This window comes from Girardinichthys multiradiatus, chromosome 9, assembly GCF_021462225.1.
Source record: "Girardinichthys multiradiatus isolate DD_20200921_A chromosome 9, DD_fGirMul_XY1, whole genome shotgun sequence".
NCBI classification, from domain to species: domain Eukaryota; kingdom Metazoa; phylum Chordata; class Actinopteri; order Cyprinodontiformes; family Goodeidae; genus Girardinichthys; species Girardinichthys multiradiatus.
The window spans coordinates 3812942-3883878 of NC_061802.1; the positions used below are offsets into that span (position 1 = coordinate 3812942).

The 70937-nt window shown below is 41.8% G+C and overlaps 4 protein-coding genes across 7 annotated transcripts; 2 read left to right on the plus strand and 2 right to left on the minus strand.

Annotated features, from left to right (window-relative positions):
* The first annotated feature begins 4853 nt into the window (after positions 1-4853).
* Positions 4854-24541, plus strand: si:ch211-1a19.3. Its single transcript, XM_047375241.1, has 5 exons — positions 4854-5294; positions 13735-13831; positions 20690-20843; positions 20946-21097; positions 23157-24541. Coding segments are annotated over exons 1-5 (732 nt in total). The 5' UTR covers positions 4854-4967; the 3' UTR covers positions 23159-24541.
* A 639-nt stretch (positions 24542-25180) lies between these two features.
* LOC124874067 (cocaine- and amphetamine-regulated transcript protein-like) lies at positions 25181-28310 on the minus strand. Its single transcript, XM_047375242.1, has 3 exons — positions 25948-28310; positions 25551-25634; positions 25181-25351 (listed from the first exon to the last, which is right to left on the minus strand). The coding sequence occupies exons 1-3, from the start codon at positions 26077-26079 to the stop codon at positions 25244-25246; spliced, it is 324 nt and encodes a 107-aa protein (XP_047231198.1). The 5' UTR covers positions 26080-28310; the 3' UTR covers positions 25181-25243.
* Positions 28311-28422: 112 nt separating this feature from the next.
* On the minus strand, positions 28423-42983 carry LOC124874064 (survival of motor neuron protein-like). 4 transcript variants are annotated; one of them, XM_047375237.1, is made up of 10 exons: positions 42828-42983; positions 42485-42553; positions 40948-41076; positions 40146-40334; positions 34007-34210; positions 32875-33003; positions 30878-30991; positions 29980-30123; positions 29755-29807; positions 28423-28684 (listed from the first exon to the last, which is right to left on the minus strand). In XM_047375237.1, the coding sequence occupies exons 1-9, from the start codon at positions 42873-42875 to the stop codon at positions 29772-29774; spliced, it is 1062 nt and encodes a 353-aa protein (XP_047231193.1). In that variant the 5' UTR covers positions 42876-42983; the 3' UTR covers positions 28423-28684; positions 29755-29771. The 4 variants fall into 4 exon arrangements, with proteins under 4 accessions (XP_047231193.1, XP_047231194.1, XP_047231196.1 ...); XM_047375238.1 differs by having other exon boundaries at positions 29748-29807; XM_047375240.1 differs by lacking the exon at positions 34007-34210.
* A 4431-nt stretch (positions 42984-47414) lies between these two features.
* gadd45ba (growth arrest and DNA-damage-inducible, beta a) lies at positions 47415-49087 on the plus strand. The gene is made up of 4 exons (XM_047375303.1): positions 47415-47684; positions 47915-48016; positions 48119-48341; positions 48446-49087. The coding sequence occupies exons 1-4, from the start codon at positions 47641-47643 to the stop codon at positions 48557-48559; spliced, it is 483 nt and encodes a 160-aa protein (XP_047231259.1). The 5' UTR covers positions 47415-47640; the 3' UTR covers positions 48560-49087.
* Positions 49088-70937: the final 21850 nt, after the last annotated feature.

Genomic DNA, 70937 nt, shown 5'->3' on the forward strand with positions numbered 1-70937 from the left:
GTGCATTGTCATCCTGATACACGGCACCGCCTTCAGGATACAATGTTTGAACCATTGGATGCACATGGTCCTCCAGAATGGTTCGGTAGTCCTTGGCAGTGATGCGCCCATCTAGCACAAGTATTGGGCCAAGGGAATGTCATGATATGGCAGCCCAAACCATCACTGATCCACCCCCATGCTTCACTCTGGGCATGCAACAGTCTGGGTGGTACGCTTCTTTGGGGCTTCTCCACATCGTAACTCTCCTGGATGTGGGGAAAACAGTAAAGGTGGACTCATCAGAGAACAATACATGTTTCACATTGTCCACAGCCCAAGATTTGCGCTCCTTGCACCATTGAAACTGACATTTGGCATTGGCATGAGTGACCAAAGGTTTGGCTATAGCAGCCCGGCCGTGTATATTGACCCTGTGGAGCTCCCGAAGGACAGTTCTGGTGGAAACAGGAGAGTTGAGGTGCACATTTAATTCTGTCGTGATTTGGGCAGCCGTGGTTTTATGTTTTTTGGATACAATCCGGGTTAGCACCCGAACATCCCTTTCAGACAGCTTCCTCTTGAGTTCCATAGTTAATCCTGTTGGATGTGGTTTGTCCTTCTTGGTGGTATGCTGACATTACCCTGGATACCGTGGCTCTTGATACATCACAAAGACTTGCTGTCTTGGTCACAGATGCGCCAGCAAGACGTGCATCAACAATTTGTCCTCTTTTGAACTCTGGTATGTCACCCATAATGTTGTGTGCATTTAAATATTTTGAGCAAAACTGTGCTCTTACCCTGCTAATTGAACCTTCACACTCTGCTCTTACTGGTGCAATGTGCAATCAATGAAGACTGGCTACCAGGCTGGTCCAATTTAGCCATGAAACCTCCCACACTAAAATGACAGGTGTTTCAGTTTCATTGTCCAACCCCTGTAGTTGTGGTGGTCTTATCAAGTAGACCCTAACATCTCAGAAATCACAGAAATGAGAGCAGCACTGGGAGATGAAGCAAATCCAAGCAACAACATCACAAAGAAGAAGGAACACAAGAAGTTCAAAACTTACTTGGGGCTTGAAGGGCTTGAAGTGGATGTAGAGCATTTGTGAAAATCAAGACCTCAGTTGTGTCAGGGGTCATCTGTGCACTTGGGCCTGTAACCATTAAACTGGGGAAGTGGTTTCAGGAGATTCCAGGAACAAGTCCTGAAAACTCAGTTCAGAAGAGCAGTCTTAGGAACAGCTAAAGGACTGCAGAAACCTTCATACTCCCAGGCTTCTGGAACAAGACCAAAAGAGAAGTAGACACAACACAGTGAAAGCAGTCATCGCTTACTGAAGAAAATATGAAATAATAGTGACCTCAGTGCCACAGGTCCAATAAAAGAAATGATACGATGAAATGTACTAAAATAAAGGATGTTTACTCTTACATATCACATCTTTCAACTTGTTTAAAGACAGCTACAATGTGCGTCTTCTGGGCCACACTGAAAATAAGGTCAGTGAGAGACGTTCCAGATGAAAACTGTACCTAACTCTGCTGGTAAGACGAAACATATAATCCCAAAATTATCTTTATTTAAAGCATAAGCAGATAACGACATTGGATTAAAAAAACAAGGTTTCTAACCTTAATTCAGAAGAATGTGGACATCAGAAAAATGCATAACAGAAATAAATATAAAATAAAATACACTTCAGGTGTCACCTTTAAACTTTCCAGGAACGTCAGGCAACATTAAGGCTTTCAAAGCAGAAAAATAATAACACAGCTCTTTATTAATAGAAGGTGGGATGTCCTTTTAAATAAAGTTCATCTTCTGAAAAAGCTATATCATTAAACTAGCTTTCACTGCAACAATTTGTTTTTTAGATTTTAGAAGGAGCAGCTATTATGGTCCAAATTGGTTTGATGTGTCAGTAATTGTCCATATGGATAAATCTATTGGGTTTTCGTAGTTTTACACAGGTTCACCCTCTTTGTGTTAAAAATGACTGGGAAAGGTCCCTAAAAAAGCCCTAAAAACGAAACACTGTATTTGTGAGTAGTTTCACCACAAAAAAAAAAAAAAAAAAAACTGTAATCTTCTGTTTTCCAAGAGAAACCCCACTCAGCCTCAGGGGGGCGCTGTGGTCTCTGCAGGCTGTCTGCAGCAGGATTCATTGAAGAAGCAGACTGTCCCAGCACAGATAAATCCTCTGAGGCTGAAGCTGCTCTTCATAAACATGTTGCAACTCTGACAAGTTGCATTCTTTAGTAAAACAAATCATCTAAGCTGTCACAGAGTCAGAATGTACTGAAAAAACACCTTAAACAATGGATTTTAATTGGTTGCTGCCTGAACCCAAAAAAGAAATAACCAATCAGATCTAGCAGTGTTTTCCTTACCCACCGACCGAGGTTTAAGGATGACAGAGAAATACATTTGTGATGTGCTGCATGGCTGCGAAATAATTTAAAGGGTTAAAAACAAAATTAATATTTCAGCTCATATTTAATAGGTTAAATTTACATGTAACCTAGTTATTAACCAAGTTATTTATTGAATAATTGTACTTTTATCCTTTAAAGAATGAAGGTTCAGTAAAAATATGCATGTTCTATTTCAGAGCTCTCTGGTGCCCCCTGCTGGTCCAGGGTTGCTCAGGTCTTAGATTGAGTCTTGGTAAACCAATGAGATGTTAGGGTCTACTTGATGAGCCAAGTTTGAATTATTTTACTATGCATCAGCAGCTCTATACTTAATAAATTACTTTATACTGACGCAAACAATAATTGCATAAATTAGAAATAATCATTTAAATTTGCACATATTTAAATAGTAATTTTATGTGGCAGTTTTGCCCTCCAGTTGTTAACCTTGAAAACAGGAAATGGTGATTGTTTTGGAGAATAAAATTACTGAGGATGGTTGGACTGGAGGGGTCCAGGCAGTGGGGCCGTGAACTCAAGAAGAGGGGGGTAGAGCACCCAGGGTGGAGGAGGACTCGGGTGGGGTCTCAGGGGACGAAGAGGATGGCTCTCTCTGGTAGGTATTGGTGTTGTGGCTTTCTGCGAAGTAAACTGATCATTGTTCATGTCAGCAGGAGATTGTCCATTATTTTGCGTCTTATCTTATCTCTTATCAATTTTTCTGTTTCTCTGCTTCGGACATTAACAGGATTAAAAATGAAAATAGTTTAATCTTGTAGAAATCATGAATTAATGCGTATAAAGATATGTTGGGTGTTCGTTCTTTGGATTTTGAAGAAAGATTGAATTTTCTGAGACTTGACCTGCTAAAGCCTCACTCTTCTTATTATTATTTCTTGTTCAATTCAATTCAGTTTATTTATATAGCGCCAATTCACAACACATGTCGTCTCAAGGCTCTTCACAACAGTCAGGTTCATACATTCCAATTAATCCTAACCATTGAACAGTGCAGTCAGATTCAGTTATTTATTCAAATTGGATAAAACGTTTTTCTATCTAAGGAAACCCAGCAGATTGCATCCAGTCAGTGACTTGCAGCATTCACTCCTCCTGGATGAGCATGTAGAGACAGTGGACAGTCACTGGCGTTGACTTTGCAGCAATCCCTCATACTGAGCATGCATGTAGCGACAGTGGAGAGGAAAAACTCCCTTTTAACAGGAAGAAACCTCCAGCAGAACCAGAACCAGGCTCAGTATGAGTGGCCATCTGCCACGACCGACTGGGGGTTTGAGAGAACAGAGCAGAGACACAAAGAACAAAGAAGCACTGATCCAGGAGTACTTTCTATGGGAAGGAAAAGTAAATGTTAATGGATGTAGCTCCTTTAGTCGTTTCATCTAGAAAGAGAGCACATAGAGTTAGTCACAGTAAAAGCTCAGTCAGTGTTCCCAAACAGTGAAACACTACAGTTCACCTTTGACCTCAACTCAACAAACAAAACGTCCTGTTTGGACAGAGAAATGGGTCTGAAAACATGGGACACGTTTTTATTTGTTTTAAATTATCTGATTGTGGCTGGAAAGCGATGAACTGTTTCCTGCTGATTACTGCAGGCATTATTAATATTTTCTCTGTTCAGCCTGCAGTTTATGTTCCCTAATGATTAGAAGTTGTTCACAGTAGAATTTTATCACTTTTTGTATGAATCAGCACCTTCAGTCTTACGTTTACCAAACTCGGAACTTTAAATCAGCCTGGAAAAAACTGGGAAACCGTGTGAAACCTTCAGAAAATCAGCATCTGTCTGCTTGGCTGTTTTCTGATGGATCTCCATACATGTTGGTTGTGGCAATCAAAGTGGGTTAGGCTGTATGAATCGGGAGCCCAATGCTGGGCAGAGGCCCAAAGATCCTGGAACAAATGAGACATGTTTTTAGAGATGCAGTTTGACTATTTCCAAGAGGTAATAAAGCTCACCCTCCAGCTCAGGAGCTGAGGTTGGCGTGGTACAATGTGGCAGAGAGGCTACGCCAACTGCTGGCTGCAGCACAGGAAAGACTTAGAGCTGCAGCGTTGTGTCTCTGTTTCTGTTTGTCTCTAAGTTTCATTTCTGCTCCTGGAATGTGTTTTCAGTTAGAGTTCATGCAGGTTCACGGCCCCGAAATGTTGGGAAATAGAAACAGAAAGCCTCAGTGTCCTGCACACACACAAACACACACACACACACACACACACACACACACACACACACACACACCAAACTTTCAATGTGTGTATTTGACGATGATGTTGTAAGTTTGCTGCATCCTCCCTGGGCTTGATAACATCAAGCGGGTGAAAGAGGGTGATGTTTGGGGTGCGGCTCTGCATGGGGGGAGGAGTGGGTGAGGCAGAAGCTGGAGGGGAGGTGTTTTCCTCCTGTCCCCCAGTGAAGGAGCTCCTCCCTGTCCTGTCCCTGCCTACTCTGAATAGAAACTCCAGCTCAGTTCAACCTGAGGGACTCACAGAGAGCAGCTGCTGATCCTCATCTTCTCCACCTCCCATCTCAGGTAGCACTCATGGCAAACGGCTTCAAAAACACCCAAAAGGTCCAGATAGGGGTGATTGGGTTGCTGGTCGTCTGGTCCATCATCTCCATCATCATCATTGTGGTGTGGGCCACGTCTCCAGACCTGAAGGGCTCGGCCCAGTGCCGCGCTGAGCTGCGGGACATGACGACGAAGCTGGAGGGAGCCAAGGTGCAGTTCAGGGAGAACAAGATGGCCCTAGAGGAGCAGGTGTTGGAGGCGAGGGAGGACCAGGATCAACTGAAACGGAAGATCCTGCTGCTGGAGAGACACCTAAACACCACCAACACCATGCTAGAGAAATGCCAGCAGAAAAATGTAAGTTCTGGATTTACTTCAACTGTCTGAACATTCTGAAACAACCTTTAAGACTTGAATGGAAGGGGAATTATTTTGATTCACTGTTTAAGACGATTCAGGATCTGGTGCCAAAATATGAAGTGGTGGGATCTGAATCAGGAATGTGTTATCTGAAACTGTTTACATGTACAGCTTCATAGGAAACATTTACAAGACAAAACGGTGCAAAACTCTTCATCCAGTTTTCATTTCTTAATATTTTCCCTCCAAGCAGTGAAACTTTCTTGTAATCTTTAGAAGAGGTCTTGATCAATAGTTCTCTGGACGTTCTGAAAGTCTTTCACAGTTTTACTCAGACTTTTTCTGCTTCTTATTTATATTTAGTTCAGCATCTAGGGCAGGATTTAGGAGGATGTGGGCCTGTGGGTTTGAGCCATACCCTTCACCTATTTACATCTATGTTTTGAACCAAGGTTCTTACATCCGGTCTTAAAGGTACATAAACAGCATAATTTCTTGAAAAGTCTTCATACTAAAACGATGAAAACAAGACAGTCAGAGACTGCATACCTCCACCACCCAACATAGGGTCACTGTCCCCATAGAGAGGAAATCCTGGATCCAGACCAGATTGTGATGCTTCCTTGGGCTAAGACACCACTCTACACACACTGTACACACACACACACACACACACACACACACACACACACACAGGCAAACAACACCTGAAATGAAAGTGAAAACAACCTTCTTGAGAGTTTTGACTTCAGATGCTGTCGACAGTTACATTAAAGTTGGAGTAAAAACACAATATCTAACTAATTGAATAACTTCATAGTGATATGGTTTTGAACTTATTTGGAAAACAAATACATAAATTTATTAAAAGTAAAAAAAAAAAAAATCAAATGTGGACCCTGGGCTACCACCCTGGTAAACCCATTTCCTCCAACCGACCTGCTCTCTGATTAATTCAGCTAATCATTGTTTGACCACTTAGGGCCACTCATAGAATGCACATAGAGCGTTATATAGAAAAAGAAATCAAACATGATGGCGACATCACAGCCAATGTTAGATACCCACTCCTGACACAGTAGAAGACTATGAATTGTACTCCATCCCAATATACGTGCACTATACAAAACAGCACCATAAAAAGCGGCACACTTCACTAAAGCGACAGGACTTGATGTTCCACAAAATTTACTTCATTTCTTCAGATTTAGATCAGCTCAGGTTTGCATTTTAGTTTTTGAACTTCAAATGAAAAGCTATGAATCAGACACCAAATTGAAAACTTTTCGCTGGCTGCGGTGTACGACCAGAATAGTACCTGCTTTGAAAGTTGCTATTATTTCGGCATGCAGTTACAGTAAAAAATAAAGTGCTTGGGTATTACAGGGTATTAAAGTACTAGGCTATTACTATGTATCAGGAGGTAATAAAAGCAATCTGGTCTTACCAGGTTTTAAAATAGTTAAAATCTTACCTGAAGTGAACACAAACACGCAGCAGCATCCACACTGTTAATACTTATTAAATGAAGAAGAAGCCAAAATAGAAAACCTACATGTGAAAAGCTAAATACACCCATAATGATTCCACAGGATTTGAGAGTGAAAGTAGCAGCCAGGTGTGGCTGATCAAATGCATTGGTTAACTGATAATCTTCATTATGACCACCTCCAGAGGGTTGCATAGCCAAAAGTTATTCTCAAGGAAGAGTAAAAAAGTATTTGGTAAAAAGGCTACTGAGCAACTGATCATAACACTTTTCAAGTTATGAAAGTCTCTCGGAATAAGACCCAAATGCAGACAGGTGATTCGAAACATTTAATTAAATTAAAATAAAAGAGAAAAACTTATAGCCAGACATGAAAATGAGAAAAACAGGCATGGCATGGCTAACACAGTCGAAAACATAGACAGGGTTGGCATGGCATGAACAAACAGGATGTATCTGACAAACAGAGGGAATAACGAGCATAACACAGGTGAAAACTATGAGACAGACATAAGCAGGTGGACCGGATGAAGCTGATTACCATGGCAGAGGCAGAGAGTGAAAACAAAACATGACTGGAAGTAAACAGAAATCCAAGGGCACCATCTAACCAAAGGAAATTTTTACAAAGAAACAGAAAATGAAATTCACCATAAACAGAACAAGTAAGAACTAAAACCTAAAGGTATGAACTAAAGCAGGACCTGGAAAACAAAATCATGAACAGATGAAAAACCCAAAACAAAACTCTTTCAAATCATGACTTTTCCAAATCAAATTTCTTAAAATAAAACCTTTGAAACGAATGTTCACAGTAGGTATTGCTGTATTTATAAGCACTTACAATATTACTGTATATTCACTTGACCGCTAAATGGTTCAGCTGATTGAAAATGACATTAGACCAATAAGGCTTTTGTACAAAAAAGAGGTCTCACTCTAACAAACTGTGTGTCTGATGCATTTTGATTGAAACATCCTTGCTCTTCATTCAGTGAAGTAACTAGAGCTGGGTAGAACATCCAGACACTGTACTCAAGTAAGAGTAGCGATACTTCAAAAGAATATTACTCAAGTAAAAGTACGGTGCATTAAAACTACACCTAGAAGTAAATATAAATGAGTAAATGTAGCTATTGTAGCTACTACTCACCTCTGACCACCTCTATAAAAGCAATGACCTTTCAGAAGCAATTGTTACTGCCCATCAATCTGGGAAGAGTTATAAGCTCCTCGTTTGCAAAGTTGACCAAAGTAGAGATGTTAGGTCATAATGTACTGCTCCATGTTTGGAGAAAAACAGGAGGCACATCAGCACACTATCAACAGAGTTTACTAAAGTCAGGTACGAGCCCATCAATCCGACAACTGAAGCTTGGCCCAAACTGGGTCGTCAACCAGACAGTGATCCCCAAACCTGGCAGCAAAACTACAACAGAAGGCCTCAGTCATGGTGTTGCAATGGCCTAGTCAAAGTCAGACCTCAACTTGACTGAAGTGCTGAGATGGGACCTTCAACGACCTGTTCAGAAACACATGTCAGCAAACCTTAAAGAACCAAAGCAGTGTTGGAGAAAACAGTTGGCCAGACTTTTTCCACAACCACATGAAGGACTGATCGTCTCATTTTGACCAGAAATTAGTTTTTAGTTCAGGTTTCCCACAACCGACAGGAGCAGGAACGTCCAAAATGACAACCTGATCTTATAGGTGGACAAAGTGAGCATAGGACTCCTAACATTTAACTAACATTTAACTATTAATGGGTTGTGTAGTTTTGACTAATATCAGACAAAAATAACCTTTTTATTCACTCTGATGTTTTTCTTCTCTTTTCACTCTTTGAGGTTTGGTTTGGAATGACAGGTTTGGGTGGGAAGAGATTTCTCTTTGCTTTTTAACCTCTTCTCCAAAGCCATTGCCTGAAACAGTGATTAAATGTCTCAGTGCTGATTTGTGACGACATGAGAGTCTCAACAAATCTGATGGTTTGAATTAAATGACCGATTTGCTGCCAACACATCTCTTTTCTCAGCCTAACTGGTTAATTAAAACCATTCTCTTCTTAAACCTGATAAGCATAAATCAAGTCTGCAGAAACAAAGTGGATTCAGCAGGTTTCTGCACATTTCAGAGCTGTGAGAAAAACTGGGCGGGACTCATTTTTCCACCACTGGGAGACTCCATTTTCCCCTCCTGCTCTGAGAGTTTGAGAAGGCTTCCCCTCCCTGCAGTCCCACAGTTTAGATGCTCGCCTTGTTAGCTGCTTCCAGCTTTTCCACCTTCATATTCTCTGAAGAGCTGGCTGGAAAAAGTGAGTGCTTGCCTCCTGCTTTTGTGGTTCGTCGTGACTCACTCCTCTTCCTCCTTTTCTTCACCTCTGCTCCACTCCAGTCTCACTGCCTCCTTACTTTTTCCTCCTTCAGGCTGCACTGCTGCCAGCATTGCTGTGGATTCTGGGTGAACATGAATGTATTAGAAACAGAATAAATTAGATGAATGAAAATATTTTTTTTAAAAACACCATTGAGTAACGCTTAGTTTTTCTGTACTTCAGTACAAATTATTCTAGACGTTTGTGCGGATCAGAAGTCAAACCGGGGTATTGGGAAAGTTCTTGCAGGCTGTCCCAGTCCACAGATGAGAACGTTCCAGGTTACAGATGCTGGTCCTCTGTCTGGATCTCCCTGCAGGGGTTAGCGCCTGAAAAACCTACCAATGCTTTTTTACAGTTTTTAACATAGACGTGGAAAAGTATTTGCCCCTTACAGATCTCATCTCTTCTCGCTGTCTTATCACGAAACTCTTACATATATTAAACTAATTTTAAATACAGACAAAGATAACCTGAAGAAATACAGGAAGCAGTTTTCATGTGTTGATTTCATTCATTAAAGAGAAAAAATCCAAAGCAAAACCAACACAAAGACCCGTCCCACATCTCCAAGACTTCTGGGGAAATATTTTGAAAGGTGTGCTTCCTGTTACATCTGGTAAATATCTAACACGGCATTTCAGAAGCAGAACAATATATAATGGCCATGGTCATAAACCCTCCAGTGTGGCTGAATTAAAACAAAAGACTCTTTGCACGTTATTATAAATGCTTGTAACAGCTGCTGTCACCGAGGGTGGAACAAACCCCAAAGGTTTTAGGTTTCAAGCGGTGATCATTTTCTTACACAGGATCAGGTTGTTTTTAATTGATGAATAAAATAAAATTAAATCATTATTTAAAATTTGCTTTTTAAATAAAAACACAAGAAATCACTGAGAGGGGAAATACTTTCTCAGTATTGTAAATTAAGTTATTCTTTAATGAAGAATTTAAAGATTCCAATAAACTTTATGCAAACCTACAGTGGTTTCATAAGTCTCCTAACCACATCCTTCACCAAATTCAGAAGCCAAACAGTGTCGGGCACTTTTGTTGTCTGTAGCATGCGACAAATACCAGCCAGCAGCTGATTATTACAAAGGAATGCTGCTGCAAAACGCTGAAAAACATCGGTCGCTTTTTGTCGCATTTAGACATCTTATTCTTCCATTTCCTTTACATTTTGGTTCACTGTGCAATAAACGCCTCAAAATGTGCAGGTCCACCAAGAACAGTGTGCTGTAGCTGTTGGCTGGGGTTATATGGTGCTTAGTAAATGTATATATTAATGAAAAACTGTCAAAATGTTCATTATTTAAACATATAGGCCTCTTAGGAGCTTTGTAACTCAGGCTAATTTACAGTGAAAAAGCCATTAAAGTTTAAATGTTTTTTAAGATTTTATTCCAGAATGCTCAGCTTTCACGCGCACTAAATTTAGAAATAATCAGAAACCTTTTAATAAATAAATAAATAAATAAAATACTCTCACTTCCCCTATATGTGACCACTAGAAGGTTTTGCCACTCAGGCTTCAATTTTTTTGAAAATGACTTTCAGTTTTTGATTTTTGTTCTTTGAGTATTCTTTAGCAGCTGTGTCTTTCTTATATTGATCCATCATGGCTGCTCCTGTATTCTTTTCTCTCTGATTTGAATTGAAATGGAGAAATAATTGAGAGGCTTTGATGAATTTCAAAGTTCTGGACCTATAAATCATACGGAGCAAACAGGATGAGATTTGACATTGGATATCTGCTGTATGTTCTTACAAAGAAGAGTAAAGTTATAGTCGAAAGAAAAAGCTTGTAGTGGTAAATGCGTAGGTTTCTGTAAAATTATTCCCAGTACCAGCATCAGTTGGTGGAGAGCTGGTGCATGAGTACATCTGAGGAGGATCATGCAGGTTTTACTTCTCAAAGCTGCGTTTTGTGGGTGAAACCACAACCCTCCCTTGGAACCAGACAGTAAATATGTTGGCGATTGTTTAAATTATTTAGTATGTTTTTTCTCAAACTAAAATCAAATTATTGCTTTTTTTTTTACTAGTTAGGTCATCCATTTCCCCTGAGAAAAAAAAAAATGTAACATTTGTACACAACAGGAAAGAGTCAGCTTTGCACTTCCTGCCAGCTTCCTGTGCTCAAGATGAAGCTGGGTCGTCTCATTTAACCCCTTCAGCCCATCGTTTTATCAGCTTTATTAGACGCTTTCTGCATTATCCGGCCTGAGGCTTGCTGAGCAGATTGGTGACCCGTCGCTGCTATCAATCCATTCCATCTCCGGCTCTTTGTGCTGTCAGCTGTGAAATATTTAGTCTGAGTGGGATTTTTGGAGCCACAGTGTGACTCAGTCTTGGTTGTGTCTTTTTAATAATCAGCAATTGCTTTGAGCTTTGAGCTGTGTGTTTTGCCTCCCTTTCCTAATTCTGCAGGCCACTGTGCTCCAAATAAGGTCATCTATGCCTTAACGTCTCTAAAAATATATCTTCAATTAACCACAGAAGAAACCACAGAGTGTGTGTGAGCTGGCAGGAAGAACCCCACCTGTGGTTTGTGAACAGCTACTGTTTGTAGATTTGGGGAACGAAGCAGAGCTTTCTTTAATTCACTTCCTGTTGAGCTTGTCCAAGAACCGGATGCATGAAGCATGTGAATCATGATGTGTTTATGAGGAGAGAATGTGCAAGCCTAATGCATTTTATCAGGTTGTATTCATGATTAAGAAACTGTTAAAGAGCGTTTAAGTGTGACTGGACTGTTTTACCTTTTTTATTCCATACACACAACTTGTGTGTTTATGGGCTGTTGTGCATTTGATGGAGAATGTTAAAGAGACTTTAATGGGACAGTTCAGAAACATATTGTGGGTCTTTTCTGCATGAAGTGGCTAACATTTTGCCCCCCCAGAAAACAAAGTTTATATCTTTCATTCCCGAATGAAGCGAAGTTAAATGATGCCAGGATGAGCGGCGCTCACTTTAAGTTCTTTATGTAAAATAAACACAGTATTCAGATGAGTTTATAAATTCTGTTTCTGACTCAGTTTATAAACACCATCAGAGCTTCTAAAGTCACCACGTAATTAAAACTGTGGTTGTAACTGTTGGTTCATAAAGAGCATTAATAAACACTGTTGTTTAAACTGCTGTTTATAAATCAGACTGTTGATATTTAAACAGCTTTCAGAAACAAAGAGACAATACTGTGTGCAAACAACTATTTCTGTGCACTACTACCTGCTGTGTTTTCCTGCAGAACAGTTTAAGAACCAACCCCAGCACCAGAACATGGCAGCAAGCTGTTGATGTTACAGTAAAGATAATTATTGTGTGGACTACCTACTGAATGCTAGTCATAGAGATTAAATAAAATGCTAATTAGCTCGTTTAGAACAACAGAAAAATCAATCTGTTCAGATCGGCACTCTGTGAATAACCTTCTTTCTTCAGATGTGACAGACTTTGGACTCTGTAGATGGTTCTGCTTAATAAGATGATGCAATAGGGAGCTGGATTCTGCTCAGCATCAGTAGTTATCAGCCCAGTCTGAATGTTTTCTATTATTAGAGGAAGACGTTTGTCTGCGCTGTTCCTGTTGATCTAACTATATCTGCTGAGTTCATTAAAAAGAAATATTCTTTTATTTAAATGGTTAAAGGTGATTGGTTTGAACTCCACAGTTTAGGATTATTTAGAAACATCAATGCTGATTTTTTTCAGAAACAAAATTTGAGCAATAACATTGGTAACATTTTGTCTAAAGACAAAACCAGCTGAAACGTCTAAACGGCGCCCAGAAAACCTGAGCAGGAGGTATACAAAAATATATTTCCTTTTATCAGTGTAAAGTTGCATTTTAACAAATAAAAATGCTCTAAAAATGTCTTCTTCCTTGGCATTCTTGCAGATAAAATTGTTGTGTCGGCTCCAGAACTGACTGGTATTTGGTGTTTACTCATAATTTCATCCACCTTGCAAGAAAAAAAACTGACAAACCCAGAGCTGAAGAAAAATAACCCCACAGCATGATGCTGCCAGTACCATGCCTCACCATGGGTGTTCAATCTTTATTTTTTGCAACAAATGTGTGTTTTTTGAAGCAGTGGGCCAAAACATTTCATGTCATCAGGCTGTAGCACAATCTCTTCTAGGGTTTTGGGAGACTTTAGCCAAGCTATGCTACATGTATTCCTACTTGGAACCAGACTCCATGATCCAGACATGTTGAGAATACAGGAAGTTGCTGCCACATGTAGAACACAACCAGTACTTGTTGGATATTGCTGCAGCACCGACAGTGTTGCTGTTAACCTCTTGGCTGCCTCTCTGAAAGTTTCTGTCTTTTGATGAATCTTTTTTGTAATGTCCCTGTTGTTTTCTCCTGTTTCTGTCTGCAATGTGTTCCATCATCCGCGTATGGGTTGCTCTGTTGTTCTGGTTGTGAACTTTTTAACCCAGAAATGTTCCCATCTGGACCTTTTACGCGTCCTCTCTTTGGTTACAAACTACATAAATGTTAATTCTAACATTCATTTTTCCCCTCCTTGGGGTGTGTTTGGTTCGTCCTGCAGGTCGCCCTGGCCATGAACGTCACTGCTCTGCAGGAGGACATCAGGCTGCTGCAGCAGAAGGAGGCGAACCTCACGGAGAAGCTCAGCCTGCAGGAAGGTACGACGCTGTAGGAAAAACTCCATCACTGCCATGAAAGGAGACTTTCTCCAGTGGTATTCTTAGCCGTGTTTCCCACCCCCTGTTACCATGACGACCCGTGAGTCACGTAAATAAATAGAAATGAAAAGAAGTGTTGAGCAGCGAGTCTCTTCTTGAGTCATGTAATCAAAACATAAAGATGAATAAGTCTGTTTGAAACTAAAATTATAAACCGAGACTCTGATGCTTCATGTTTTCAGTCTGACTTTTACACGCAAGAAAGAAAGAAAAGAAAATCTGTAAAATTAGAGGAAAAACGAATAGAACAACAAGCAGGAGCGATTGGGATTTTATTCTGAAAAACCAAAAAACTGAACATGTAAAGTTTTAGATTTAATGACAGCAGACATGAGAGGGACCCATCCATAAATCAGAATCAGAATCAGAATCAGAAAAACTTTATTGCCAAGTACGTTTTTGGACATACAAGGAATTTGTTTTGGCGTAGTTGGTGCAATACAATACAAATGAAACAGTATAAACATATCTACAATATAATATAAATATATGTGCACAGTTTTAAGTGAATGAGAGTAAATATAGAGCAGTATAAGATGCAAGAGCAATACAACAGTGCAGGTGATCATTGTGCAAGTAAAGCAGTGCAAGTAAAGCAGGAGTCCAAGCTGAGCGTTAATGTAACGCATAGAGTTACAGTGTTACAGGTGAAAGGGAGAATGTCAGGGTGATTTCCGGGCTTTGTTAACCAGGCTGGTGGCAGATGGGAAAAAACTGTTCTTGTGGCGTGAGGTTTTGGTCCGGATGGACCGCAGCCTCCTGCCAGAGGGGAGAGTTTCACAGAGTCTGTGACCGGGGTGGGAGGGATCAGTCAGAATCTTCCCTGCCCGCTTCAGGGTCCTGGAGGTGTACAGTTCCTGGAGCGACAGTAGACTGCAGCCAATCACCTTCTCAGCAGACCGAATGACACGCTGCAGCCTGCCCTTATCCTTGGCTGTAGCAGCGGCGTACCAGATGGTGATGGAGGAGGTGAGGATGGACTCAATGATGGCTGTGTAGAAGTGCACCATCATAGTCTTTGGCAGGTTGAATTTCTTCAGCTGCCGCAGGAAGAACATCCTCTGCTGGGCTTTCTTGATGAGGGAGCTGACGTTTGGCTCCCACTTGAGATCCTGGGAGATGATGGTTCCCAGGAAGCGGAAAGATTCCACAGTGTCAATTGTGGAGTCACAGAGGGTGATGGGGGCAGGTGGGGCTGGGTTCTGCCTGAAGTCCACAACCATCTCCACTGTCTTTAGAGCATTGAGCTCAAGGTTGTTCTGGCTGCACCAGTCCAACAGATGGTCCACCTCCCATCTGTATGCGGACTCGTCACCATCAGAGATGAGTCCGATCAGGGTGGTGTCGTCTGCAAACTTCAGAAGCTTGACAGACTGGTGACTGGAGGTGCAGCTGTTGGTGTACAGGGAGAAGAGCAGAGGAGAGAGAACACAGCCTTGGAGGGAACCGGTGCTGATGGTCAGGGAGTCAGAGACGTGCTTCCCCAGCCTCACGCGCTGCTTCCTGTCAGACAGGAAGTCAGTGATCCACCTGCAGGTGGAGTCGGGCACACTCAGCTGGGAGAGCTTCTCCTGTAGCAGAATAAATAAATAAATAAGCTCCACTGGTCTTTTACTATCAAAAGATGTTAAACTTCAGTTATTTAATCCTGCTGGTTGTATTGAATACTTTAAATAAGCTTTAATATTTAGAGAATTAACATGTATTTGTTATATCCAGCATCAGTTTTTTGTTATTTAACAAAAGCTCTTCATGTTTGGAGACCAAAGCGAGGAGTCTGGTGTGGGAACACATTTACTTTGAGCAGATGTTGTGGTTCTGATGGTGTCCTCACACCATGACCTTCAGCAAACACTGGAGCGCTTCGTTGCCAGGATGATGCTCAGCTTCTGTAAGCATGAAGCTGTGGTTGTGGTTCGGAAGAGCGTGGAATAGTTTCCTAGGGTTAGGAACGGAGTCTCTTCTTTCACAAAACCATTCCACCATACAGCCTCAAAAACGAGCAGCTCCAACGCTGCCTCTGGCCGTTTATAAGTCACAATCTGACCACACAGATGTGAGCTTTCACACACTGAGTGGAATGGAAATCAGCTGGGTCAGAACTGAGAGCTACGCATTAAATGTGTGTCTGAAGTCCAGTTCTATCTCTGCCGACTACAGAGGCAAGAAAAGACAAGCTTCAGAAAAACACATTGCACTGTGGCGACTGTGGCTCAGTAGGAAGAGTAGTTGTCTTGCAATCGGAAGGTTGTGGGTTTGATTCCAGCTTCATCCTGCTGTATGTCGATGTGCCCCTGGGCAAGGCACTTAACCTCAAGTTGCGTATGAATGTGTGAGCGTTAGTGAGTGCGATTGGGTGAATGTGGCGCTAGTGTAAAGCGCTTTGAGTCGTCTGTATGACTGGAAAAGTGCTATATAAGTTCAGACCATTTACTGTGGATTCTCTCTCAAACTGTACTTCTCACCCTTAAACCACAAAAGCAACCTCAGATGTGTAACAGTGGTGGGTTAACTTCAACCCTCCTTGCTGTGACGGTCCTTCCAGAAAGCACACAGAGACTCCCAGAAGGCATCTAAGGCATCTTCTGGTGAAGGGTTTCTGCCTCACATGGAGAAGTATTATCAGGTTCTGCAGTGGTTGAAGGACCAGTGAGATGGACAAATGGGTCAGAGATTTCTCTGCAGACTGGTCCATCTACATTCTGTTTTTTACCTCTGCTCATGAGATCCCAAATCAAAACTCCTTCATGGTGTACAAGCTCAGCTCTGGAGGTTGGTTGAGGTGTTCAAGAACCAGAACTTACTGAAGCATTCTACATTTATTAAAGCCCAGGACTGCCTTGGGATCCACCAGGAGAAGTTGGAAAGTCTATAGAAATAGGGATGGTATTGATTCTGTTTCTTCAGGGATTCAACCTTGAAGATGTGGAGGACTTCAGCATGACCTCACTCACCTTGTCTGTTCTGTCCAAACTCATGAACTGTGATCCCTTGCCAGATACATCTGAATGAACACAGCAGAACGGTGATGTCATCACCCTGTTGCTGCTCTGGAGCTGTTGATCCTGCAGGTGTCTGGTTTAAACTCGCTGCAGTTCAGCAAGCTGTTCCTGGGTCAGCCAGCTGAACACGGTCAGCACCGTGGAATGTGGGTTTCCCCATGATGAAGTCAGCTTTACAGACACCTGCTAGGACTCAGAGGGAGTGGCCCAACACCACAGTGCCACATGTCGCAGAATCCAAACTGGGCTTTCATGCATTTGACACTCCCATCTATCCCTGACCCATTCTCCTTCTTCTCCTCCTCCTCCTTCAGGTTTCAGAGGCAGCTTCATGTCAGAACAAAATCTTTTTGGTTTAACCTAACTCATGTTATCTGATGTTTTGTTGAAACTGCTGTCTTATATCAATACGTTCATTTAATATATCTATGTAAATGCATTGATGACGTCCTGCTGCTTAGCTCATGGATGCATTCAATCTGTGAACGTTCAGCAGCCTCACTGCTGAGATAGAACAATATTTATCAGATTTTAGTGGCTGGAAGGATAGCGTGTTCAAATAAGCTGAGTTCTGAGCTTTGGAACAATGTTTTTATGCCCAGAAGATTGTTTTATTTCACAACATCATGCATTTTCCGTCAGGTTTCTTATCTGGGGTTGGTTATGGGATGTTAAAGGTTCTGGAGGAAAATCCAGACATTGCTCTTCAGCAATATCTTTACAGGTCCTTCTCAAAATATTAGCATATTGTGATAAAGTTCATTATTTTCCATAATGTCATGATGAAAATTGAACATTCATATATTTTAGATTCATTGCACACTAACTGAAATATTTCAGGTCTTTTATTGTCTTAATACGGATGATTTTGGCATACAGCTCATGAAAACCCAAAATTCTTATCTCACAAAATTAGCATATTTCATCCGACCAATAAAAGAAAAGTGTTTTTAATACAAAAAACGTCAACCTTCAAATAATCATGTACAGTTATGCACTCAATACTTGGTCGGGAATCCTTTTGCAGAAATGACTGCTTCAATGCGGCGTGGCATGGAGGCAATCAGCCTGTGGCACTGCTGAGGTCTTATGGAGGCCCAGGATGCTTCGATAGCGGCCTTTAGCTCATCCAGAGTGTTGGGTCTTGAGTCTCTCAACGTTCTCTTCACAATATCCCACAGATTCTCTATGGGGTTCAGGTCAGGAGAGTTGGCAGGCCAATTGAGCACAGTGATACCATGGTCAGTAAACCATTTACCAGTGGTTTTGGCACTGTGAGCAGGTGCCAGGTCAGTGCTGAAAAATGAAATCTTCATCTCCATAAAGCTTTTCAGCAGATGGAAGCATGAAGTGCTCCAAAATCTCCTGATAGCTAGCTGCATTGACCCTGCCCTTGATAAAACACAGTAGACCAACACCAGCAGCTGACACGGTACCCCAGACCATCACTGACTGTGGGTACTTGACACTGGACTTCTGGCATTTTGGCATTTCCTTCTCCCCAGTCTTCCTCCAGACTCTGGCACCTTGATTTCCGAATGACATGCAGAATTTGCTTTCATCCTGAAAAAAGTACTTTGGACCACTGAGCAACAGTCCAGTGCTGCTTCTCTGTAGCCCAGGTCAGGCGCTTCTGCCGCTGTTTCTGGTTCAAAAGTGGCTTGACCTGGGGAATGCGGCACCTGTAGCCCATTTCCTGCACACGCCTGTGCACGGTGGCTCTGGATGTTTCTACTCCAGACTCAGTCCACTGCTTCCGCAGGTCCCCCAAGGTCTGGAATCGGCCCTTCTCCACAATCTTCCTCAGGGTCCGGTCACCTCTTCTCGTTGTGCAGCGTTTTCTGCCACACTTTTTCCTTCCCACAGACTTCCCACTGAGGTGCCTTGATACAGCACTCTGGGAACAGCCTATTCGTTCAGAAATGTCTTTCTGTGTCTTACCCTCTTGCTTGAGGGTGTCAATAGTGGCCTTCTGGACAGCAGTCAGGTCGGCAGTCTTACCCATGATTGGGGTTTTGAGTGATGAACCAGGCTGGGAGTTTTAAAGGCCTCAGGAATCTTTTGCAGGTGTTTAGAGTTAACTGGTTGATTCAGATGATTAGGTTCATAGCTCGTTTAGAGACCCTTTTAATGATATGCTAATTTTGTGAGATAGGAATTTTGGGTTTTCATGAGCTGTATGCCAAAATCATCCGTATTAAGACAATAAAAGACCTGAAATATTTCAGTTAGTGTGCAATGAATCTAAAATATATGAATGTTAAATTTTCATCATGACATTATGGAAAATAATGAACTTTATCACAATATGCTAATATTTTGAGAAGGACCTGTATGTCCTCGTAGGAGGTTCTGACAGACTCCCAGGTTCAGGGTCTTCTCTGTTAAGGAAATGCTGCTTTACACCAACAGATGGCAGGCTTCCATCTTTTATCAGGATTTAACCTAAACATTTTCATTCATTAGACTGCTGTGTCATTAGTGGTGTTACAGTTTAAATATCAGAGTTATTTATGATGTCTGACTCGTTTTGGTTCAAGATATCCGACTGCTTTGATGGTCAGTAAAGTTGCCTGAATACTAATAAGTAGAAAAAGGTCATTTACGACAAATAAAGTTCTTTCTTTGTTGCTTCACTCTGAAGAAAAATGTCACATATTCAGTGTTGCAGTTGGTTTCTTCCATGATTTTGTGGTGGATACAGAAAAGTTATTTACATTTTTTTTTTAACCTGAATGAAATGAAAAGCTACATTTTCTGCCCGTACTCACAAAAAACAAGCTATGAGGCCCAAAGACCAAATTGAGGAAAGATACGTTTCTGTGCTCTTAGATGACATTTAAAATGTGATTTTTTTACCTTCCTGACCACGGTCCTCCGGCAGCAGCTCGGGAGCTTTTGGGAAGTGTGGACAAAAGTTAATAAAGGCGACTTCCTGCCTGCAGCGTTTGGAAGGAAGCGATGAATTCCTGTATAGTGGAGATATGAAAGCAGCATTGGGTTTGGTACTTTAAGATAAATTAATCTCTGCTTCATGTGAACGTGTCAAGGCAAAACATCCAAAAAGGGGCTAGTTTGATGTTAAATGTCCCCTGAATAAAAACAGAAAGTATGATCCAAATCAGCTGCTTCAGAACCAGATCAGCCAGTTGGAACTCAGAACCTCGGTGATCTCACTGAGTCTGAAACTGGTCCAGAATCTGCACAAAAACAAGCCAAAGCAGTGAAAACATGAGCCCTGGCAGGATGTGTCATTCCTGGCATACCTGGTGATAAGTCGAGATCGGACCTTATAAGTAAAGCATCAGCAGAACCAAATCAGAACCCTGAAACTGAGCGGAGCTGCCGGAGCATGAAAATAGATCCAGGATCAGTTAGTTACAGTTGCTGTGTTGGAATAACCTTTTATAATGTTTTTACTGAAAAAAAAAAAAACAAGTTCATGTGAAGGAAAATCTAAGTTGGCAGTTTTATGTCTTAAATATTCAGTTTTAGCTTCTGCTCAACTAGAAAATCATCTAAGCAAAAACACCAGAAAACCTTTAGAAATAAAGAAAAAAAAACAAAAGGCAGAGAAACCTCTAGATGTTTCTGAATGTCGGTAATTATTTGCTGGACCCTCCAACACTGATCAGCCTGCAGCCACTAGAATCTCAAACAAATGGAAATGTGTTGCAGTGTATTTTCTGATTCTGCTGGTTCTCTTTAATACAAACGTTCTGTTCACTCGTTCACCTCCAAGCACGTCTGTTTGTTTGTTCTTCTGATCACCTGGTCCTTTTCTGTGCATCCACAGAGCACATCGAGGCCTTGCAAGTGAACCTGACCGAGGCTGTCCATCAGAACAACTCCTGGTTTAGCCTGAAGGAGGCAGCTGAGAGCCATGTGTTAGCAGCTCAGAGTCAGACCAAAGCCTGCGAGGCCAGGAAGCAGCTCCTGGAGAAACAGATGTGAGTCCACTCTGAGCATCAGTCAGGAGCTTCCAGGTTGAGCCAGTGTTGCTGCTGATCGAGGGTTTTGCTCTGACTGAGTTTCTGTTTGTGTTTCAACAGTCAAAAGTGTAAAACTGCTGAATCAGAAACTCAACAGGACAAAGGTCAATCAGGCTCCTCAGCCCCATCACCTTCCAACACTGCTACCGCTCCCCTCGCTGGTATTCCTGCAATGACGCTACTCGTTTGTGCTGCTCTGCATCTGACAACCTGTGAGTACCAGTCTGATAATCATCCACACGACTCTAAATCATGTCTGGAGGCTCAAACACCTGCTGTAACAGAATGCATCACAGGTTCATCTCTTCTGTGGATTTTAGATGAACATGAAGCATTTTCAATGTCCCAGCCTTGTGTTTGGAACTGAAAGAAAGTGATGAAGTAAAAACTGCATTTAATGTTCTGCTAGAATTATTAATTTAACAGTTACATGGCAGCTTTTGGCCACAGATTACAGGGAGCTTCAGTGTTCATGGGATTAAAGCAGGAGGAGAAGAGTCAGAGCCCCATCTGCTGGCTGAACGTTCTTACTGCGCTGATTAACAACAGAAATCTCATGGTCAAAGTAACTACTGTTTAGTGGGTTCAATAAACCCACTATATTTATTTCATAGATAAATATCAATAAAAATATTTCTTAGGTTTTAACAGATTTTATTGCTGTATGCTTAAAATTTGTGCGAGGCCAGTATTTCCTGGGTTGTTCTGTCCAATATCAGCTGGTGGAGAGATCCTGACTGATTCTGCTCTTCTTAGTCCTCTGACTTGATCCAAGTTTGTTGGCATCTATTTCCTCCTGTTTTCTGACCACAGGTTCTGTGGGCTTAAGACCCGGAAAGTCCAAAATGTAAACGTCATCATTTTCAAGCCACTTTGTTATTTTAGCCTTGTGACTTCCTGCCATGCTGGAAACAGTCCACAGATCTTCAGCAAACTGTTCCTGGATTGTTGGAAGACATTCCTCTTGGAGTTTATTCATTCAATGGTTGTGAAGCAGACTTGGAGGCAGCCCACTCCCTTGGAGAAACAACCCCATACATCAGGATGCTTCATTGATGCCACCATGATAGCACCCACCTTTTCTTCTCCAGATGCCCCAAACAATGAAAAGGACAATTCATCAGGGAAAGTAACTTTGGACTAGTCTCCTGTCTATCCTCGTACTCCCTGCAGACCTGATTATTGGTTGCAGTCCGGACCTGTCCTGTTTTGTAGATGAGCCAAACCACACTGAGATGGACGAAGATAGGACAGACTGAATGATGGTGGTGTAGAAGATGACCAGCTCCTGTGGAAGGTTGAACTTCTTGAGTTGCCTCAGTACAGTCTCTGCTGGGTCTTCTTCTGAACATTGTCTATGTGTGAGGACCAGGTGAGGTCCTAAGAAAAAGTGGTTCCTAGGAACCGGAAGTGGTCCACAGCAGACAGTGTTGTTGAGGATGGTGAGGGGGGGCAGAGCGGAGGGTGTTTGCTGGAAGTCCACCATCATCTCCACAGTCTTGAGTGGGTTCATTTCCAGGTGGATCTGACCACACCAGTGGACCAGCCGATCCATCTCTGCGGACTCATCGCTGTCCTGAATCATTCCAGTGACGTGATATGATGAGAGTGAAATATACATTAGAAATAAGTGTAGATGTGTAGTTAAAAGCCTGTCAGTATAAAAATGTCTTTAACTAAGGTGCAGGTAGTCCTGTGTGGGTTAATTCATTACTAATTTTATTCATTTAAAAAAGCTGTTAAAACACCTGAATAAGGAGAAAAAGCACATAATGATAAAACCATAAAACACTAAAAGATCACAGAAAACAAAATAAATGAGCTAAAAAGAAATGTGCTAAGGAACATTAAAAGCATTTATGAACCACTGGATCTTCAATACGGGTTTAAAAAGGCCTGGTTTGGTGATGGCATGAAGATCCAAGGGAAACCTAAGTCTTTGGGTTATCCACTAAAAGCTGACTGGATGACCTCATGGACCTGCCACACACACAAACACACAAAGAAATCAGGAGCTGCGAGGCCATTAGGGTTAGGGTAAAAGTTTTAAACCAATTCTAAAACGAAGAGGAAGCCATTGAGGGCCTGCAGGTGTGTATGGTTGTTCTTTTAAATCTTCAGAAGAAACTGCTGAGGTCAACAGCCAGTCAGGGGGGGTCATGACTGCTTGGTGGAAGGGCTCCTAAACATTTATCTCCACACTGTGCCTTTCATGCTGACAAGCTTTAAATTGATTTTATGGTTCACTAAAAATGTTTGCGTTTTGTTCAGGAGTTCAATGCGGAGGCGGGTCAAACTGACAGGAAGCCCAACGGTCCAGGAGGAGGCGGAGCCTGAACCAACATGACTGCTGCACAAACTTCCTGTCTGCGTGACAGGGTTGCCATGGAGACGCTGTCATATGATGGATGCTCGGAGAGACAGACTTTAATTTCTTGCTTTCAACTCCACATTTGAAACGCTTAATGTTGGACCCTCCAAGCTTTGCTGCTCTTCCCCTCACAGCACCGGTGTCCAGATCCAAGTATCTGAGCTGTTTTATTTTTCTGTTGTGGCTTTAATCAGGCTGAGAGACTGTTTCCACTAAACGTCTGTGTGCTTTGTTCTAATGCCACAACGATTACTGCTTGAAACCTTTCGTCACTGCAGAAAACCTAAGACTCAACTTTTAGATGTTATGAAGTTCTGTCAGATGCTGGTTTAAAATATGGCTCAGGGTTGGATGTACTCATTTAAAAAATAAATCTGAGCACTTTCTAAAATGTGTTTTCTTCACTTTTGTGACGATCAGATGAAGGAAAGTGCTTTCTTCTTAAAATCTAAGAGCAGGATATAAACAGATTTGATGCCACTGCATTTCAGACACAGACAGACTGCATGCAGTGGTCCTCAGGGCCCACCGTCCTTCATGTGTTAGGACCACCTCTGCTCCAGCACACCTGATCTGAATGATTGCATGAACCTCCTCAGTATGCCATTAAGTGCTCCAGAAGCTTGGATCGGGTGTGCTGCAGCAGGGAAACACCTAAAACAAGCAGGACAGTGGGTCCGGGGGACCAGGATTAAGAAGTCATGTGCATGTACTTTCTGTTCCTATGGACCTGGGATGCCCAAGTCCAAGTCCTTTCCTCAAGAGCTACTATCCTGCAGCTATTAGATACATCCAGTCTTCAATACACCTGAATCTAAAGGCTGAACTCCCACCATTTGATTTGGGGGTTCTCCTTCGTCTTAGGTTTACTGGCAGTTGGTAGAGAGCTATTTGGTGCATTACCGCCACCAACTGGTAAGGAGTGGGGCAATTCAGGTGTGTTGGGAGACCTGGTGGATAGCAGGAATGGACTTGGGCACCACTGCTGCAGACGGCTCAAAGCCCTTCATGGTACAAATAACAATAGACCAGAAATTCAGAAATCTGCAAAGGTCCAAAGGACCTTGTTCCAGAAATCATGGTTCATTCAGATGCATCTTTAAGGCTCCTTTATTCATCTCTTCAAAACAATGAAGTAACTTTTTACAAAACCAAATGGAGACAGACACCATCACTGGGCTTGTTATTGAGAACTGGCACCCCGAAAACGTTTGTATTCATTTATAAATCTTACTGCTTGCTCCTTTCCAGTATTTACCAATTAAAACATTTATATTGAAAATGATGAATGATAAAGACTGAGCAATGATTTTAAAGTTGTTTAACATTTATATCAACAGTTTCTGTTTTATAATTTTAATACTCTTGATAGATTTAAAATTATTTCAATTCAACAGTTTTTCTTTTTCCTGAGAATGACAGAGAAAAGATAAGACAACGTAAGAATGCGAATCAACTTTGGAATAAATACTCTCAGGAAAGGTCTTTGTAGACATTACAGCAATCTAAGGCTCCTTATAATTGCTAACCAGCTTTTTCCAGGTGTCCACTGGTGTTTTTGGAAAGAGCTCCAAGTCATTGATGAATGGAAGGCCTCCTTGCCATCACCCTAATCTTTGGCTTCCTCTAATCAGATTCAAGTAACGACTCTCCATTAGTGTCACCTCCAGCCAGAGGAAAAATGTTGGTCATATTAAAGATTAATGAACAATCTTGAGCCCAGTAAAGGTCCAGCCTTTAGCAACACAAGAACCATCAGTCATCTGGGGTAAAATATGAAATATTCACAATCTTTAAAATATTGAAGCCATGTAGAAAGATTTTATTATTGTTCCTGAAAAATACCGTTAGGATTAAAGTTGATACTTTACCTCATATCAAACAACTTTTTTAAAACTTTGTTTGAAATAAAAAACAAAACACATGTAAAAAGTTTTTTAAAAGTTTATTTTCCGTGTTTGATCTACACCATTTTTCTATCTCAGCTCTAAACACACTTGAGGACACTGAAGTTACAGGACGTTCCTCTGGGACATCCACACAGCTTCCCGATCCTCGCCCCTTTACGCACCGCACACTGCTCACTGGCATCACACTGACAGGCGGACAGAAAAAACGATTCTGCTTTTACTTCTGATCCGAAAACACAAACCTGACAAAGTCAGCCAACATATTACAAGATGCACCATAACACCTAAATGGATGAAACAACGATACATGTGTGATTATTTTATGCTCTAAATGAGAACACATTAACCCTGCAGGCAGGAAAAGCCAGGTGAGACGGAGCTTACAGGTGGAAGCCAGCCGAGCTTCTTCTCTGATGGCGGCAGCTGTTTGTTCTTCAGCTTCTCCAGAACTTCCTGCAGAGCTTCAATCTGAGGATGGAGCATCATCAGAGGAACAGTGACAGACTTTAGTGGCTGCAGTATTTCACTTTGTTCACGAGTCAGAAAGTAAAATTTAATGGGACATGAATCCAACATGGTGAACATCAGAGTGATTGACACAGACTAGAACCTAAACAACTACGAGAAAAAAGAAAACCCTATTCTGAAACCTCAGATTTTAAAATAAAACTCCTAAAGCTTGTTCAGACTGAGCATAAGTTTCCACTACTGATGATGGGCCCAGCTACTGGTTCTAAAAACAAAACGTTTTACTTTGGAAAGCTGATCAGATCCGACTCACCAGCTCCTTCTCCTCCTCAGTCTTGATAACGCCGTACTCAGGTGATCGCTCCTCTATCAGCTCATCACAGCTTCCCAAAGCCACCAGCAGCCAATAAGAGGCACTGAGGAGCAGAATCCTGCTGCTGACCATGGTGCTGACGGACTCGGACACGACGGCGATGGATGCTGAAGGCTCTATTGTTAGCTGAGCTCCGCCTGCCTGCTGGATACTGAGGCTGAGCTTCAGTCTGGAGAGTTTATACTGAACACGAGCGGTTCTGACGTCACCCTGACAATATTTACTTCGATAACGAGACAATCAGGAAGCTCACCTCCTAGGTCAGCAGAGGACAGGAACTCTGCTCCGTCAAACAGGAAGTGACGGGAGGATTTTCACCTTTTGTCCAAAGTGAATCATTTGTCTGCGACTCATCTATACTCTGAGACAGGAATCAGCAGAGGTTTCTTCTTCTACACAGAACACCGAGGTCTAAATGCTGTTGATCACAGCCCAGTCCAGTTGGAAACGTTGCTGTCCAACTAGAAATCTCCTGCTTTCCCACATTATCAGCTGAATCAACGTCTGAGGATTACACTGCAGCGATTCTCTGATGTTTACGCTTAAAGCTGCTGGCGTTTCTTTAACTTCTACCAGCCTTAATCAGCGTTACTGGAAGTTTTAGAGCATTACTTTTAAGGTCTTTTAATAACCACGTGATTTAAATTTAAAAACCTTTATGAAAAATCTGGACAAATTTAGGACATTATGTCACAAAACTGAGATGATAAAATTTCAGGCTGTATGACTTTACAGAGACTCCGGTAAAACTGACAGTTCTGATTAGAGCTATAAATCTTTTAACAAGAAAGATGGACATAAAACTCATGGAAACAACAAATATACACATATTTGTATTAAGATTTTCTTTGGTTTTTTAACGACAGGGTTGAGGACATCAGAGTGGAAATTCCTCAGGTTCCACCTGGTGATATTAACTTGCTGCTGCTCCTATTAGCAGTGGACGAGGGTTACCTGATTTTGGGTTCCCTTCATTGTCTGATTTGTCTAACATTGTTATTTCAGCACGCTCAAAAACCTGTTCTCTGGATCCTTTTCCACCATGGGTTATAAAGGATCTTTGGTCCCATACATTTGAACTATTTTAAATAAGTCCCTTTCTTTTCTCTGCATGTTTTAAGTCAGTAGTGGTTAAACCTTCATTAAAGAAGTCTGGACTAGATGCTGACTCTTCATTAATTTACAGACCTATTTCAAACTCTGCTTTTTTAGCAAATGTGTTTGAGAAAGTTTTCTCAAAGCAGCTCATCCAGTAATGAAATGATCTGTTGGAGACCTTTCAGTCTGCAATTAGATCAAACATGGTGTCTGTCTTTCAGCTGTTAAAGATTGATTCTTGGAGAATTTCTTGTTCCTCAACTCTGCAAAGACAGATGATGATCATTGGACGTCATCAAGTCATCTTCTTTGAAAATGTTTCTCTGTCTTTTGATGACTGTGTTGTATAATGTACCGACAAAATGAAAAACCTTGGTGGTGTTTTTAAATCAGACCCTTGTATCTAACAAGCATATTAAGTAGGTGTCTAGAGCGTCCTTTTGTCAGCTCAGAAGAATTGCTAAGATCGGGTCAACCCTGTCTTACAAGGATGCTGAAGTCCTGATCCATTTATTTGTAACATTTCGCTTGGACTAATACAATGCCCTCAGTCTGTACTGCCTCAAAAAACTTTTAGAGTTCTGCAGATGGTGGTATCTTGACCACTGTGGGGTAATATGAGCATGTTACCCCAGTGTTGGCCTCTCTTTGTTGGCTTTCTTGTCAGGTTGGAGCTGACTTCAAGGTGCTCTTGCTAACATATAGGACTTGCGCCTGCGTATTTAAATTATCTTCAGGTGTAAGTACCTTCTCGTGCTCTCTGTTCTCAGGGAATTGGCCTTTTGATGTTTCCTAAAGTCAGGAAATAGACTGTAGGTGAGCGAGCTTTCCCTTTTCACGAACCTGAACTTTGGTCTTCTGGATGTAAAGACAGGCATGCTCTGTGGATCAAAGCAAAGCTAAAGGCCCACTTGTTTTCCCTTTGCTTTGTTTCGAGAGTTATTTTTTTATTAATGTGTTTTTAATCTGCCTGTACAGCACTTTGATTGAAAGCGCTTTATAAATGAAATGATTATTCTTACTAAGCCCACAGAGTCTGCAGCCCACCAACGTTTTAGAGAGAATGTTCCTTTAAACGGAGCAGGGCGACAGGAAGAGCTGCAGCTCCTCAGGGTCTCTCTGTGTCACCATTTACGTCAAAGTCCCCAAAGCTTTAATCTCCGTCCGGTGAAGTCAACATGCATCAGACTCCAGCAGCCTCAAAGCTGAGGAGCATCAACATGGAGCAGAATTAGAACCGGGTTAAACCCAGGTTCTTCAATACTGATGTTTAAACATCTGAAGACAAAGGAAGTGCATGAAGCCGTGATCCATCTCTCTCTTCAACAACAAAACACTTTTATTTGACCAAAACGTCCATTTCATTTTACACTAAAACTCTGAAAATAACCAAACACTTTTATGTTTAATAACTCTGAACAAAACAACTCATCTGCATCATTTCCAAGCACCGAGTCTTTCTTCAAAACAACAAACAGGTTTTAAATGCTAAAAACGAAACAAAGTGCTAATATGTACAAAAGGTTAAAATGGAAAAAATAAAACAAAAACAACAAACTGCAGCTTTTTCTCCTCGACTCTAAAGAAAAAGAAAAAAAAAAGGAGAAATGTTTGAACAAACTCTGAATTCCTCCAGAATCAGATGTTTCTGGAGGAGCCTTCTGCTCCACTAAGAAGTTCTGTTTGATCCAATTATCTCATCCTGTAAGGATGTCCGAGTCAGTGTGGAAATAACTGTTATTTCTGCATTAATCCAGCCTCAGTATGAGCCAGAAAGAGGCTTTTGTTTTACATTTAAAGGTTAAATGTGATCCTCAGTAAATGTGTTCATGAGTGAAGTTCACATTTTTAGAACTTTTACCTGAACAATGCTGGTTTTTACATGATGAACTTGAAGGGAGCAAAGCTCACTCTATTGAGGGGTGAATGGAAGATTTAAATTGTTTTTTAAGTGTGCTAACTTAATATATTTCATTTAAACTCGACCAGGCTGCCTTTGGTTTTAGTGTTAACAATATTAACAGAAGACTCCACCAACAACCCTCAAAACTAACCGATTAAACTGAGGGTTTGTTGGTGGGAGACAAAGCCAAGATGTGTAGAAAAGCTGCAGCTTGTAGCTCTTCTGACACAACCCTGAGAAAAACCAAAGATGTCTTTAATTAACATTACTGAAGATTTTTTTTTATCAGTTATTGTACTTAAACAAATGTAAGAATTTATTAAAGAGTAACATCCAGGGTGTTTAACTCCCTTCTGATCAAAATTATTTCTAGCCCCACATAATGTATTTAGATTTTATGTCTGTGGTTCAAACCATGTCCAGCTGAGCTCTTCTGTAATCTGTTATGACCGTGTTTTCCACTATAACAGTTTAAAGGGCAGAAAAACGGACTTAATAGTAATGTGAATTGCCATAAATAAGAACTAATTCATTTTGAATTCAAAACAAACAACTGAATAAAAGCTGGCATAAAGAAGACCTAATTCTGGGCAAACAGCATTAAAACTAAAGATGCTATATTTATTAGCAACCAAACAAAACTCAGTTTTGTTGCTGGTGAGCATTTGCTATGGCTGTCGCCTCCAATGTAACCACTAGATGTCAGCAGTTAGAAATAAAGGGTAAAGTTTGTGTTTACCACATGCCTGTTGGGATGTTAAACTTAGTCTTTGGAGGATGATTTGGATCTCTGCTGAGTCTGAAACAAATAAATCTCAAATGCATCACCTTCTTCCAAACAAATCAACTGTAAACTGGTGTCAGAATCTTTGGATCCACTTTGGATCTGTCCCTGATCAGGTTCAAATTATTTATAGACTAGAACAGACCCAAAATGTTGAAAACATTAAAGGTGTGACCATGGTACTGACCAGGTAACTGCCAGTATGGAAGCCACACATGTACCACAGCATCAGCATGTTGGTGATGCTGTTGACATCTGGACCGTCGCCTGGTTCTTTCCCACAGAACGTCCAAACAGGAGGAGGAGGAGGAGGGATGAAGGACAGTGGGTCCTGAAGAGGGAGACGAACACTCCGGTGTTGGTGACCGATTAAATAAAACAATCAGATTATACTAATATTGAAACATCAGTGAACACATGAATGACCACGTTCTAAAATCTGTCAACATAAACAGTTCCCAATAATCTGCGAGGGTCCGACCATCAGACACCACCGAAAGAGTCTTGGTGTCAATCAGAAACTATGTTCTGATGGTTGCGCTGCCATGTTTCTCTGTCCATCCGGACCTCTGTTAAAATAAACGGATAAACAGCTGCAGCTCATCCAAGATGCTTAAACCAGAAGCAGTATGAACCATGTAGACTCCTCAGGAGCTCAGAGAACAGATTACCCCGCGTTCCCAGAACCAGAACCAGGAGAAGCAGCATTTACTTTCTGTGCTCCTTAGCTGGAAACAAACTCCTTCCACACCTGAGATTTATGGCTTCATTGAACACTGCCGTTTAATGCAGATTTAGATGTTTATTTCTTTTATTTATATCTCAACGTTTTTATTTTAAGGCACTGTGAAATATTCTTTTCTAAAAGATTTCATTAAGGAACCTTTATAGCCCTAAAATCCAAGTCCTGTAAGCTTTAAACTCAGGAACAATTTCTGTGAAATATTAAACAGCATTTAAATTTCCCAGAGATATTAAAAACTAAGAAAATATTAATAAGCAATTGACAAAGTATGTTTGGATTGCTTATTAACAGAACAAACAAAGTGAATCTGGTCTATTTAGATATTAGTGAGTTGATTTACCATTGATCCAACCTGAGGAGCGAAAGGAGGGAAGAGGTTATTGGTCAGGTCTCCTTTCCTCTTCTCTGTGGTTTCCTTCTCTACTTTAGTCTGATTCTCAGTTCTCTCTTTTATCTAAAAACATCAACAAAAAGCAACAATATGAGATTTATCTGTGTCCATCTAATGTGCGATGTTTTTGCACGTTCCTAATAATTCCTCACTGGTAATGAATACAATGCTATAGAAAATCCAGCTGTTCAGGAATAAATGTGACGGCTTTACAAAAGAACAAAATAAAACACGGCTGTTTACTTTAAATTCATATTTACAGTCATAATAAATTAAATCACATGTTCTGATGAGGCTCGTTTGTCAGATTAAAACACATTTTCAAAATAACCTTTAAGCAGGTATTACGTTTCTGTACTAAAAATGTTTTTATTGGTCTGATGTAATATTTTAATCTTAAAGGTCGTGTTTTTATTAGCTGTAAACAGAAGATCATCATAATTAACAGAAAAAAGGCTTGAAAACATCAGTCTGCGTTTATAGCTGCAGAAGGTAACATTTTACATATTTGTTAAATGTGTCCTGACAGTATGAGAAAGATAATCTGTGAAAAACAAAAATAAATAAAAAAATCAAGCTCCTCTGGCTCCTCCCAGTGGTCATACGGCCATTTCCAGAAATACACCGCTCCGGCTCAGAAACAACCAATCAGAGCCAGGGGAAATGTCTTAAGTTCCAGTGAAAGTTTAGACAATGTAAAGCATATGGTTGATGTTTCGTCCCAACCAGTGAACGTGCCATAGCTGTTTATCCACCGTCATCAGCAGCCCTGCTTACTAGCCTGGCCGTTCACGGCAGGCTCTGCTGTGGAGGGAGGAGGGATCTGGGCGGGGTGCTTGTTCAAACTTTGGGCTATGTCCGAGGTTTTCTCAGAACTCCCTACTGCAGCTTTAATTAATCCGTATAAAGGTGTTTCACTTAGGGAATTGAGTTCCTGAAATAAACGTTTCAGTAATATTCTAACTTCTTGGGATGCACCTGTTTCTGCAGGTAGATTGAATATCTTATGGAGCAGCTGTGAAATCCAACCTGTTGTCATTTAAACCCAGAAGTACTCTTAACATTTAAGGATTTAGAAACTGGTCCACTGAATGTTCTGGCAAAGGGTAATATGCATATTTCCCCCCCACAAACATAATTATTGGCTGTATAAAAAATAAAACATTTCAGAGCTGCTCTGAGGTACCTGGAGGCTAAGAAATCATCAGGTGATTAAAATGCTTTAAGTATTGTCTGGAATGAAAACCTAACAAGTTAAAGCTTCAGCAGCAGACCCGAGTAAAATGACAGAATATTGTTCTGAACAAAAACAAGAACAGTTAGGAGCCGACATTCACCGTGTGGTCAATGACGAACCACCTCATGGACATTAGAAATCACGATCGCCATTAATTATAAAACAAGTGACGAATCTTAGAAAATGTGGTGTTAAACACTTCTTGTGGGGTGAAGGCCAAGATCCTCCAATCATTTCATGGCCAGTCAGTCAGTCATTTTCTACCGCTTATTCCATAGTGGGTCGCGGGGGAGCTGGTGCCTACCTCCAGCAGTCTATGGGTGAGAGGCGGGGTTCACCCTGGACAGGTCGCCAGTCCATCGCAGGGCAACACACAAACAACCAAGCACACACTCATTCATACACCTAAGGGCAATTTAGAGTTACCAATTAACCTAACAGGCATGTCTTTGGACTGTGGGAGGAAGCCGGAGTACCCGGTGAGAACCCACGCATGCACGGGGAGAACATGCAAACTCCATGCAGAAAGACCCCTGGACCTTCTTGCTGCAAGGCAACAGTGCTACCAACTGCGCCGTGCAGCCCTATAGTATCATTTCATGGCAATGAGGTTATTTTTGTTGGTTTTCCAAACTGTTTCCAACGTCAGAGTTCTCAGACACCATTATGGATGTGAACCATCTCAAGCTGATCTGTGATGGACACTAACCATGTTGGAGTTTGGATTATCGCTTTGTGTTGACCTCCTCTCTCCTCTTCGGTCTCCCTTGCTTTCGTCCCTCCTCCTCCTCTTCCAGTCCAAGTTACCTGTGGGTGGACCGGGCTTCCAGCTGTAACCCTGGAGGACCAACACAGTTTGCTTCAGTCATACCCTTTACATAAATGTCCTGATCAGGATCTTTTGACCCATTTATGACCTGAATCATTTAGGATAGGCCTGTTCATGTGGGTAAACACTCAGCAGCATTCAAGTGGTCATTTAACACACCATATTTGATCAGTATTACAGCTCACGCTGCCGTGGTGTTGAGGAGGCTTCAGTCTTTTCCATTCTGTTCCCTGTGCTTCCTTCCCTTCACATCACTCATACTTTGTCGGCCTCAATTTGCTGCCTCCACTTTAATCTCAAGTGTTTTCACACCCAAGATGTTCATCCGTTCAAAATGAACTCTGGTTCGTGTCCGCCCTTGGTGCGGTTCCTTTGTGTAGATGTGAAGACAGCAATCAGAGCAGGTGTGGACCAGAACAACCGTACCGAGACTGCAGGAGGAGGTGGTCTCAGTACGGTTCCAGAGAAACTCTAGAGCAGTTTGTTTATGGTCTGAATGTGATCCGATCTTGATCAGACAGGTGTGCTAACAGGTGTACGCTACAAGAATTAATGCATAACACTTTAAAAAGATGCCCAAAAGATATTCTATCCACAGAATCCTTTGCAACTGTAACTCCATGTACTGAACTCTAACATGACGATATCCGGCCGTTTGGCAACTGTCATGTGCTCTGTGCTTGTTGGCTTCAATTTGCTATGAATAAAACGGGAGGAAATGTTTTACAGCTGAGGGGTAATTAAATGATATAATGTTAGTTTCAGATGCTCCTAAGAGAAATAAATCATAAGGAAGATTATTTTCTTTTATAATAACTGTGAATTATGCTGCGATGTCTCTGATGAACGTTTCTGAGTGAAACTCAGTGGAAGGAAGACAGAAGAGACACTGATCATATGCTGCTGTCTGCAAGCCTAACTTGCTTCGGTCCAGGCTAACATTATAAACTGCACACGGGGAGACCGAAATTAACCCTTAACCATTTAACCAGCACTGGTCTCTGCTCCAGACCTCTGCCTTAGTGGCACCGCCGGCGCCGCTCGGGCCGCGGAGCTCGTCGAGATGCAGAAGACTGCTGACGTCCAGTTCCTCCTCGTTGTTATATTTATCGTAGCGAACACGGCAGCGCTGATCTTTGACCCACAGAATTACGGCAGGATAAACCAATCCATCCTCTGAATAAACTGCCCGGCAGCGGGAACCGGGCTTCCAGTCCTGAAACACACATTTAGACGTACCTTAAAATAGTAACGTCACTATAAATTTATAATCTAAAAAAGGTCAATTTAAACAAACAAACAGAGTTCCTCAACAACACAGTGTCTACTGCAGAGCAATTTAACCATCTTTTCACAGAACCTGGCGTGGTGTTCACACAGACCACCCCAGGTTGTCTAGAAAAAGGCCAAGCAGAGGTTGGATTTCCTACGGCGACTCAAGAAGTGCAACGTGCCACAGCAGCCATTGGTCATTTTTTACACCTGTGCTCATACATCACTGTCAGTCAGGGTTGGCTCAGCCAACAAATGCCCCTTTTCCACTCGGCTCGCTATGCAAGCATTTCCATTACATTTTTTTGCCGTACCGGTAGCTACTTTTTTTGCTCGCTGCTCCTGAGCAGGTCCGACCGGGGCGGAGTAGGGACTAGATGTGACGTGAACAGACTGCTGTTCACTGATTGGCTGTGGGAGGACGAGTAATGAGAAGATTGTCGTTGAAACAGTGCAGGGAAAAGTTAATAAAACTCAAGAGCAACTACAATAATGTTAAGGACCACAGTGGCCAGCGCAGGTCATAAATGTACCATTTACAGATCATAAACCAGCCTGAAGGCTGAAAGAAAAGGGACAGATCCGCTTCCTGAATTACATGCAGGCAGATCTGTATGTAATAACATCCTAAATCAGCTGATCACACATAAAATCAGCTGTTCATAGGCACAAACATTTCCCCCAAACACACACAAAATAATACCATGACCATGAAACGTCTTTGATTCGGACATTTATTGATGGTCCTTAGGCGAACTAGCATCTGTGGGAGGCGGGAGCAGGCAGAGAGCAGCTGCCCGTAATCAGACTGCCCGCATCGGACCAAACTGGAGGACGAGCCCGCTGAATCTGCGGAGCACGAATATGCAACATTCAACCTAAACCTAACTTCAAAGGTCAAAAGTCCGCGCTTTTGTCTTCGTCCTCCTTATTGCCATGGCTGAGACAAGAACTTCCTCATAAAGCCTAAAATTATAACTTCTTCAGGCAAACTCTGGAGCTTCACCATCCAGACATCAGCATCTCTCCTGTCTGCTTCTCCTGCCACAACCCCTGACATCAGAACCCCTGAGCCTTATTTTAGAAGTTCTGGCTGGGCTGTGGTCCAGATAATTATCCTAGTGGATCATTTTAGACATAAAAAACATAAATAACACATTCTTGCATATACAGGGGTTGGACAATGAAACTGAAAGACCTGTCATTTTAGTGTGGGAGGTTTCATGGCTAAATTGGACCAGCCTGGTAGCCAGTCTTCATTGATTGCACATTGCACCAGTAAGATCAGAGTGTGAAGGTTCAATTAGCAGGGTAAGAGCACAGTTTTGATCAAAATATTGAAATGCACACAACATTATGGGTGACATACCAGAGTTCAAAAGAGGACAAATTGTTGGTGCACGTCTTGCTGGCGCATCTGTGACCAAGACAGCAAGTCTTTGTGATGTATCAAGAGCCACGGTATCCAGGGTGATGTCAGCATACCACCAAGAAGGACGAACCACATCCAACAGGATTAACTGTGGACGCAAGAGGAAGCTGTCTGAAAGGGATGTTCTGGTTCTAACCCGGATTGTATCCAAAAAACATAAAACCACGGCTGCCCAAATCACGGCAGAATTAAATGTGCTCCTCAACTCTCCTGTTTCCACCAGAACTGTCCATCAGGAGCTCCACAGGGTCAATATACACGGCCGGGCTGCTATAGCCAAACCTTTGGTCACTCATGCCAATGCCAAACGTCGGTTTCAATGGTGCAAGGAGCACAAATCTTGGGCTGTGGACAATGTGAAACATGTATTGTTCTCTGATGAGTCCACCTTTACTATTTTCTCCACATCCGGGAGAGTTACGGTGTGGAGAAGCCCCAAAGTAGCGTACCACCCAGACTGTTGCATGCCCAGAGTGAAGCATGGGGGTGGATCAGTGATGGTTTGGGCTGCCATATCATGGCATTCCCTTGGCCCAATACTTGTGCTAGATGGGCGCGTCACTGCCAAGGACTACCGAACCATTCTTGAGGACCATGTGCATCCAATGGTTCAAACATTGTATCCTGAAGGCGGTGCCGTGTATCAGGATGACAATGCACCAATACACACAGCAAGACTGGTGAAAGATTGGTTTGATGAACATGAAAGTGAAGTTGAACATCTCCCATGGCCTGCACAGTCACCAGATCTAAATATTATTGAGACACTTTGGGGTGTTTTGGAGGAGTGAGTCAGGAAACGTTTTCCTCCACCAGTATCACGTAGTGACCTGGCCACTATCCTGCAAGAAGAATGGCTTAAAATCCCTCTAACCACTGTGCAGGACTTGTATATGTCATTCTCAAGATGAATTGATGCTGTATTGGCCGCAAAAGGAGGCCCTACACCATACTAATAAATTATTGTGGTCTAAAACCAGGTGTTTCAGTTTCATTGTCCAACCCCTGTATATTAGTATTTAATTTATTTACCGTATTTTCCGCACTATAAGGCGCACTTAAAAACCTTTAATTTTTTCAAAAAATGACAGTGCGCCTTGTAATCCGGAGCGCCTTATACAGGTCCTTCTCAAAATATTAGCATATTGTGATAAAGTTCATTATTTTCCATAATGTCATGATGAAAATGTAACATTCATATATTTTAGATTCATTGCACACTAACTGAAATATTTCAGGTCTTTTATTGTCTTAATACGGATGATTGTGGCATACAGCTCATGAAAACCCAAAATTCCTATCTCACAAAATTAGCATATTTCATCCGACCAATAAAAGAAAAGTGTTTTTAATACAAAAAACGTCAACCTTCAAATAATCATGTACAGTTATGCACTCAATACTTGGTCAGGAATCCTTTGGCAGAAATGACTGCTTCAATGCGGCGTGGCATGGAGGCAATCAGCCTGTGGCACTGCTGAGGTCTTATGGAGGCCCAGGATGCTTCGATAGCGGCCTTTAGCTCATCCAGAGTGTTGGGTCTTGAGTCTCTCAACGTTCTCTTCACAATATCCCACAGATTCTCTATGGGGTTCAGGTCAGGAGAGTTGGCAGGCCAATTGAGCACAGTGATACCATGGTCAGTAAACCATTTACCAGTGGTTTTGGCACTGTGAGCAGGTGCCAGGTCAGTGCTGAAAAATGAAATCTTCATCTCCATAAAGCTTTTCAGCAGATGGAAGCATGAAGTGCTCCAAAATCTCCTGATAGCTAGCTGCATTGACCCTGCCCTTGATAAAACACAGTGGACCAACACCAGCAGCTGACACGGCACCCCAGACCATCACTGACTGTGGGTACTTGACACTGGACTTCTGGCATTTTGGCATTTCCTTCTCCCCAGTCTTCCTCCAGACTCTGGCACCTTGATTTCCGAATGACATGCAGAATTTGCTTTCATCTGAAACAAGTACTTTGGACCACTGAGCAACAGTCCAGTGCTGCTTCTCTGTAGCCCAGGTCAGGCGCTTCTGTCGCTGTTTCTGGTTCAAAAGTGGCTTGACCTGGGGAATGCGGCACCTGTAGCCCATTTCCTGCACACGCCTGTGCACGGTGGCTCTGGATGTTTCTACTCCAGACTCAGTCCACTGCTTCCGCAGGTCCCCCAAGGTCTGGAATCGGCCCTTCTCCACAATCTTCCTCAGGGTCCGGTCACCTCTTCTCGTTGTGCAGCGTTTTCTGCCACACTTTTTCCTTCCCACAGACTTCCCACTGAGGTGCCTTGATACTAGCACTCTGGGAACAGCCTATTCGTTCAGAAATGTCTTTCTGTGTCTTACCCTCTTGCTTGAGGGTGTCAATAGTGGCCTTCTGGACAGCAGTCAGGTCGGCAGTCTTACCCATGATTGGGGTTTTGAGTGATGAACCAGGCTGGGAGTTTTAAAGGCCTCAGGAATCTTTTGCAGGTGTTTAGAGTTAACTCGTTGATTCAGATGATTAGGTTCATAGCTCGTTTAGAGACCCTTTTAATGATATGCTAATTTTGTGAGATAGGAATTTGGGTTTTCATGAGCTGTATGCCAAAATCATCCGTATTAAGACAATAAAAGACCTGAAATATTTCAGTTAGTGTGCAATGAATCTAAAATATATGAATGTTACATTTTCATCATGACATTATGGAAAATAATGAACTTTATCACAATATGCTAATATTTTGAGAAGGACCTGTATATGGATTAATTGGTTAATTGGTTGATCCATACTGGTTGTACACGGCGCTCTGTCAAAATGTTTCAGTACGACTGGTAGCCGCACCGCTTGCAGCATTACGGCTACCGTAGTCAGGGGCGTCTCCGAAGTAATAGCGGTAAACACCTGTACTGTGCTTACTCCTAGTCCAACACCACTTGTGTGTGTATAACGTTTGAATGTACTGTTGCAGGAATTGCCTGAACTATATGTGATTAGAAGCTCAGTGTGTGGGGTGTATGTTTCGTGTGTGTGTATGGAAGATGTTGACATTACTCCTCCGGACAGAGGTGGCGCTGTGTGCTGCCGTAGCTGAGAATCAAGAGTGAAGGAGTGACGTCGGTATTATTGTGTGTGTGGGGTGGGTAGAGACGGCGACCGGAGCAGCGGTGTATGAGTCTGTAAGCCCTGTGTTTTTACGTGCTACAAAGTCATTAAAAAGAACCCCGAATCTCGTCAACAACTCAGTGTTTTGATGCTGTTTCTTCATGTTCAACTCAGCAACGTATGAGTGAGGGAGTTAACCCCGAGGAAACTAGTAACTTCGGCCCTGGAGAAAGCGTCTCCCCTGTGTCATCAGACTACGGTCAGGGGACAGAAACAGGAAAGGTTAACAGTACTAACGTTTGATTTAGTGCATCAAACTGTTTCTTTTACGTGTTTATTGAATCAGGGAAAAGTTCACTTTCACGTTTTAACTAACGTTTGATTTCAACTTCAACTTCATAGACTCCAATGCATTCCTAACGTGCGGTTGGCTCTATTCAATATAATTCTATGTAGAGGAGACCTTACCATGAGAGTGAATGGAGTTATCAGAACGCTGGTTTGTAGTGTATTAATAAAGTTTGACTGACTGACTTATCTGACTGTTTTGTTGACGTTCTCTTTAGCTCCATCTAGTGGATGCATAACGCAACCCCAGTCAAACGTTTGACTGCTTCTATTCTATGCGCCTTATAATCCGGTGCGCCCTATAGTGCGGAAAATACGGTATGTTTTTTAATCATTTCACGCAGATTACTTTAATGTGACAATGTAACACAGTAAAGTAAATAGCAGCACAGCGCCCTGCACTGATGGATGGAGGCGGAGCTTCAGCCGTTGGCGGATCAGTGGAAACACGACAGTTAAAGTACCGAGTAGAGTGAAACCGAGTGGAGTGTAGCTGTGCTGGCTAAAACGAGCCAGTGGAAAAGGGGCAACACAGGACAGGTCCAAACTGTAATGACCAATCTGGGCTGCAGAGAAACTCCTCAGCACTGACCTTCTTTCCATCTGACATCTGAACAGGTCCAGGGTCATGAAAAGTGCAACTTACCTCTCTGCAGAACCAACACAACCACATCTGTGCAAACTTTTAGATTCAGGCAAGAGCCACAGAGCACTGTTAGCAGAAACCAGAGAGTTTTTTCCCCAGACTGTCTCTTTAATGAGCAGAATGAGCCCTTAGATTAGAATAATCTGGTACTGTTTGGAGAAACAGTATACACATATTTGTCCTACTCTAACATGTCCTCTTCTTGCAACACTGTGTGTGTGTGTGTGTGTGTGCATATACAGCGAAGTGGCACTGAAGTCAAATATGTTGTTTGTTTGCATAAACTTGACCCATAAAGGTGATTATATTAACACCAGTTTATACAACCTTTTTTACAGTAGGGTTAAATAAGTTCGACGGTTGCTAGCTGTTAACCTGGAGCTGTGAGTTCTGTGTTTGCACCACAGCACACGGACTCTGTAGCACGCTCAAGTCCATGTCCTCCTCGTTGTCGTAGCCGCCGAAACGAACTCTGCAGCGGTCGCCGTCAACAGCCACCACAGTCGCCGGGTAGATCTTGCCGTCCTCTGACCACAGGGCCCGACACCGAGCTCCCACCTCCCACTGAGAAAGAGATTGAGTTCATGAGACCCAACTGTTTAACATAGTTTACTGCAGAAATCAGTGGTCAGCAGTAACATTTCAACAAACCATGTAAACCAATAAGAATCCTATAAGTATGTATTTTGTAGGCGGGCAGCTGTTAAGGAATGGTTTTTGGTCCTAAAACATCTGCCTGAAAGAATATAAAACTATTTCTAACTTTGTTTTTCTTTTTGAGAGAAAACTTTCACTGAACAGCTCATATTATATGGATTCATCACACATAGAGTGAAATATTTTAAGCCTTTATTTCTTGTAATACTGAGGATTATGGCTTTGAGAATAAAAAACCCAAAATTCTGTATCTCAGAAAATTGTGAAAGATTACTGGAAATTCGTGGTGTCACCTTTTAATCAGCTAATTAACTCAAAATATCTGCAAAGGTTTCCTGAGTCTCTAAGTGGTCTCAGTCTGGGTCAGTAGGAGACACAATCATAGAGAAGACAGCTGATTTGTTTAGATCTCCCTGTTTTTGATTTTCTGGCATTCTAAGAGCTGGTGACAATCTTTATGAAATCAGGAATTTAAGGTTAACCATGTCTCAAATGAAGGGTATTTTCTTACAGTCATTACCTTTACTGTCTCAGTGGTGGAATCATATTTTATAGGAGGACAGGCTGTCTGTTCATCCTGCTGCACGGCCTCCTGCTTCTCTCCTCTGTCCGCCTCCACCAAAGCTTCAGCTTCTATGGCCTGAAGAATCTGAACAGAGTTAAATGGGCTACTTGACTAAATGTTGCACCATAAAATGTTGGTGCTCATACAGACAGTAATTAGCAATATTCTCAGTTTTCCTTCTTTATCCATTACATTTGCAACATATCAATAATATAAAAGTCAGTCAGTCATTTTCTACCGCTTATTCCATAGTGGGTCGCGGGGGAGCTGGTGCCTATCTCCAGCAGTCTACGGGCCAGAGGCGGGGTCACCCTGAACAGGTCATCAGTCCATCGCAGGACAACACACAAACACCCATGCACACACTCATTCATACACCTAAGGGCAATTTAGAGAGACCAATTAACCTAACAGGCATGTCTTTGGACTGTGGGAGGAAGCCGGAGTACCCGGTGAGAACCCACGCATGCACGGGGAGAACATGTAAACTCCATGCAGAAAGATCCTCGGCTGGGAATCAAACCCAGGACCTTCTTGCTGCAAGGCAACAGTGCTACCAACTGCGCCACTGTGCAGCCTAATATAAAAGTTAATCGATGAATTTCATGAATGAATGTGAAATCCACACCAGGGCAGAGTTTCTGCCAGGCTGCGATGTAGAAAAGGGGCGAAGAAGATCATTTTTCACAGAATTACCAACAAAGGTTGGGAACAAAAAAACCATTGGGTGGAAGGGAGCATTGTCTAACCCAGAAGTTACAAAACCATGTTTGCAAATATGAAAACTGGGTGTACACCTTCAGGAGATTCGACTTGAAGGAACACTCCCTCAAAAAACCTTTTAAAAATGAGTTTAATTAGGCATCTGAAAGTAATGCTTTATTTAAACCAGTATTTTGATCCAGTATTAAGGTTCCACACTGATGATTTAGGGGGCCATGCCCTCCGCTGCTCTTCGCCACCTGTGTTTCACCAAGTCCAAAGTCAGACAGCACAGCCATCCAATACGACGCTTAAGGGCACTCCGTGCTTCCCTCTGCTGACCAGGTTAATGAGAGATGCTCATTTGATTTTCTAGAGGGACTTGGCACCTGCCGACACCGCCAAAAGTACCAATACGTGCTATAATGACCTTGGAACCACTGTGGTTTATTGATCAGTACTCTCCTTGACCTCAAACCAGTAGAGAATCTATGAAGTACAGAGCTAAAAATAAACAGCAGCTGAAAGCTACTAATAAAGCAACCTGGGCTTCAGTACTTCGCCGGTACCACAGACTGATTGCCTCCAGGTCACGCCGCACTAATGCAGTAATGTATGCAGTATGACGTACATTTTGCTGTTAAATATGTTAAAGAATGAAACAAAAACGTCGTTGGCTTAGTGAAAAAAAAAATGTCTAAACTAAAGTTTGTGATTTTTTTTTTAAATCTCTTCTAAAACTGCTGTAATAGTGGCTTTGGTTTGTAAAGAAGCAAACGCAGACACGAACCTGTGATACTTGAAGAACTTCCGCTGGGGTCACCTCCGTGTCAGTCACCGTGTTCATGACAGGAACCTCCTTTGGACGGAAAATACCAACAAATACAGCCGTTAACGACCTCCACGAACCAGGAAAATAACCACAGTTAATCATCTTTAAGAAAGCTGCTAAATTCAAACTGGAAAACGGTTTATCTGAGCAACGGTCGCCGTGTTTGTTTTGGTTAACCGTTTAGCTGCATGCTAGTTCCTCGGCTAATTTGTGAGCTATTTGTTTAACTTTCTTCGGTACTTTTAAGTTTCTGTTTTTTCATGTTTTTGTGTAAAATTTTAAATTGTGTTAAAATACAAACCGGCTCCATAGCTTCGTGAGGAAGGTAGCGATCTATCATGGCGGTCATCAGTCAGCCTAGGAGACCTCGGCTGATCTCAGAAAGTACCCTGTGTTGAAGCAAGACTTCCGGTCTGGCATTTCATAATAAAAGCGGGCTCTTCCTTTGTTTTGCAGTCAAAACAAACGGGCGACGGAGAGTGGAGTTATTTAAATTAGTTTTTGATTTAAAACGACATTTCCCTTCACTGCAGACCTGGTAAAAAAGTAGACCCTCCTTTTATTTGGTGCTTTATGTATCAGGATATAATTAAAACGATTAGGGTTGATCAGGTTCTAAAATTATTTAAATTTAATGAATTTTGGCCCATTTTTCTTTCCTGCATTGCTACAGTTTATTGAGATTTAGAGACAACTCCACAGCTCTCCTAAAGTCCTACCATAGTATTTACAACAGACATCTCTGGACTTTGACTGGGCACGTCAAAGTGCCAAAGCTGGGCACAGCTGTTCACTGGAATGGCCATCCTCACCACCAATAAACTTGCTGAATAGCCGTCAATCAGTTCATTGGATTAGCAGTCCCTGCTACTTCCTTCTTTCCTACTTTTAATAGACTCAGCAGCTTGATGAATAACATTTAAAGCTGTAATAACTATCATTAACAGTTTTTTCAGTTAGATTTCAGGATATTATGTGTGTGGATATAATTCAGGTAAAAGTTGCTTTGGTTGCTTTGGAGTGATCCAGCAATAACTTTTGTATTTCACTTCATCCTATTGGTAGAATAAGAAATCAACAGCAAAAGTCTGAATCAACTGAATGTGAAATTGCCATCCTATTTTTTTATTTGTTTGTTTTGTTGTGGATTAAAATAAAAAAAGGAAGAAGAAAAGCCCACCCCAGAAGAGATAACATGGACTGTGTATTCCAGCAGGCAGTTTAACAGACTTTAAGCTAACCCCACACTGTGGAGGATAAATGTAAAGGAAGTATAGGATGGAAATCGCTTGTTAATGAGATGTTTGGAGAGCCACAGGAAACCCTGAAGACTGCAGAGTGTAAACCAGCAGGAGTTTTCACACTTTTAATCAAAGGTTCCATCAGCTTGTTGGTGGATTTGGATCAAAGCACAGCTCACTTCTCTAAGGGAGAATAAACGTTTCACCAAAAACCAGATCTAAGGTTAGAAAAAACGTTCATTTAAAACTAGCCTAAAATTTGATGTTTTATCTGATTAATTTTATTTTTATTTGATGATATAAACTCATTCATACACATGGGAAACAGATGGTTTGAGCTTCCAACATCAAAACATCATCCACAGAAAACCCAGAGAAGCAAATGTGAGCTCCAATGTGACAACTGATGTTATAAAGATCAATCACCTGATTGAAAAAAATGTCCTCAAAGACAGATCAAAAGGGATGAACTTATTTATCCTTTTGGATTGTAGAATATCATTAAATCATTCAAGGAATCTGAAGGTTTTTTTTTTTAAGTTGCACGTTTCTCTAATCCCTCAGACGGGACTGCTTCCAGAACCATTATTCATCAGCAGCTGATAGAACCATATGGACAAAGGATCACTTTGGTAGAGAGTCCATGTCTCTAGGCTCAGAGGCATTGGAGACGGGCCATCACAGAGTGGGAACATGGATTGCAGTCAGATGTATCATCATTCCAGATCTTTGCTGGAAGTCATTGAGCAAAAAGAGAAAAGAAAAATCTGCCATCCTGTTGTTGGGATCCAGTTCCTGCAGCCAGGCTCTTTGATGGTGTAAACTGGTATAATTTCCAGTTCTGTGATGGGAGCATTAAAGCAGAAAAGTCCAGCAGAGGTTTTAAAACATTTTTCCAGGAACGACCATGCATCCCAGCTCAAAACTTTACTTCTAAATCTGCTTATGTTATCCATAGCTTGGATTTGCTATTTAAACTCTTGTTTCTGGTCGTTTCTTGCAGTATCAGCGACTGTGTGATGCATCTAATCAAAGGTCATGATGCTGGGCCTCAATTCCTACAGATCATAGTGAGGAGTAAGACGTCATTAAAACCAGAAAACTGGTTCCCAAACTTTTTAGGTTCTGTCTCACAGATTAACATTGGAAGAGACTTGAGTCATTTGCTATTGGGTGAATGTACTTCTAAGACAGTCAGTTAAGGGTATTGCTTTTTATTATTGTTTTGTGTTCCTTGTGTATAAAATGTCTGTTAAAAATACTGAATGTTTTTTACTTTATGCTAAACTATAAAAAAAGACAAATCTTGGTTCTTTCAGATGCAACTTTAAAGCTAAAGTCTTTCAGCCTCTAGAAAGTTCTTCAATCAAATCTTGATGTTCCTGAAACTTCATTTTGTTTGATTTTGTGTGAAACTATTCACACAAAATCTTCGCTCGAAACCCAGACAGATAACAGTGAGGACAATCTTTCGTAACAATGGTTGATTAAAGCAGTAATGTGATCAGTTACTGTCTTTGAATAACAGCTCTGATTGGCTGCTAACGAGCCTCATCAAGCTGATGCGATTATTTCCCCCAACATAACGAAATCAGGCGCTGAACTTTAAAAACTTAGAATAAAACTCTTTAATCATTTATGATGTGGATCATTAATCACCTGTGAGGATTAATCTAAACATTAAAGCGACAAATGTGTAGAGGAGTCTCTAAAATATAGTTTTATGAAGCAAATCATTTACGATTTTTTCTGTTTTTTTATTAAATTAATTTCAAAATTAAATGGAGGAATTAATACATTAAAAACTAAAAACAGACGTCAAAATATAAAGGTGGTTTATAAGTTTTAAATCAAACCAGCATGTGGTGCTATAACACAATCATTGCTCCCACAGTGGAAACTCGTGTTCTCTACAGGGCCATTTTAGGTAACCTGGATTACCCATAAATAATATTCACCATAAAACAGAAGGTTTCACAAAATAAAAATACATTTATGAAAATACGTTTCAAATGTGCAGATGTTTTATTTTGTGATGAATAAATCAGCTCAGTAAATTGTAAAACGACGTTTTTCATCATGAATGACTCATTATGACTCATCAGGATATATTAGATAATCTTCTTCAGAAAAATATTCAACTTAAAATTTTTAATGTTTGTTTTTTTATGCTTAAACGCACAAACTAACACTGTTCTTTATTATATATATATATATATATATATAAAGCATTTATATATAATTCATCTTATTTACCTGATTTTATGACTCTTTGGTATTTATGCAAGCTCAGTGATTCATTTGTATTTTAAAATCTCGTCCCATAAAATAATGAATTTGAACTTTAAAACAAATCAAAGGCCTGCAGAAAATGTATTTTACTCTATCCCACCACCTTGAATAAACTGAAATATAGAAACATCGTTTTTCCATCTCATGCATTTGGTTAAGCCCTGTATTCATCTTTATACCATACTTGATAATCTTGCTGGAAAAACACCTAAGCTCCCTCCTGCTAAGTATTTCCCTATTACATGACTGCAGTTCCAACTGATTCCCTAGCATACTGTGATTAGTTTCTGAACTGTTTTCAGTTTCCTTTCTTTAACAAACTAATAGAAAATCTGATAGAGCACCAAACTGTTTCAGATGACCCGTGAAACTCCCCACAAATGTCCCCCATAAACAAGACCTTTTGACAGGGACTCCCCCATTTTGCTTGTAGGGACTGGTTTTGCAGGGGCGTGCTGCATGGTTTCGGTGTTCCATGTTTACCGCTAGGGGGACCATGAGACCAGTCTCTCTGTTTCTTGTGACCTGCATAATTCATGTAATAACCAGCCTGTTGAGTGAAAACATGAAGCATGCATGCGGGACAAGAGCAACGCTTCATATGTGCACAAACACAAGTTTTAATAAGCGCTTCTGTCCTGCACGCTGCCGCTAGTTTTAGGCTTGAGTCTGTAAACCGTTCTGATCCTTTGACCCGGGTTATTTCTAACGAGAGTCAACGTCTCTAGAAGCAGTGTACAGGACATGAAGCTTCCAGAACCGAGCGCGTCCTGCAGCAGCAGGGGAGAAACCAAACATCTGAAAAATTAAACGGCCAGGTGACTTGCTCGTGTTCTTTACAGCGTCCTCACCGTTCGGTATTTTTAACTGTTGCACAACCTGCAGCAGCCCGTTAGTCAACCCGGAGGGCTCGTGCTGTAACACGGGACAGGTCACCTGTTCCAGCTTCCCCCCCCTCCGGGTTGCTGGACCTACCAAGCTCCGTGTGAAATTAATCACTTGTTTTATGTCTCAGGTTTATGCATGTGTCCATGCAAGGCTTTGAATTTTGTTTTAGAGGCAATTTTGCAGCAGGAACAGTTCCTGGGAGCAGGGATAAGGACGATCAGGAAATTCCTCCACTCAGAAAGAAAAACCTCGGTAAACAAGCAGAGAGAGAGAGAGCAGGAAGAGGAGGGAGAGAATGCGGGGGATTCTCCGAAACCACCCACGTGGGATCACCGGTATCTGTGGCGTGCTCAGCCAATGAGAGTGCACTTCGGAGGCTCTTTTAGTCGCCACAGACCAATCAGAGAGCGACCGGCGGGGCGCGGTGACGCCCGCTAAACTAGAACGGATAAATAGCGGAGTTTCGGCCGTCAGAAGCAGAGAGCGTCTTTACTCACGCAAAGATTCAACCAGCCCGGACATTTATCTGAAACTTGACTGTCAGCGGACACTGGAAGGACTTTCGTTCAGATCTGGATTACTGCTTTATTTGGACTTTATCTTCTGGAATTTAATCGGACCGCCGCCTCATAACGAGCGCTGTGGATTTATCTTTCTACCCTGGAGCTGGTGGAATATTATTCTGACTTCAACATGACTCTGGAGGAAGTCGTTGGAACCAACAGCACCGACAAAAAGTAAGCGTTTTGGTCCGGAGTGGTGCGTAATTACGCACCGGCATTAGTTTGCACAACTTAGACTAGACTTTATAGGAGCCTATTTCATACATGATCACTAAGATCTTTTTTTATTTTAGTGCTTACCTTGTGCATTATTTTAGCTTTTAGAGCATTTAGTTTTGGCTCCGTCATGTTTTGTGTGCTCTGCCAGTTTCGGTACATTTCTAACCACCTTCGTGTCTCTGCAGGATGGAGACGGTGAGTCAGGCTCTGGAGGAGTTGCTGGTCGTGGCTCAGCGGCAGGACTGCCTCACGGTGGGAGTCTACGAGTCCGCCAAACTCATGAATGTGTAAGTAGGAGTTTTTCTACAGATCAGATCAGCATTCCTAGAATCTTACAGATATGAGAGTGTTGTGCTGACGCTGACTCTAACTGTCCTGTTTGCGTGCAGAGATCCGGATAGTGTGGTCCTGTGCCTCCTCGCCACGGATGAGGAGGATGAGGACGACATCGCCCTGCAGATCCACTTCACGCTGCTTCAGGCTTTCTGTTGCGACAATGACATCAACATCCTGCGAGTGTCCGGCATGAGACGGCTATCTCAGGTGCTGGGGGAGGACACCGAGGACAGCAACGGCAACGAGCCCCGGGACCTGCACTGCATCCTAGTCACTGTAAGTATTACTCCCCTTCTTCTGCATGCATGAAACACTTAAAATATGTTTTATATCAGACTGTATTCATGGGTCTAACTGTTCGTCCCGTTGTGTTTCTGCAGAACCCTCCGGTGCAGCCGCTGCAGTGTCAGGCCCTGCAGGACGTCAGCAGCTTCTGTGAAGAGAGCCGCTGCAGGAATCAGTGGGTGCCCTGCCTAGAGTTGCAGGACGGCTGACTGTATCCGGGTAATGCCGAACCGAACCAAGCCGCCGTGGAGCGGTGAGAATGAGTTGGATTAACCTCAAACGGCCAGTCCTCCTGGGAAAGGAGGAGCAACGGCGTTTGAGAAATGCAGCAAGACCCCGACCGAACCGCGGGAGCTCTCCTGCTGCGTGAATGGGTTGACTGATCTGGTTTGGGGCAGCGCGCAATGAATGGTCGGTTTCGGATCTGAAAGCCGGACCGAAACGTGCTGAAGGAGCTGTGATGGTGGAGCTGCAGAGAAGGTGGAGGAGGTTGTTTTAATGAAACTGCACGCTGAGTGACTGAACTGATGAATGAACACACTGAAGAGTTGCACGTGGAGATGTGAAATGTGCTGCAGGTGTTCAGCTCACCTGTGCGCATGCTCCTGGACTTTGTCATGAATTACCATCACTTTCAGACACAATGACTGTATGTCTAAGTGTGCCGAATATTGTTCAGTGAAAAGTGAATCTGTGTTGACTTGATCTGTCTGATAAATAAATTGTTGATGAATACATTTCAGATTCACGAGTGGTTGATCTAGACGTGTGTGTGTGTGTGTATTTAGGGCAGAAACGGAGTGGGAGAACCAGCTATTGAGCCCATTTACAGCATATAGCCATGTGGGGACATTCCACCCTATAGGGACACGTCATTAACCTAACCAGTCTTGTATATTGAGCATAAACTAAGTAAATATAAGAGTTCTTATGTCTTTACGATTAATTTTTACAGACCTTTGCCAACAGTGGCAGCTTCCAGTTGTGAATCTGGGACTAATCAACAGGGAATGTCAAAAGACAGATTTCTGGGTGGGAAGATCAGATGGATCTCATCACTCCCAACCTCAAAATACAATATGGCCACCTTTTATAAACAAAAAAACTAAACAAAAAACTAGCTGATATTTGCTGTAAAACAAATTCTTTTGCACTTATGAGGAATGGCCAAAAATTATTCACGTACGCAGTACCATACAACCTTCTTCAGTGCTACTACATTAGTACAAAAATCCAACTGCATTGTGATAGGCTTGTATTGCTAATAGGAGTTAGCTTGGTTACTGAAACCATTAACTTTAGTTTTGAAAAAAAGTCTCATACAAGTTAGGACATCAGAGGTAAACAGAGCACAATTCAATTCAAAAATACTTTATTAATCCCTAAGGGAAATTAAATAGTAAACAGATAAACAAGATAAACAGCTTGCAGCAGTTGCTTTTGGTTCCAACTGTTTGAGAACAACGTTATGGTTCAGTTGTTCATTACATCCCAGGGTCTCTTTGGTTAGACTGCTGGTCTTTGAAGGAGTGGCCTATCCAAGGTGTACCCTGCCTTTTGCCCAATGGGTGCACAAAATAGGCCCTGCGACCCTACGGATAAGCAGGTATGGTCCGTTGGATACATATTGACCACTGCATACCAAGATTGCCCCACAAGAGCTGCTGTTTTTAAGATACGCTGACCGAGTCGCTTACCCATCACAATCCAGCCCGTGTCAAACATGCTCAAATTCAAAGGACAAAACTTTCCTAAATATCTCATCTGCGAATAAGTGGCATTATTGGTGTGTTTTTCACTTCACCAGTCACTGGTCTCAATGGTATGCCTTATCAGTATGTTTCCTCAGTGTTTTGCTGCTATGAGGGTCTTGTGGAGACTTCACTCATGCTGCTTCAGTAGCCATTACTTACCTGGTCGCTGTTTGGGTATTTTAAAATGTTCACAGCTGCACATTAATCTGTTCATAATGTACTTAAACCACTCATCTTCTTGGCTATCCCTGCCTATAACTCTTCCGAAATTGGGATTCAAGTTATTTAAGAAGTTATTTAAGAATTAATGGGCAAATTATGGGGCACTTGTAAGTTATTTAGGCTTTTGGACTGTTTAGTTTAGAGATTATAAGACAGAGACAATTCACATTATTGTCAATGCAACAAAGTTCAGAAGACAGAATTTTAACATAAAAGCAGGGCTTAAGGTCAGAGTGTAAAATGTTCAGTTTGTGTTCCAGTGTTGAAAGAAGGAACTCCTTAATGTGAATTTCACACTTTTAACCCTCAATCCAATTCAATTCAGTTTTATTTATATAGCGCCAATAGCGTCAAAGGTTCTGCTCACAGAGAGTTCTATTCATATGGAGGCCGTCGGATTCCAGCGGTTTATAACCACTTTTATATGACATGGGTGCAAAAACAAGGACCTTTTTAAGCTGCCTCTGGCTGATCGTAAATCACAAAACAAGTCTGTGAGCTTTCATGAATAAAACTGAAGCCATCATAGAACCACATGACCTGTTCTCCTATTTGCGGATGTTCCCACCTGAGCCCTGGATCTCTACAGCTCCTCCAGAGCTGGGCACATTGACAGTTTCTCTGATTAATTCTCTCCTATCCTTGCCTGTTGGTTTAGGTGGACGGCCATGTGTTGGTAGGTTTATAGCTGAGCTATACTCGACATCGTCAGATGATGGGTTAAACATCACAGTTCTCTAATGTTCTTCACCTTCACAGAACAGCTGGGTTTATACTGAGATTAGATTGCACACAAGTGTACAGCAGTGACTAATTAAATGACCTGGGGAGACAATTGGTTCCACTACTTCTTATCAAAGGGTATCAAACCTAAGGTGCTGGATACAAATCCATACCAAACATCTCTTTAGGTCACCATTGCAAATATGATGCACCACTGACGGGATGAGCTATAAAATTCCCCTTTCACTGCTTTAATCAACAATGTTAAGGCTTGGAGTGAATTCTCATAACACGGATGCCGTCAGATTACAGCTTTCTGTAGCCCCTTTCACAAGACAGCATGTGATGTGGCTGCAAAGATCAGAACCACAGGAGACGTGATGCATCGTTGACGTGGGGATCTGCATGGTGAAGATGGCCTACCCTTTCATATGTCGACCATTGGCTCAGTTCTTCTATTCAATTGCATTCTAACAAATCCAGATTTAAAGAAGTCATCTGCTCATTATAGTTTATCCTGATACATTTATACAATAAAAAGTAATATATTTAAAATAGTAGGAGAACATGCACATTTTAGGCATTGCTGACAAGGAATATGCTGTAAGAGTAGAGGACATATCTAAAGATTTGTAGATTTTTGTGATTTCAGCATCGGTAATACTAATCAATCAAATCAATTAAAACCTGTTTTTATAAATCACTTTTACATACCACAAGTCAACCTGCTGCACAGGTGAATATAAAAATACGAGATAAAATCATAATAATAAATCAATAAGCAATAAAAAAGAGAATAAAACAATAAAAGACATTGCTAACAGATAGTGGTCTGTCTTGTTGCACACAGGATTTTGCAGACTTTATATAAATATGTTTGTATAAAGTCTATAAGTAAATATGATAAGATGCAACGAAATTTTAAGATTTGATTTGCATTTTCTCAACTATAATGACATATAATGTAAAATATAACCATGATGCTTTAATTGTCCCATGCATGCTTTATTACATTGTGTATACTATAGGACATTTTTTTCCATGTTCTATTTAAACCAGTAAGCATAAATTTAGCGTTATATCCGATGCATCCTTTCCTATTGTGTGTAAACTTTTAAGGAAGGATAGTTTTAAGGAATGATAAATCCTACTGGATGAGTTTGTCAGAAAATTTTATGAACTGAAACGTTGAAAAGAGAAATCGATCCTCCTCATTCCCAGAAACACAAAACAACTGAATGAAGTTTTCTGTTTCAGTCCGGTTTGGGACGTTGCAGGATAAAAATGGACAAACACACGGAGGAGTGTGTTGGTGGACATCTGCCCACTGTCTCAGTTTCCATGGTGAAGCTTTGACTGCCTGTAGCTTGTCTCTCTTATCGGTGTGGAACCAGCAGCACAAACGCTGCCTTGCTCTGGAACGTCTGTCCCTTGGTTTCTTTCTTTCAGCTGAAACTCTCCTAATTTAGTTATTTATTTCTATATTGTAACAGGCATTAAAATAATTCAGATAGTGTAATTAAAACATCCAGCAGGATCCTGCTGCTCAGGTCAGTGAAGCTTCATCTGTACCAATATTTGGCATTTCAGAGCCCCAGAGCTTTAAATTCTTATTATCTTGTTCCTCCTTTTGTTTTAAAATAAACATTTTTATTTTTTCACCATGACACATATATACCTCCATTGAATTTGGCATGAAGGCTTCCTAATGTTAGATTATTTTCCACATTCTTGTTCTAAAAGGTGACAATTTTTTTTATTAAATCTTGAAAATGTTATATTTATCCAGTGGCTTCAGTTTCAACAAGTAACTCTCCGTTTATTTAGCAATATGATAAAAAGTTTTCTTCTTTAATTTTGCCACAGTAAGTTTATCACATGTCTCCAGCTCATTATCTGCTCCTGAAGTCATTCTGCGGGGGTAAAATACTTCTGTGAAGAAGAACGGAGTGTCCACCCGGCTGTATGTTTTTGTGAAAGCTGCTGGGCTGTAAACTAAGCTCTGTGTGCACAAACTGCATCAACCCCTGCCCATGATGTCACGCCCTGATGTCACATCCTGTTTGGATGTGACGGGAATTCTGCAGGACTGTTAGTTCTGGCCGCTGGCCCATCCCAACTGAGGCCAAATGGGGCCACGACTCTTGTGACAACATAACAAAGTCCGGCAATGGATGGACAGCTTAGCTTAGCCAATCAGCGATTCACGAAAGGAAATTATCTGTTGCTTGCACATGTTATGAAAAAGAAACAATTATCCTTTTCTGGTACAATCCTGCAGGCTTCTTGGTTTAAACAAAACTCACCAATCCAGATGGTCAACCACAAATGCAAATAATGCCTTATAATGCCTTATAATTCAAACGGATCTAAATTAGAAACATAAAGTTAAAACTGTATAACCGGTTGGGGAGAAACTAAGTGCATCCCATGATCCAACAGCTTGGCAAACCTTTAGCAGCAACATGTCGTTTTGTGGTTTTCTGTCTGACTTCATTAGTTTTTCACTTCTTTGTTGAGGAAGTCCATTGCTGTTTGCAGACATTTCTTTCTGCGCCTCTCACTGAAGGTCCCTCTACAGTATTTCAGTCAGACTGAGATGTAGACTTTGACTGGGCCATTGAAACGTCTTGACTCTTCTTTTCCTGATTTGGATTTGCTGCTGTGTTTGAGATCATTGTTCTGTTGACGACCCAGTGAGGCCTCATATTTGACTCAAGAACACATTGCTATACAAAGGACTTCATCATCGCCTCAAAAGCTTCACAGTTCCTAAGTCGCATTGCTGAAAAACAAGCCCAAATCATCAACCCTCCATCGCCGTGTGGGAGACTCGGTATCAAATGTTTGTGCTAAATAGCTTTTTTGGGTGTTCAACAATATGGTTCTTTTCATTGTGGTAAAATGTATAGACTTTTGTCTCATCAGTCCAAAGGACATTGTTGTAAAAGTTCTGTGGTTCATTCAGTTACAGCTAAGCAAACCCAAGTCGAGCTGCTATATTCTTGTTAGAGATTTTCTCCCTTTTACCCTTTTAAAAAAGCCATACTTGTTCTGCGTTTTGCTAATTGTCTTGTCACGGGCTTTAACATTTAGACTGCTTAGGTCTGTAGTGGTCCTGATTTAGCTTTAGGATTTTTTAGTAATATGTTTTTGCACTGCACGCCCTGACCTTGGCTTGGACATCCTTCCTTTTAAAGATTGTCAGCTGTCTTCAATACCTTCCCCCAGCTGCCACTCTAAGGTCATTGCTGATGTCTTTTCTTCTTGGCTTTGTCGTAAAGCAAACTTATGTTCTCCAGAACAGCATGTGTCAAAATTTCTGCTTTAATAGAGTTGTATACTCAAATGGTTTAACATTCAGGTGTATCATATTAGCAGCACCTAGGTATTTTATCTCTAAACCCAGTGGAAGCATCGTGGGTGTACACCGTATTCATTGTCATTACCTGTACTGACAGACATGGAAACTTCCTTTTTTTTACCCAGGACTGCATTTTGGATGTAAATATGTGAAATATGCAGGAAAGAATCAAGAGTTTAAAAAGTTCTCCGCTACATATAGCTTCTGTTGCACGGGCAGTTTGAGCCGGGGCACCCCACAGAGGAAGCTCCCTTCAGTCGCTGCTATCTGTAATCCTGTTCTATAATCCAAGTCCAGTCACCACTGAGGGTGGGAAAGTCGACGGACCACGGCATTCTAGTGGTGATGCTCAGTGTTTTTTTTTATTTAGTTATACATACCTTTTGGAATTGTTGCCCTAAACATAACATAATTTAGTTTCAGTTTAAGGTCCGTTTAAGGCCTATATTTCTAAACAGAATCCTAGAAGATCTTGATTTTAAATACATTGTTAAGTGCTCTGTGGTTGTACCAATACATTATCTGAGGTAAAGGGTTTCTTTGTGACATAAAGCTTCCAGAATGTTGATAAAGTCAGGAATGCTGCAGTTGTCCCATCACCTGTCACTGATACTAGGATTGATACACAAGGCAGACCCCTCAGCTCTATTCTTGGCATCCAAATAGTTTCTTGTTTTCTGTGTGCTATAATTGTTTCACCACTGCACAGTTTAACGTCAGGTCTGTCTGAACCATAATCGATAGCTTAGAGTTCACAGCAAATAAAAATGTATTCAGTGCACTTTCATCAGTAGTAGAGAACTCATTCCAAGCAGAGCAACATGTTTATGTGATTTCCTATGCTCATGTTATTACATGATGGCAGCGAAGTGTAACTTCCAGGGTAAGGCCTTCGTATTAAATTGCAGTCGTGCTGATTTGGCTGCAGAATAAATCAAATTGTAACTTTACCTTTAGCACTTGTATTCACATCTCAGAATTTCCTTTGAGAAAATAAATAAATGGGTCAATGCTTTAGCAACTCTGAGTTCGTCAGCAGTAATGTTGTGCAGAAAGGTGTGTTTTTCTGCTTCAGGCTGACGTTTCCACCTCCTGACATAGTCATCTGGCCCACGTACACACCTGTTTTTCTCTTTACCCACCCGTCATGGAGACTTCATGACGAGGCTTAATACAGAGGCACTTCTCTTCCTCACACTTTGAGCTGTCATCTGTGAAGTTTCGCTTTTGAAAGTTTTATTAGAAGTGGTAGTAAACCCTTGAGAACTCCCTCCCTCTTGTTGCTTGGCTTCACTTTCTGTAAAGATCTTCTTTCTGTTAAGGTCTCTTCTAAGACAAGTTAGACAGTTGTTTTCTTGACAGAAATATATTCTGCATTTAAAGTTTTTCCAATAATGTTGACATTTTCTTTGTCTAAATGAAAAGCTGAATGAAATGAAAAATATTGTAAAACCACATAATTAAATTAAAGGCAAATATCATCAGAAATCATGACGCCATGCATGCTGAAGTCTTTGTGGAAGCCGTAAAGATATGGTGGGATTTGCTGTGCAGATACAAACATTTGCACAAGGATGTTTTGCGTGGTTACAGAGTAAATACTGAACAACACAGGGACAGTGACATACTGTCAAAGGCAAGCCGCTCACACCCTGAACGGACAAAGAAGAGGAGGAATTTATCCTGCATCAGGGATGTGAGTGACGGCAGAGCAGAGGTTTCGTGAGTTTAGTTTAGACAGACAGGGCGTCCTCGATGTGATGGAAGGAATGTACCAGGCTGTGCTAACTCTACACATACCTACACTGCTGTCAGGGTGTGTGCCTCCCATTTAGCAATTACAGCATTTTAATTCTTCAGACCGCTAACACTTCGTACATTCTTAGAATTCTGATTAAAATGCACCAAGTTTGTTGTTGGGAACATTATTCTTGGAGGTCTTTTCCAGGGAACTGCAGGGTTCTTTGCAATGTTGAAGGGACTGGGGGCATGGGGGGCTTGTCCCTATCTTCAGAGGTCACTGAGCAAGAGTCAGGGTACACGTTGAACAGGTCACCTGTCCATCACAGGTGACACAGAGACAAACAACTATCCATGCAGACATGCACATAGAATGTCACCAGTGGACTGTAGGAGGCAGGCGGACTTCCTGGAGAGAAGCCACACATGGAGGGAAACAAGCAAACTTCAGACAAAAAGACCATGATGAGAAACCTGGCCCGAATTTAAACATGATTCTAGACCTGTATTGCTTATACAGACAGGTAGTTTATCTGAATTTGGAACATTGATTTGAATCTTGTTTTCAGATTTCACTTGTGTAATATATTATTACTTCTACTAACTGACAACAAGCTAAATCAAAATGAACAAAAGTGATGTGGCAGTCAGTGATGTTCGTAGCATAGGGGTCTGTCTTAATCAAGCCAATGATGCACTGAATGAAGAACTTTCCAGGATTTAGGAGGAGAGGGGCTATAGCAGATAGAAACACAGAGAACACATATCAAGGTGTCTGCCTTCAAGCCCTGCAGCGTAGAACTAGAAGATACAGATGTTAAATATAGGAGAAAACTGTCATGTTGAGACCGAAAACAGGACTTTCTTGTTTAGTCTTGTCACTTTTCAGACTATTATTTGACTGATTTATTTGGAACGTTGTTGGTTTTGTACATGATTTTTGACGTTTATTTGAAACTTCATTGCCATATTTTTGGCGGCTGTAACTTATGACTGTAGGAGGAAATAATAGAAGCTTGTGTTTGGGGTGTTCCCACCCTGAGTCTCAGCCAAGGCCTTTTTCAAAACATTTGCTTGTTCTCAACATTCAGGAGTATTCTCCAGGTGCTCCAACCATCTCAAAAGCTTGCAGGATGAGTTGGTTGTTAATTATAAACAGTGTGAGTCTGGATAACTGACTTGTGTGCCTGTGTTCTGTCTTAGGTCAACCACACCTCTCTTTGTCGACAGTTATTTAGCCTCTGCAGAGCTTAACTTGTTGGAGAAGCAGAGGAACCAAATTACTGAATAAAGGTGTAGTTACGGGCCTTCCTCTTCAAGGAGCAGAATTAAAATTGTTGTCTATGCGTTGGAACTTGAATGAAATCTCGCTGAGCTCAACTTTAACCCTGCTAGTATTGACCCGGTGCTGTTCTCAGTGTAGTTCAGTTTGTTCTCAGTTTAAACGTGCAGACTAACTGACAAGCTGTTTGCTTAAATTAGAGTCTTTATTGGTGTCGTGCTTATCTTGATGTTGGTTTCAAGATAAAAACTTGATAATGAACTCTTTGAATTTGGTTCCTTACTTTGGTAGCTGGTAGCTCGACCATTAACCATAAACAAGTTGTTCTTGGTTAAAACTTGATTTAGAAACCTGTTTCTACTCAGATTTGATCAGGAGTCTACGGCATTGGTTTTTAAATTCCCGGGATACCCGAACCAATATAACATTCAGAGAACAACACGGCAAGGCTGCCACGATTAAATGTATTTTAGCGCCCATCCATGATGAAGCATCTTTAAGGGGTTTCAAGAATGAGGTAAATAAAAAGAACAGGTAATGAATAAAAAACAGGAAATGGAAACCAGAAAAGTGACATGACTCCAATGTTTTCCCATTACATCCAATTCAAAACCCTGATCTGCATTTATTATTTAATAGTTTTCACCATACAACCATATTTCCGGCAGTGCGGTCAGTGAGTCAGTTCACGCAGCTAAAGGATAAATGGAACATGCAAATTGCTGAACAGTTCAATTTGCATCAGTAAAAAACACTGAAGGTGCACTTCATATGTCACAAACCTGACTCCTGACTCAGCTTCCCACTGAAAACAGCTGGATAGTAAGAATGTGCTGAAATTGTGTCTAGATGATGGTCTCATCTTGATCTTAATTTTAAAGTTGCTGCTCCAAACTGAGGACTTGTTTGGACTATTTTCTTGGATAGTAACGTTGAAGGGTTGAGGACAGGATTGCATTTAATGTAGAAGGCAGTGTTGCTGCTGATAGGTCCAGGTAAGTATTTAATTCCAACATGAGTCAGCTCAGAAAATGGGTCATTTTGGGAGCTGATGACTTGATCAGAACCTTCTCTGAGTAGTTATGACAAGATAGGAGCTCCATGACGGAGATAACCCCTCTGAATGTTTTCATCGGATCGCACATTTTCTGGAATAGAAGCTTTATTTTGGGGAGATAATGAAAAAGGAGCACAGTGTGTCACTCCTGTAGCTATTTGAGGCAGCATCAACCAGCAGCGAGGAGGCTCTCTGCTCTTCATGCGTCACATCGCCGTGGAAACAAATGGGTCCTGCTGATTGGATGCCACAGGTAGCCAGTAGAGCTCTGAATGGTGTTTTGTTAGGGAGCCGAGCGTAGCGTGGACCCGTTACGTAGGGAGATCCTGCTGCCGCGTCACTGACCATGTAAGGGTGCTTCTGGAACGGTGGGAAGATGAGTCACAAGGAGGAAGAGACCTGAGGGAACTGATAAACAACCAGCGTGTGGAGAGCCACAGATTTTTGCTGAATCAGAACATTTTTACAGCATGAAAGAGTCTGAGAATATCTAACTCTGCAGTCGGGTTACACAGGAGAACAATGAGGCAGAAACATTTAGTAAGGTTCTGCTTCTCTTTTCATCATTAAGAGATTTCAGCCTCGGCTCTTCAGGTTCGGATGATGGATAATTAGCAACATTAATAAGAACAGATACAAAACATATAAAAGTATTATTAGGAAGAAATCTGTCCTTAACTGAAAATTTTTATCATTTTTACAGCAAATTTCTCTTTGCAAGATTAACCTGTCTAAAAAAATCACATAAAACTGCACACAGAAAACCCACTGGTTCCAGCATCGGACCACTGCACCACTAGAACATCTGCCCAGTTCATTCCTTCTGGATTTGAGTAACTTCCTTTATCAGGCAGCATAATTTGTGTCGATTTCTTTGTGGACTTTGAGAGTTTAGTGTCTCTAGATCTCTGGAAATCTAGAAGTGCCTTTATTGGAAAATTGGTGTTTCTTTGTTTTCTTTTCTCAGTAATTTTGTGTCTTTTGCTAAAGTACACAACAAGCACAGTTTTTCACATTATCCTGTTACACTTATTTTTGTGGATCTGCATATGCTGTTTTTAATAACTATATAGTTGTTCTTACCTTGTACTGTTGACATTACTGTAAAGTCTCTATTTTATCTTGATTATAATTGCCTTTTTTAAATATATTTTCACTTGTCACTTTTTTTCAATTTTTATTTAACAAAACATGTAAAAACAAATATGGAAATTTTACAATTGTGCAAATCTATGATGGATAGGAGAAACATATTTAGAAATGAGGACACAAACTTAAAATAAAAATCTCCTTCATTTACAAGGGGATACATATTTTAAGATTACTTCGTATTTGAGGTTAATTCATTTAACATTTCATTCAGGTCTTTGCTTGTTTCAACATGTTTTAGAGATTTCAAATATATATGGAATCCAAAGAAAAAAACATTAAAAACAGGGGATGATCTTAACACTTTGTTTATGAATAAAACATTTTGCCAAACAAATAATTAGTTTTTATTCTTCAGTAATATTCCAAATGTCATCTCTGGAAATAAAGTCCAGGAATTTCTGTCCTTTCAGGAATCATTTAATATTTATCTCTTTGTTACTTTTCTACTTGTTTTTTTCCTTTTTGCTCTTTTATCTTTCTGTTTAATTGGACTCTGGTCACTTATTGTCTTTTGTAAAAACTTCAGGGGATCCAAACCATTTCTCTTTTCATCAATTTGCGCCTTTTTCTAGCATTTTAATGTCTTTTGTTGCCCTGTTCCTTTATTCTGTGTCCATTTAAATGCATTGGTGCTTTTTGTGAATCTCTCTGTGTCTCTGTGGCTCATTTAGCTGTGTGTTATACTTCAAGTCTGCTGTGGGTGTGGGAGGCATCTGTTGCTGATTCTCTGCTGAACTGAGCTTTTCCCAGCTGCTGCTTGGCTGATGAAGTTGTTGAACTGGGACAGATAGATCACCCTCTCAGCACTGAACCTTGCTTTCCTGTCTTCTTCCACATGAAAAAGCCCTCAGGATGAGAGCACAAAGCGCCGCTCGGCTGTCAGATGTCGGATCAGACTGCGGTTTGTGGGTGGGAGGTGTGTTTGCTGTGTTTTGGATCAGGAACACACCCTTTTGTTCCTTCTTCTGCAGATACAGGGCAAATCCTGTCCCAGTGGGAGTTTTGTAAAGAATTAAAACTTGTTTGATGTGCTCATCAGTTCTCGTCTCACTGAGAACCCCAATTTGACTAATAAATCTTGGGCTGATGGTCCCTGTCAGGAATTTCACTGCATATTCTTCCTCTTTGTGTCATTCTATCCTGTTTCTAACCTCTCTGTTGCATTTTGGTCTTCTGAACATGTAAACATGTTTTCATTTGATAGATCAATGCTGTTTTCTGCTTCTTTCCCTGCTGTCATGTAACCTGCCCAGGGGACTGACTGTTTCACAGCTCTGACGAAACAACTGAAGGACTTTCAAAAGAAAACAACTCTGGTCAGTGAATCCATCATTAAAGAAAACTGTTATTCAGTTCTTTTTTTTCCGTGCTCCCATTTGCTGCCGTCATGTGACGTCAGCACGGCAGGCGCGCTGTCAGGAGGAAGCTGCAGACACAGATCAGTGCAGATTAGACTTTGGTCTCAACATCACAGCAGGTTCTGACCTCGAGCTTTCTCTCTGACGCTGTTGGTTAAACATAAACAGAAAACAACACTGTGAACCCTGAGAGATCAGCTGCAGATGGACAAAGAACACAATGTAATACACCATGTCACTGTTTACTTATAGGAACTGAGACCAAACACAAAGAAGCAGTGAGTGAAAAAAATTACAATACATCCTAACCGCTTTATAGGAAACTACATGGAAAGTAGCAGCCAGGTGCTGCTGATCAAATGCATCTATTAACCGATCATCATCTATGCCAGTATTTATATATGAGCAGAAATGGTGGTAGTTTGCAGCTATGGAACATAAAGCTGTGTGTTTACAGCATGTCAAGATGGAAAGACAACAGGAGGGGTTACAAGGCTGGGTGGTAAGAAGACTGAGTAAGAATGGCTTCTAATGGTGCGTTCACACCGAACGTGGATTCTGCGGTAGGAGCGGCCGATTTACATGTTATCCCTATGTAGAGGCGCGTTCAGGAGCGGAGCGGCACGAGGCGGTGCGAAGGAGACAAAGGATGCGGTGCGGAAGGCGCGCCGAGCGAAGTGGGAGCAGAGCGAAAGCGATGGACGAGTTGAAAAATCGGAACTTTTTCCTACATTCACGTCACGTCAACCAATCAGGGACTGGATGTGGCTGTGACGTAGGGTGAAGGAACGCAGCAGAGAAGTAGCGGTTGTCAGTGATGATGGAGGACCAGATCATAGTGGCGGTGTGCGGCCAGCCAGAGTTGTATGACTCAACTAATTACTTTTACAGAGACAAGTACAGAAAGGACCTGGCCTGGTTATGTTTAGGCACAAATATCTTATAGTTAGGAGATGTGGACATTAAAAATCAGCTGTTTTTTTATTGAGCTGAGATTTATTTACTCACCGAAGACAGATGGACAGGCGTTCAGCAGCAGGGATACAGCACCGGTAGTTGGTGTCCCGGAGGCCGATTCGTCTCCCAACGCGGGAACTGGGTCCTGGATAGACAGATGTACCGCTGAAATCGACCGTCATCCAGACACAGCTCCTGGAGTAGGTGGTGGTACTCTCCGAACTGTTCCCGTCCCTGAAGAATCTGGTGAATCCAGGGACGTCGACGTCGGCGGCGTTTTTCGGCTCTCCACAGGTAAATTATGATTATCCGTGAAATCCATTTCCACCATGTTCACTTGAAACCAGCAAGCAGCAGATAGAAGCTCCTCCTATTTGATGAGACAAAGCGCTGCTGTTTGTTGTCATTTGGCAACGCGGAGTTCACGCGCAATGTGAAGCGAGCAACAGCACACAAATGACGAGAAATATTCGCAGAATCCGCGTTTGGTGTGAACGCACCTTTAGGAAGGGCTGAAGGAGAAAGTCTCTTTTCTCATAAAAATATATCTGTATGAGTAAGGTTTCTAAAGTTACACCTGAATAAACCAAAAGAGTTCCTGAACAATGTCCTTTGGACAGATGAAACCAGTAGTTTAGACCAATCTAGACCAATCAGCACAAACACCTCATACCAAGAATCAAACACAGTGGTGGCCGACAGATGATTTGGGCTTGTTTCACAGCCATAAGACCTGGGCCCCTTGCAGTCGCTGAATCAACCTTTAATCCCTTCGTATACCAAGGTAGAATCAAATATGAGCCTGTGTATCATGATTTGGAGGTTAAGTGTGCTTGTTGCAGATCTTCCACCTGGGGGCATGGTCTGGCCAGAGTGTTGCAGTCACACCTGAGTGCAATCTTTTAATCCACCACTCAGTTTTTAATAATAGAAGAGAAAAAGAAATATCCTTTATTCTCCCACAGTAGGGAAATCCAGGTGTACTAGCAGGAAACCGAAAGGCAAATGCAAGCATGCAGATCCACACAAATGAAAAAAAAAATATATATATTAGAGACTGTACAGTACGGGAAAAATATCAATGTAGGAAAAAATAATATACAGTTATTAAAATACTCAGATTAAAAGAAATGTGGAGTTTAGTAAAATGATTTAAAAAAAAGGGCAAAACATGCCTCCATGGTTAAGATCATACTTTTATCCAAACATCACCTTCAGTCATAAGTCTTTGGAACTAACTCACACTATCCATCAAGATATTATCTCCAATCATGACACTGTCTTTCTGACAGTGTAGAAGCGCGGTGCAAACTGGGTAATCAACAGGAAATGGATCCCAAACAAAGCAGCAAAGACAATGGCATAGTCAATGTAAAGACCTCAAGCTGATTGAAACCCAAAGATGGCTGTGCAAAAACAAATGAACTGAAGATGGATTGTAAAGAAATAAAAATGGCTCCACAATGATGTGATAAAGACATACAGAGGAACAGTTTATGACAGTTGCAAAGTTATTACAGCAGTAAGGGTAAAGGCTGTTGAATGTGGGGGTGTACTTAGTTTTAAATGAAATTGTTCAATAGGTTTTGCCTGGCAAATGTATAATTCTAAATATGGTCTTATTATTTTTATCTCTCCTTTATTTGTCTCAGCAGGATGTTAATTTAATGTTTGGCACATTTGGATAAAAATGGGTCCAGCTCTGCAACAGTCCAATTATATCATACCAAGCCCGGTCACACTGCCCGAAAAACCCAACAAGATCAGTTTATGATTACAGTCGTGCAGTTAATTGGATTGTTGTGACTGTGAGGGTTTGATTTTAAGCCAATTTGTCTCATTCTTTCAGCTGTGTTTAAGAGAGATCAATAGAAGTTTAAGATTAAAGATTAAATTCTAGACTCACCTGCAGGCCGTGTTCAAGGCCAACATGTCCAAGGTTTATGGACCTGTCTACAAATGATATAGGAGCACAAACCATCATGTGATGATTAGCAAATTAGTGAAACTGCATGAGTTTAACCTGAAACTCTTCTGCAGATTATAGTTAAAAGTGCTTTTTAAATAAAGTTTGATTAGTTTGCAGAAAATAATCTGTGCATGTACCTACTCAGTTTCTTCTTCACGATTAAATGATGTTTTTGACCTGCCAAACATTCAGTTCATTTGAGTTCATGACTTAATGTTTTTCTGACCGGCAGCAGCATGAACACAAACCAGAAACGAAACCACTTCCTATACCTGCATGTGTCTACACACATTTGTTCAGCTTCATGAGTTTGGACTGATGTAAGTTACAGACCTTATGGGGACTCTATAGGATCCTCAGAGCTTCAAGGTGCTCTTTAACAGGTCAGATGTGGTTTTCTTGAGCTCAGGGTCTTGCACTGTGTAGATGGTGGTCCTCACAAGTATAGAAGCTCAGATTTGTGCTGTGGGGGGATGTGACACTGTGGTGGTGGGGTGTGGAGGGTGGGATTTACTGGCAGTAAAAGCAAAAGTTCACTTTCACTCAGATCTCTTGCTAAATTATTTCCTGTCACAGTCTCTATAAGGCAGATAGGTTTCCATTTAAAAGTTTATGCCTCTAATTTACACAGAACACTGACATCACAGCAAACAAACAAATCACAACCTGCAAAATTAGATAGGTTTTATTCTGTGGAGGTCCCAAATCAGGGAGTCAGTCCACTCAGGGTCAAAATCTCTGAACTGCAACTGAATAGACAAGATTTTCTGAAACACTCTGACTAAACATCAAGTAAGCTGCTGGAAGGCAACTCTGAGCATCAATAGAGAGCGTTGCAAAAGTATTTATACCATTTAAATCTTTCCACATTTTGTTACGTCACAACCACAAACTTTACTGCATAACAGTGAGGAGGAAGGAAAGGAATGCTTGGCTTTACAAACAAATTCACATCTGAGCGTGTCTATTTAGCCCCCTTTACTTTCATACCTCTAAGTTACTCTAAATTAAACCGAGTGCAAACAATTCCTGTTGGACATCACCTAAAATAAAGTCCAGCTGTGTGTGATTTATTCTCAGTATAAATTCTGTGAAGGCCTCAGAGGTTTGTTAGAGAACACTGGAGAACAGCAGCATCATGAAGATGAAGCAACACAGCAGACAGGTCAGGGAGGAAGCAGCAGAGATACTTAAAGCTGGGTATGGTTAGGTTAGCTTCGAACATCCTACCGAATACACGGCCACAAGCCCCATGGTAGCTCTGGAGGTGCTGCATACATCTGCAGCTCAAGTGGGATAATCTGTTGACAAAACCACAATCGGACCTTTACTGAAAGTCAACAATGTGAATGGTTTAGATCAAAGCATGTTCATATGTTAGTTTGGCCTAGTCGAAATCCACACTTTCTAGATGTGCACATCTAGTGGAGACGTGGTGACTCTATAAAGTCAGGGAGGCTGAATAAAAATGCATGCCACACTTTTCAGATTTTGACTCCTAAAAGCCAATAAAATGCAAAGACGTTTGTAACTCAATCGTAACTCAATGAAATGTGGACAAGTTCGAGATAATCACTCCCATCTCTGGAGAACATATATGTCAGGAGGTGCAGAACCAGAACAACCAAGAACAACAAGGATTCATCTTGTTAGCTGTCATTTTAACCAGGAAAAAGGCTCAGAAAGAGTTTAAGAGTTGAACTCATACCATGCTAACAATCTTTTTTTTAAACAGGTACAGAATGCAATTTATTGTTACTTTGTTCTGTTTTGATTTAATTTTACTGGCTTATAGCTTTTAGAAGGAAAAGCAATTCATTCAGTGAAAGGCTCAAAGGTGATAAAAACCTGAAATGTTGCAACCAGAAACATGCCCTGAAGCTATATTAAACAAGGAAGAAGCCATACATGAACTGCATAGAAACACAGCTGAAGTTATTTTAAGCCAAATTTCTGCACAACTTCCAACAGCTTTGTTGACTCAACGTGTGTAAATTTGGCTGCTTGCATTACAGATTTAGAAATGTTTGATAAATGTTAGATATATAAATGTTTGGAGCATTGTGGGGAGAAGAATCAGACAACAGCAAAAATGGTCTGTTAATTTTTTTAAATTCTTATTCAATTACTGTAAATTTGTCTGACAAACTGGAACAATGTCTATCATCGGTCATTAATGAATTAAAAAGTGTCATTATGGTGGCGTGATGAAGCAAAATGCCAAACAACTTTCTCTAACGGGTTTTAAGGGGGAGCGTCTGCTTCCAAAAATCATATTATTCTTTCAAACAATGACGTTAGATGAGTCGATCGCATGAAATCACCTGATTTTTCTTTGCATTTCTTCAGACACAGTTTCTGCTTCAGGGTTTATTTCTGGTAAAGGTTTTAAAAAAAACTCCCATCAGCTTCATGGACTCATCAGCTTCATGGACTCATCAGCTTCATGGACTCATCAGCTTCATGGACTCATCAGCTTCATGGACTCATCAGCTTCATGGACTCATCAGCTTCATGGACTCATCAGCTTCATGGACTCATCAGCTTCATGGACTCATCAGCTTCATGGACTCACCAGCTTGATGGACTCATCAGCTTCATGGACTCATCAGCTTCATGGACTCACCAGCTTGATGGACTCATCAGCTTCATGGACTCATCAGCTTCATGGACTCACCAGCTTGATGGACTCATCAGCTTCATGGACTCATCAGCTTCATGGACTCACCAGCTTGATGGACTCATCAGCTTCATGGACTCATCAGCTTTATGGACTCATCAGTTTCATGGACTCATCAGCTTCATGGACTCATCAGCTTCATGGACTCACCAGCTTGATGGACTCATCAGCTTCATGGACTCATCAGCTTCATGGACTCATCAGCTTCATGGACTCATCAGCTTCATGGACTCATTAGCTTCATGGACTCGAAAACTTCATGGACATCAGCTTCATGGACTCATCAGCTTCATGGACTCATTAGCCTAATGGACTCATCAGCTTCATGGACTCATCAGCTTAATGGACTCATCAGCTTCATGGACTCATTAGCTTCATGGACTCGAAAACTTCATGGACATCAGCTTCATGGACTCATCAGCCTCATGGACTCATTAGCCTAATGGACTCACCAGCTTGATGGACTCATCAGCTTCATGGACTCATCAGCTTCATGGACTCATCAGCTTCATGGACTCATCAGCTTCATGGACTCACCAGCTTGATGGACTCATCAGCTTCATGGACTCACCAGCTTGATGGACTCATCAGCTTCATGGACTCATCAGCTTCATGGACTCACCAGCTTGATGGACTCATCAGCTTCATGGACTCATCAGCTTCATGGACTCATCAGCTTCATGGACTCATCAGCTTGATGGACTCATCAGCTTCATGGACTCATCAGATTCATGGACTCATCAGCTTCATGGACTCATCAGCTTCATGGACTCATTAGCCTCATGGACTCATCAGCTTCATGGACTCATTAGCTTCATGGACTCATAAACTTCAGGGACATCAGCTTCATGGACTCATTAGCCTAATGGACTCACCAGCTTGATGGACTCATCAGCTTCATGGACTCATCAGCTTCATGGACTCATCAGTTTCATGGACTCATCAGCTTCATGGACTCATCAGCTTCATGGACTCATCAGCTTCATGGACTCACCAGCTTGATGGACTCATCAGCTTCATGGACTCACCAGCTTGATGGACTCATCAGCTTCATGGACTCATCAGCTTCATGGACTCACCAGCTTGATGGACTCATCAACTTCATGGACTCATCAGCTTCATGGACTCATCAGCTTCATGGACTCATCAGCTTGATGGACTCATCAGCTTCATGGACTCATCAGATTCATGGACTCATCAGCTTCATGGACTCATCAGCTTCATGGACTCATTAGCCTCATGGACTCATCAGCTTCATGGACTCATTAGCTTCATGGACTCATAAACTTCAGGGACATCAGCTTCATGGACTCATCAGCTTCATGGACTCATTAGCTTCATGGACTCATAAACTTCATGGACATCAGCTTCATGGACATCAGCTTCATGTACTCATTAGCCTCATGGACTCATCAGCTTCATGGACTCATCAGCTTCATGCACTCATTAGCTTCATGGACTCATAAACTTCATGGACATCAGCCTCATGGACTCATCAGCTTCATGGACTCATTAGCTTCATGGACTCATAAACGTCATGGACATAAGCTTCATGGACTCATAAACTTCATGGACATCAGCTTCATAGACATCAGCTTCATGGACTCATTAGCGTCATGGACTCATAAGCTTCATGGACTCATCAGCTTCATGGACATCAGCTTCATGGACTCATCAGCTTCATGGACTCATCAGCTTCATGGACATCAGCTTCATGGACTCATCAGCTTCATGGACTCATCAGTGTTATGGACTCATCAGCTTCATGGACTCATCAGCTTCATGGACTCATCAGCTTCATGGACATCAGCTTCATGATCATCAGCTTCATGGACTCATCAGCTTCATGGACTCATCAGCTTCATGGACATCAGCTTCATGGACTCATCAGCTTCATGGACTCATTAGCTTCATGGACATCAGCTTCATGGACATCAGCTTTATGGACTCATCAGCTTCATGGACTCATAAGCTTCATGGACTCATCAGCTTCATGGACTCATGGAGCAGAGGGACGAAGCATCAATCAGAGTTTTTTCTGACCTCCTATGGCCTCTTGGAGGTGCAGGTGTGTCTATCCTCACTCTCGTAGCAGGTAATAAAAACACAGCCCCTCATCTACCATGTTTGCTGTTGCCATGGTGACAGAACAGCAGATACACTGTTTACATGGTCGTTCAGCCCCACTGATATGAGCCATTCTGATCCTGCTTACTCTGGGTGTGTTGGGTCTAAACCACAGATAGGGCCCTTTCAAACCGCCCCAGAACCAAACTGATACTATCTGTATATAGTTGCTTTGTGTATGTGGCAACGCAGCTCTCTACAGGCTTGAAATGAATGCCATCTCAGGAGTTTTTTTTGTCCCCATGTCTCAGCCACATATCGACTCAGACTCAGGATCAGTTTTTCCAGGCAGCGTGAATGTGATGGAAGGAAAAAGTTCATGTTTGCTCTTCCACCACTGCTCTCCGCCTGTTGTTTTTCTCTCACTCTCACTCTCCCTCCTCCGTTCTTGTTTTCTTTTAAACTGAGTCCACCGCCTGGAGGAGTCATATTTAGGTGGAGTATTTCAGGATTTTCCCACTTTGTACTGTCTCCATTCTTCCTCACAACACCCAAATTACAGTGTGGCATTAAGAATAACAAGTGATGAAAGGTTTTAGGTGTTACTTTGGCTCATTTTTTAGGTGGGGGTTTTGAAACTTTCCAACATTCTCTGTTGAGGACAGTACCCTCCTCTTCCTTTGCTACGTTACTAAGGCAATAGTAAGTAGATTTATTTACATCACATCTATCACATAACAAAATCATAAAGCGCTTCATATTGAGGTTGTACAATTAAAAATATCACTAAAACAATTTAAATGATAAAGATAATGTTAAACAAATACAGTAATATTTGAAAAGATCTTAAGGAAAAGCCAAGAAGAATAAGACTGTCTTCAGCATCTTTTTAATTGAGTCCAGACTTTGAAGACAGTGTAGAAACGAAGTAAGCAGGACCCACAGTCAAGGTACAACAGTCTGGAAAGAGCAGTCCTCTTGAGTTTTATACCTGGTCCTTGGGAACACCAGTAGGAAGTTCTTTGACCATGCAAGCATAAGGAATGTGTGCAGAATGTGGTTTTCTAATGTCTTGGTGAAGAATGCAGGGACATCCATGGAAAAGCTTTAATCTTGAAGGCAGCAGACATTCTAAAACTCTCTTCCAGACTTATCTGGATTAATTTTAATGCGGTCATGGAAGTGTAAATGACGCAACCCCATAACACCACAGAGTCTGGCTGCTGAGCCTGGTTGATGACAACAGGCTGGATGCCCGCTTTCTTCATTCCTAAACTTCTTTCGAAAGCTATCTAGGTGTGATGGTCCAACCCAGATTCCTCTGAGTCCAAAGACACATTAGAGTTTGTGAACACAACTTGATATTGTAGAGCTTGTAGAGCATGTAGACATTGAGGGACCCTCTTCCCCACCGTTTTTTTTCTTTTTAAATGCGCACTACAACAACACGCATCGACACCACATTTGAGCTGGCGGAGGCGGGCTCGGGGTCTTTTCACACCCCCGTTCGTTATTTCCCATCTGTGGTCGGAGGCCGGGAGAGGGACTGGGCCCCCTAGTCGGGTCTGGGCTGGCGTTTCGGCTCTCTTGGGATCGCTTGGGTTCCCTTGGATCTCGGCCCCTGGCTTTGGGCCCTGGTCTGCCAGCTAGGGGGGTGCCGGGCTCCGTCAGGGGAGTCTTAGCCGGCATTGATTGGGATGTGGCCCCGCTTTGATGGAGGGGCTGGCCAGCTGGACTGCTTGGTGGCCATGCGGGGGTGCCACCCGCAACCCTGCATGGCCATGGTGCGCCGGTGGGCTGTGGCGCCCCCGGGGTTTGGGGGGGGGGGGGTTGGCGGGGTGCCCGGTAACTGGGGCCACCGTGGCCTTTTTTCCACTGCTTCCTTCTGTGGTCCTGGCCCGGGGATGGGTGCTGGGCTGCGGTTGGCGGTCGGGTGGGTGCGGTGGCGGAGCATGTCTTGTGACTGCACCGGGGCGGATGGCGGGTTGTGCTTGGCCTGGAGCGGTTGGCCTGCATGGCCTAGGTCCCCGGCCGGTGCATGTATCCCTCTCGTGGACTGGTGGGCTGGGGCTGCTGGCGCTGCCTGGGGGGGTTGGGCGGGCTTGGAGGTGTGCTGCTCTGCTGGCTGTCTTGTCCGAGGGGGGATTGGGGCAATGGGCTGGGGGTTGGCGTGGAGGGGCTGTGGCCTGTGGGGTGGAGGGGTTGTGTCCACTTCTAGGGCGTGGGGTCACTGGTGTATGGATCGGCTGGGCGGCGATGGTG

What these genes read in the sequence shown, in the direction of transcription:
- si:ch211-1a19.3 (XM_047375241.1), top strand. Translation starts at nt 4,968, where the DNA reads ATGGCAAACGGCTTCAAAAACACCCAAAAGGTCCAGATAGGGGTGATT. An exon ending in AGAAATGCCAGCAGAAAAAT is followed by an intron (nt 5,295 to 13,734) that starts GTAAGTTCTGGA and finishes TTCGTCCTGCAG; the next exon opens with GTCGCCCTGGCCATGAACGT. An exon ending in CAGCTCCTGGAGAAACAGAT is followed by an intron (nt 20,844 to 20,945) that starts GTGAGTCCACTC and finishes GTGTTTCAACAG; the next exon opens with TCAAAAGTGTAAAACTGCTG.
- LOC124874067 (XM_047375242.1), bottom strand. Translation starts at nt 26,079, where the DNA reads ATGGTCAGCAGCAGGATTCTGCTCCTCAGTGCCTCTTATTGGCTGCTG. An exon ending in CTGAGGAGGAGAAGGAGCTG is followed by an intron (nt 25,635 to 25,947) that starts GTGAGTCGGATC and finishes CTCCATCCTCAG; the next exon opens with ATTGAAGCTCTGCAGGAAGT. An exon ending in AGCTCGGCTGGCTTCCACCT is followed by an intron (nt 25,352 to 25,550) that starts GTAAGCTCCGTC and finishes TCCGCCTGTCAG; the next exon opens with TGTGATGCCAGTGAGCAGTG.
- LOC124874064 (XM_047375237.1), bottom strand. Translation starts at nt 42,875, where the DNA reads ATGACCGCCATGATAGATCGCTACCTTCCTCACGAAGCTATGGAGCCG. An exon ending in CCACCACTGAGACAGTAAAG is followed by an intron (nt 40,335 to 40,947) that starts GTAATGACTGTA and finishes TCTCTTTCTCAG; the next exon opens with TGGGAGGTGGGAGCTCGGTG. An exon ending in CTCCTCAGGTTGGATCAATG is followed by an intron (nt 30,124 to 30,877) that starts GTAAATCAACTC and finishes CTCCCTCTTCAG; the next exon opens with GACCCACTGTCCTTCATCCC.
- gadd45ba (XM_047375303.1), top strand. Translation starts at nt 47,641, where the DNA reads ATGACTCTGGAGGAAGTCGTTGGAACCAACAGCACCGACAAAAA. An exon ending in ACCAACAGCACCGACAAAAA is followed by an intron (nt 47,685 to 47,914) that starts GTAAGCGTTTTG and finishes GTGTCTCTGCAG; the next exon opens with GATGGAGACGGTGAGTCAGG. An exon ending in TCCGCCAAACTCATGAATGT is followed by an intron (nt 48,017 to 48,118) that starts GTAAGTAGGAGT and finishes GTTTGCGTGCAG; the next exon opens with AGATCCGGATAGTGTGGTCC.